Source organism: Uloborus diversus, chromosome 9 (genome assembly GCF_026930045.1).
Source record: "Uloborus diversus isolate 005 chromosome 9, Udiv.v.3.1, whole genome shotgun sequence".
Taxonomy (NCBI): Eukaryota; Metazoa; Arthropoda; class Arachnida; order Araneae; family Uloboridae; genus Uloborus; species Uloborus diversus.
The window spans coordinates 134,431,989-134,504,077 of record NC_072739.1 but is presented as its reverse complement, the minus strand read 5'-3'; the positions used below and the strand labels follow the sequence as shown (position 1 = coordinate 134,504,077).

The window sequence follows — 72,089 nt, the reverse complement described above, 5'->3', positions numbered from 1 at the left end:
CTGATGTTACTTGCAAAAGATTATTTAGATTGTACTTTAACGAATCCGGCCTCCATAGTGGTCCGGCCTCCAAAAGGATTATTGAATTTCTAAAAAATAAAAATATCAGCGAGCTCAAAATGTCCCTAGCGAAAACAAGGGATCTTCGGTGGAAGGCTGCCCATTAGTGCCCTGTGACGTAAGCCTCATGACGTTTCAGAAGAGCGCACTTTTGCGCGTGGATTGTTAAAAATTCATTAAAAGTCAATCAGGGTGTTTTAAAATTCCGCGATGGTGAATTTTTTAGTTTTGAGAGTCAATTAACAATATCCAATAGCCAAAATATGAACATTAAATAGGTTGCAACTTCCCTATTTTGAGGAAAAGTTCCTGAACTCCATCATTTTCACTATCATCATAAAAGAAACTCTACACTTGTGTATTTATCGTCCCCATCATTAAAGAAATTTTATTTTCAGGACATCAAATTTAGAAGTAATTTTGGAGATCTCCCCCCTCCCCGCCCCCCACACAAGCTTCTCTTTGATATCACCCCTGTTTGTGTTGAATTTCTTCTTTAGGGCTTCAATTTCAAAAATTTTCCCAATAGAGTCCCCAAACATCTTCTCCCTGTAACAGTATTGATTATCTGCAGTTACGTTTCAGAAATTTGGATTTCGAAAAATTGTTGGGAGAGAACCGCTGAACCGAATCTCCCACCAAACTAATAACCAGCGGTCAGTGGCGTAGCCAGGATTTCATTTCGGAGGGGGTCCAATCCAGGGCCAGATTTATACTTAATAGGACCCTAAGCGGTTTCAGGTATGAGGCCCCTTTTGTAGTTTGAACAACGTTTCTCGTGATGGTGTAAGAGGCAATTATTTTTTTATTTTTTTCCTTTATTATGTTTATCTCTTTCCTCTGATACATACAGCAAATACTTTACTTTTTTTTTTCGTTTTTTTAATGTTTATTTACCTGACTGTCCTTTTTGAATTGACCTTAAGAGGGAGAATGGTATCAAGAGAGTAACACAGGACTGCCCTTGAAGTGGAGTATAGAATATCCCCAATTGTAGGGGGTCGAAGGGCGTACTCCCCCGGATTAAATTTTGAAAAATAGACATAAAATTCTGCATTTTGAACCCTTTTAAGGAGTAGTTGGAACCAGTGGCGGATCCAGACGATTCTGTTGGGAGGGGCGATTGAGTAATGCATTATGGGAAGGGGGGGGGGGTAACTAATGAAAATAAAATTAAAATTTTTTCTTTCTTTCTTTTTTTTTTTTTTTTTGAATAACGTGTATTGTTCAAAAAGTTTGAAGGAACATTATAAATGCTTCGAATACCAAGAATAAAAAAATTGAAGGAAAAAAGAAAGAAATTTCTACTAATATTCTGGATCTATTATCTAAATCAGAGGTTTCCAACCTGTGGGTCACATTATCCCTATGTTAAAAAATATATCATTGCATAGTTGAAAAATTAAAAATAGCATCATTTAAGAATAGCATCAATACTTGAGCGCAATGGCGAATACAGGAGAAGGGCTGTGGCGCAAAGATCAAAGTGGTCCTATATTTCCTATAAATCCTATATTTTTCGAAAAAGGTCAAAAACCATCCTATATTTCCTATAAATCCTATATTTTCCAAAAAAAATCCTATATTTTTGTTACCCTATAGGAATTCTATACTTTTTGCATAACGAGTTATGTGACCTTTCATTGAAAGTTATGCCCTGCTTCATTAAAAAAGAAACTCTTAAAGGGAAAACTGGTGAAAAATTTACTTGAGTTAAATCCAATAAAAGGATTGAAATTTCATGTTGACGTTGCCCCGAATGTACCACATAAACATTTATTCAAGTTGAAATTTAAAGTATCCTGCACTTGGCTTAAAATTTATAATTCTCTTTAAAAAACTAATATTTTTCTTTATATATATATATTTTTTTTTTTTTTTTTGAAAAACGTAAGGTAGATTTTTATAAATTGTAAAGTGGAAACATATAAACAATTAAGTAGGTAATTAGCATTAAGTAGGCGGTTTTGCTCTCATGCAATATTTAAGTCTCCCACAAAGTACTCAAAAATATGGTTTTTTTCATGTTTCAGTTAAATTTTTCATTTTAAATACTTTTTCTTTTATTATTATTCACTTGAAAATGTGTTCACTAATATTTTTTTGAAATTAATTTTTAATATAAGTTTATGTATATTTTTTTAAAAAACAAATAGAAAAAATCAATTTTTTGAAAAAAGCCTCTTCTGTATTAATATTTTTTAAGTTGGATAAATGTTTTTGTTGGTACATGTGGAGCTATAGGAAAAAGGTTTTATTAACATAAAATTTCGAATTTCTAAAAAAAAAAAAAATCTCCATTCAGCTTAGTACGTAAGTGCTGGTTTCCAATTTCAGACGCAAGTCGGCATGGGTTGGCGTTGTTAAAATTGTATGAAAATTTGCACAGTTGTTTTGACATCAAAGGAATAAGAGGGTGTGCGACTTGAAAAGGCAATTTTTTTTTTTTCTGGATACACCCTAATGTACATCAAAGGCGAAGATATTCCAAAGAATGTAGCAGATAACCCCGTCAATAAGTATTTTAATTTCATCTTTAACCTGAAGGATGAAAATCTGCGCTACCCTAATTTGACCACATTACTTGTTAAGGCTTTCCTGACTTTCTCTCATTGCCAAACTTCTGAGAAGAGAGGCTTGTCAAGAGAGTTGTGACTAGTATCCACCAAACGTGAGTGTAGACACAATTGTTGCTCTCAGAGTAATAAAAGACTCAGTAAAACACCCTGTGGAAAATATTGATATAAATTTTAAAAGATGATCCAGTTGTGCAAAGCAGCACACTTAAAATATAAGGAACAGAAAGAAAAAAAAATGTGGAAGAAATAAGAAGGAAAAATGTATAGCCTAAGAAATCGAATGATGTAACAAAAAATTCTTGAGATAAACTGAAAAGATTTAAGGAAAGCATTAACAGATGAGCAGGCAACGATACATGAGGGGAATACGAAACAAGACAAGGCAAGCAGTAATAAACACTGGTAATAAAAAATTTATAAGCCAAGCAGTTCTATGTAATTTGTTACTAAACCATTTTCAATTTAACTTGAAATAAAGTTATTTCCTATAATATTATCATCATTTTTACTTATTTATCTTTTTGTGTGTGGGAAAGTTAAATTTTTATATTCCGACACTAAAGAGTCAATAAGGTTATGTCTAACATTTTTGTTTCTGTATTTTTTCATCAGTGAAACTAAAGGCAACTTTTTTATGATGTATAACTTAATCATTTTTTTGGTGTCCTATAAATCCTATATATTTTTTAAATGTGTCCTTTATTTTTTAAAAAAATTTCCTATATTTTGTCAGTTGGTCATTTTGATCCCTGTGTGGGGCTACAGCCCTCCTCCCTCTAATGACAGTACCTGGTCTCAGAACATCCTCTAAGATTATCATAAGCTTTGGTTCAGGGGCCGTCCGAAGAGCTGACGGCGCCCGGGGCGAAAAGTTTCCTGGCAGTCCCTCCCCCCTTTGGTTTTACTTGTACCAACTTAATACCAGCTTTCATGTACTCGTATGTTATAAACAAAGATGTTATTCTTTTGCATCAAGTACTTATAAGTTTTAGGGAGAAGCCCACAAATACTCAACAACATCGGAAATCGCTCATCAGAATAGCGTTTCTCGAGCTCTACTTTCCAAAAATCTACTGGCCCTAATATTACAAAATATAGCCTTACAAAATGCATTTTAAGACTTGAGTTAAAGAAAATATTCGTGCAAGGGTCCTCATGTCGCCTTTCTTTAATATCACAAGCAATGTGGTTTTTAAACGACACTTACAAAAAATTTAAGTTGAATAGCTCTTGAATGTAAAACATTGCTTCAATTTTTTGAACCATAATTTTGAACAATTTTCCTAGGAAATGCTAAAGATCCTCTTATCCATAAAATCTTCAAAGTCTGTCTAAAAATTGCGTTTATGAAACTTCAATTTCGAAAACTCGCAGGGGGAGAAGGAAGGAATGAGTATTTAAAGAAATAATCGATCGGAAAGAGCCTCTGAGCTCCCTCCCTTACCGTAACGTCAATAAACATGGCCTATAATCGCGTTTTTAAGGCTAAAATTGCGTTTTTAAAACTAAAAGTTTCAAATTTTTGACCGGACAACTTTTGACTTTTTTTCCTATCCGATCAAAAAGAAAATTCTTTTTGTTTCTTGAATAAGCTCCCTTAAAACCTTTTTATGGTTACGTCACTGTACGCAGAAGCAGAATTCAAGCAAATTTGGTGGGAACTAGACAAAGGAGAAGTGCCCTTTGATTGATTCTAAACAGTTAAATTCTCAGAAATTGTATCTACTTCAATACAAAGGAAACGAATGTCTTGGAGACTTTTAGAGAGAGGAATATTTTCGGGACTAGGAAAAAATAGAGAATCATTGCAATGATTCTCTATTTTGTGTGTCAATAATTGTTTATCTATGATACACGAAATGAGGGAGCGCCGCAACACGCCCCTAATTTTATACAATCGGGGCATTTTATACGTTGAGGGGCACCCCTCGTGAAATTGTCGTTTTCGTGAGAATGTCGTCGTGTTCCGTCGAAACGAGGGGCGCCTAGCGGCGCCCGGGGCGATTGCCCCCCCCCCTTGGGACGGCCCTGCTTTGGTTTAGGGTCTTCAATCTCTACAAATATTCACGACAGAATCCCGATTTCCCTCCCTTTAACATTATCGTCTAAAATTTCGTTTTTGGAACTTCAATTTCGAATAATTTCTGTGACAGATTCTAAGCCCCAACCCTTATCCTGAAAGGTGTCCTGCTGTTGCATTTTTAAAACTTAATTTTGGAAATATTCCGGGAAAGAGCCAGGAACCCCTTCCCGTTCTCGAACTGCATCAAAAATAGCCAAAAAATGGATTTTTAGGGTTTTTACTTCGAAAAAAAATTCAGGCGAGTGCCTACTGTCCCTCTTCACATAATTAAAAGTCATATAAAATACGTTTTTAGGGTTTAAATTTCAAAAAAAGTTCCGAGTGAGGATCTCCGAACGTTTCCCCTTTTCACCAACAAGGTAACTTACTATTCTGTTTTTCTGACTTAAATTTCGAAAAAAACTTTTGGGAGTACCAGAGATCGAATCCAAACCTTTTTCCTAATGTTTACTAAGATGGCGTTTTTAGAACCTCAAACTCAAAAGTTTTCTGGGGAAAAGTCGCCCGAACACCTTTTCTTCCCTAAATTTCAACAAAGATAGTCTACTACTGAGCTTATTTAGGACATATCATTTTCATCTTCGAAAAATTAGGGAGCATCCTTATCCACTTCCCCCTTCCCCATAGTTAAAAATAGTTAAAAACTTCATTTTTAGGATTTTGAAAATTTTCGAAGGCAAGTCTCCGAGCTTGAACCGTCCCTGAACCTCTCTTCTCTAGTTGTTGTCGTCGTATGCCAGCCAGGCTGGCAATTTGAGGTGTGCTGCTTCACTTTTCCAACTGTACCGTAATTTCGTGTGAAGTCTGACTTTTACAGTACACACATGCCAAAAGGAACCGTTTTTCCCCCCTTTAAGGACCCCCTATTCACAGCGTAACAACACATTCACACAAAGAAAGGACTAGGACAGGAGAGAGAAAGTACTTCCATGCCCGAGCCGGGATTTGAACCCGGACATTCTGTCGCGGTCTGACTTCTCTGACCACCAGCAGGGCCTGATTAACGCACGGTCCGGCGGGTCCGCGGACCTGGGCACCACAAATTTAGGGGCACTAAAATAGCCTAAATTAACTTCTTTCCTTTTTTTCTGTTCCAGTGAACGTTCCTTTTCAGCTTTGAAAAGAATCAAAAATCATTTGAGAAGCTGCGTTTCTCAGAATAATTTAAGCGTTTTCCTTATTGTGTGTGTGACTATTGAAAATTCAATGACATCAAAATTAGATTTCGATGATGTGATCGACACATTTGCCTCTGTTAAAGCCAGAAAGAAGCCTTTTTAAAGCTTGATGTCAGAATTAGTTAGATTTTTTTTTTTTTTTTTGCTATTTTTGCAGTGTTAGATTGTTTTTTAACTCATTTTCACCAACTATGATTAGTATGGTGACTATCAAGTGTTTGGTATTCAAATCCTAGATTTCTGTCGTAATGTGTAGGTTTCTAGTATATTAGATTTATAGTATAAAACATTGACTTTAAAATTGTGCTGATTTTCTCATGGGGGAGGTGGGGGCACCATCTTCTTCTCAGGACCTGGGCACCAGTTTGTCTTGATCGGGCCCTGACCACCAGACATGGCTTATATAATGCAATTCCCTTAATTTGATTGCTCATAATGCTAGTAATGACACCTCCCCCCCCCTCCAAATATACATCAGGACTGTTTCTATCTTGCTATACATAGGTTTGAAAAAAACTGAGATCTTCCCAATTTTTTGACCTCACTATGATTTTGTTAAAAGAAAATACGTTCATTCACATCATTGAAAGTTGAAAAAAAAAAAAAAACCTGCGTTCGCCACTGCTAGGACGCAAGAATTTTGAAAGTGCCGAAATGTATACATTATCGAGACTACTTTTTTATATTTCTGCACTTATTGTAGAAATAAAAAAACGCTTATTAAGCTGAAATACAATATTTCAAGCACCTTGAATTATCATGTAAAATGTGCGCAGTGTCTGCGGATACGCACGCGCGCACACACACACACACACACACACACACACACACATATATATATATATATATATATATATATATATATATATATATATATATATATATATATATATATATATATATATATATATATATATATATATATATGGGGGATACTTATGGGGTCGCAAATTTCTTAGTTGGTGAAAAGGGGATCGCGATGTGAAAAAGTTTGCGAACCACTGATCTAAATTAAACCCTTCAACTTTTGATTCGTTCGAGGACTCGTGAAGGATTTTCAGTAGCCATTCAGGTCCTCAATCGAACTTTTTCCCTTATAAAAGAAAGGTTGCAGAAAGAAAGGTACCGAACAAAATGAAGAGGCGGGTACATGAAATACTAAAATTGCATTTTTTAATAAAATTAAAAGATAGTTACGGATTTCTTTCTTGATTGAGTTGTTTAATGTTCGCGCATATGTAGGAGTGTTGTCAAGCTCTCCCCTGAAAATTTTTGTCAGGAACACATTTTTAGACTATTTGGTGATTAATAAGAGAAAAGGAGATTTGGAGGTTTTGATCTCCGGAATTATTTTGAAATTTAAGGGTATATTTTCGAAAACACAATTGTTTATTCTCTTCTTTTTCTTGAAGGGAAAGGATGGGATTCAGGAATTCTCCCCAATCGTTTTTTGATGTTAGAGCTTCAAAAATGCAATTTTAGATATCTCTAGTGATGCTAAAAACCAGGGGGATCGGGGGCTTTATCCTGGAAAAATTTTCGGAATTGAAGTTCTAAAAACGCAATTGTAGGCCATCTTTGATGACGTAGCAAAAGACATGGGGTTCAGAACTTTTCCTGATCATTCTCCAGAAAACGTAACTTTTGAACGCAAATATTTTTCAATTTCGAAACCATCTGTTTTTTTTTAATTTTTATTCTTACATGAAAGTGTTACCTACTAGACGTAACCATAAACAATGACCCTGCTAAGTTCCAATTATTTTACTCATAAATAATAATAATAATGAAAAAATTACCTTACGTCGCCCCCTCATTTTGTGCCCCTCCCCTCCCCGTATAGTTCATTTTACTGTACCAAATCTCCTTTTTAAAAAATATTATGTCACATATTGTACAGGAGAAATATAAAAACATATTTTTTCTTGTTCCATTTTTTTACTTGAATATAATACTTGTTTTCAACAAACGGCCTCTTTTTCTCCAATCATATATTTACACTTAGTCATTTCGGGGTGAGGGCGCCCCCCCCCCCCCCCCCCCTGGCTACGTTACTGCCAAAGGTCGTCAAAAACGGAGTTTTTGAAGTTACAACTTAAAAGTTTTGGGAGGGCGTCACCGACCCATTTTCCAAACATCCTTAAAGACCGTTTTAAATTTTGTTTTTTTACTTCAACCCAAAAAAAAATCCAAGATAGAGCCTCTAGAGAGATTACTCCTTTCCGGTACGTCTTCGAAATCGACTAAAATAACATTTCTGGGTCTTCAGTTTTGAAAAACTATCTGTCCCCTAACGTCACAGTCGAATAGTTCTGTGGGAGGGCCTTTAAATCTCTCATCCTCCTTACATAGCCAAAGATCTGGGCTTAATTACATAGGAACTCAAGGGAGTTGAACTTCTGTACTTTCGTTTTCTGTTTTAGACGAAATTCAACATTTTAGGCATGCAATGTTTTAAAGTCATTTCTGAATGGGAGATAATACTTTTCATTTTACATGCTTTTCTTTAACTTCACTCGTTGTACGTAGCGTTTTAATTTCGCTTTTTCCTTCAGCTTGGAATGCTGGAAACATGTTTTCATGCATGTATATACAGAAAAAAAAGTCTGTTTGTCTGTATGACCGGATTTTTTCAAATCTTGCAACTTTGATTAAACTAACTTCAAGGTGTCCTAGGGTGCTTTTTTTTTTTTTAAACACTCGTCTTTGTTGACAATACAAGGTTTCATCATGATTTTTGGACCAGGACATCCAGTTCGATGATGATGGACTGGTATATTCGGGGTTACATGCTTTTCTTTAACTTCACTCGTTGTACGTAACTTTTTAAAACACTCGTCTTAGGTGACAATACACGGTCTAGGAACTTTGGGCGCCGAGCATATTGTGCCCAGTATTCCCGGGGCCTAAAATGCTCGGCGCCCAATGTTCCCGGCGGCGAATTTTGAAACGCTCTCAATGCTTACGTTACGGTAGCTACCGGTTAGTTAACCACGTGACAGCTACTGATCACGTGCTCCAATCAACTGCTTAGAATGGTAACCGGTTGATCAGAGAACGCTGGGGTTAGTAACCGGTCGACCGGTGAGGTTTGTCGAACGCGAGGAATGCTTGCGTTCGCCAAGCTCAACTGGTAGCTACCGGTTAATCGATCACGTGACACCTAATGATCACTTGCTTCATATTAATACGGTAACCGGTTGATGATAGAACGCAGCGGTTAGCCGCCGGTTACTCAGTGGTCGACCGTTTAGGATCGCCGAACAAAACCAATTACAGTACATTGGCGAAATGAGAAATAAAAACGAGCGCGTTCTATTAAACAGCATGGTGACCTGGATACATTAAAGCAACCCCGAGTAAAATCCCAGTAAGCAAAACATCTTGCCTCAATATTGCATAAAGGTTGATATGCAAGAAAAATCATCTTGCATTAATGTTGCCTCAATGTTGTTATGTTACTCCATTTATGCTGTCAGCAAGCTGCCACAATATTGACTGACAAGGTGTATGCAGCATAATATCAGGAAAATATCAAGGTAGGCTGCTTTTGTAATACTGCATACGTATTGATATGACAGGATAATATCAAGATGTTGTCATGACAGCATGAAATCAAGGTCTAGGCAAGATGATCTTGCTTTTGTAATATTGCATACGTATTGATATGACAGGAAAATGTCAGGATACATTGACATGACAGTATGAAATCAGCACGTTTGCAAGGTGTTTTATCTATTTATTTATTTGTATTATTTTCACTTTAAACTCGAGAATTAAATTTCATTCTTTAATTATTTCTGTTATTCTTCAAGATAGTTTTCTAGCCTAAGAATATTTTCTTAAAGCTGACATCTGATCGGAAACTCATATAAAGGTATTAATAGTACTCGCAATTCAATTTAAAAAATGAAAGTTTCTTCGTTTTGCGTAATACTTGACTTATTTTTTTAAATTCATGCTTCTCATTGTATTATAAAGACGTAAAATGCCTAGTTAGGAATAATTGCGGAAGTTTTTATAACACATTTAGGAGTAAAGAAAGCAAAATAATAAATAAGTAAATAAATACAATTAAGTACATTTCCAAATGGATGTCAGCATTGAAAATATCCCATTGACAAAACACATGAATTTATCTTAAAGAATAACATAAATAACCATTGAATAAAATTAATCTTTCTCATGAGATTGAAGTGATAATACGAAATTCTGGGTTTCATATCCTTTGTTTCAAAGTCTAGGGACGAAAAAAGTTATTTTCGACCATTTTTAACATTGATCGCACATCGTCTGCAAAATGACTTGTTTTGTACTATATTAATAAACAAATGCAGTTATCAGTCATTCATAAGTTATTCCTAAAACAATAAGATTCCACAGTAATAACTAAGCAACCATCTTAACGAAGCTTAAAGAAATGCAACGCCACGTGCAGCTCCTCTGAACCGATTGAATCGAAGGTCGAAGGAGAAAGATGTGCCAGCAAAACGAGGGACGCTGGGTATAAAGAACTGTGCGCATGCGCAAGTATCAACGAAGGTCCACCTGTTCTATTGTGTACTAATTACCTTGACGGCGACAGCATGAAATCAATATCATCTTGACGGCGTCAACATGTATGCAATGTTGTTATTGTAAGGTAATATCAATATTGATATTTTAAGATGAATGCAATGTTGCATACGTGTTGTTATTGTAATATTGCTTTTTAATCTTTATGCAAGCTTTATGCAGTATGAAACACGTCAATATTGACGCCGTCAGTATAATATCAAGATCTGTCAAGGTTGATGCAAGAAATTTTGCTAGTAGGGATGTAAACACAGCAGCCCCTTTAAATTGTGAGGTAGAAATTGCAATGCGAAATATTGCTGTTTAAAGTTTTAGTTCGTTTTAATTTCACGATTTACTGTTTTACTTTCTTCAATATCTAATATATAGAAGAAAGTATTGGATTCGTGCAAATTTTCAAATTTCGAATTTTGACGGATTCGAACGTTTTGAGGTGTGCTGAGTCCATTTCGACTATTTTTGGAAAATGTCTGTCTGTCTGTGTGTATGTGTGTGTGTCACGTATGTGTGTAACCAGTTTTTTGTGGCTGCTCTACAGCAAAAACTACCGCATGAAATCGAACGAAATTTGGTACACATATGTGCCCCTATGTGAACTTGTGCCCATTGGTTTTTGGCGTGAATTCCTCAAAGGGGGGTGGAGCAATGGGACGTTTTTTGAGTTTTGCGTGATTGCTATTCCCCAGGAAGTAACTGGCTGAATCAGACAAAATTTGGTCCATATGTTGTCCCTAACAGGTACAGATCCTGATTCAATTTTGGTGTCAATAGCTCAAACGAGGGTTGAGCTATAGAACGTTTTTTGCCGTCAATTGTGACTGCTGTATCTCAATAAATAATGAACGTAATCAAATAAAAATTTATCGACAAGTAGCCCTTAGAGGGTATAAGAAATGATTCTATTTTGGTGTTAACAGCTGAAAAGGGGGTGGCGCAATCGAACGTTCTTTTTTTCCATTGTGAGTGCCATATCTCAAGAAGTAATGCTACGTTCTGGATGAAATTTGGAATAAATATGAATCCATATGTAATCAGGCGTTGGTTTAATTTTGGCGCCAATCGCTCCATGGGGGGCTGATTTTTTTTATTTGTGTGAATAAAAATAGCTTTTTAATTGCAACAATAAGAAAGATAAATAGTAACAGACTGCCGTCTGTGTTCAGCTCGTGCTTTTAATAGCATGGAAATGATCCGAAATATTATCTCAATGATTTAAAATTTTTAACTGTTGCCATCTTGATTTTGTTAACAGATAAATGTTGGTAATTATTTTAAGCAAGGCTTTTAAAATAATTTTCAATTTTCATTCTTTGCTTTGCTTTTGAGATAAATCAGGAATTGGGATGGTCATCAAGTTTTGGCATGTGTAATTTTGTTTTCGTTGGGAATATTGCTTCCTCGTTAAGCATGGGGAGGGATCAGAATTATAAGAAAGATATAGAAGAAAGTTTCGTGATGGCCACAACATACTAGTTTGTGTTGTGAAATATTTCCGTTTTCGTAGGGTTTCTTCTGAATCTTAATTTACGTCTGTATTGTTGTTATGTTTGGAAAATTCTGCTTGCTGTAAACATTCGCAATAAACTCACATTGAAAGAGACGCAGAACATGGTAGATAATACATGCTGTCTCAAAATGAGTTTCTTTGACTGTTGATTTTTTTTAATATTCTTGAGAATAGTAACTGAAATACAATCTGAGTGCGCTTCTCTTATGTTATTGATGTTTTAATTTATTGGTTTTCTCTGAACAATATGTTGAAGATTTTAGTTATTTCATAAAGTTTTTTAACAATAAAAATGTCGTGAGAAAAACTGTAAAAAATGCTACCATTTAATGATCTAAGAAATACATTTTATCTCAGGAAAGAATATAATCCTTTTCATTTAATTTAATTTCACCTTCATCTGTCTCAGTTTTTAGTTTTATAAAAAGAAAATAAAAAGAGGAAAGGATGGGTGGGAAGATGTTGAGTCACTGCTCCTATGCTCTGTGGGGCTCGTGAGAATTTGAGCGACCAGTGTCAGCCTTTGCACACTCCCCCCCCCCCCCCCATTTCCTAGAAAAATTAAAATGACACGTTTGGCTACCACCAACTACTCGCAATCAGTAGTCATCGGCCCCAGGAACTGTAAGCTTTTCCATTTCGATTGTTTTATGCTCCGAGCTTGTGCCACTCCTTAACTGTACTAAATCATTATAGTCTAATAGGTGTGAGTTCATTTGTATGCTAATGATAATAATATATTCAGAGCTCTAAAAATTTTTTTTTTTTTTTGGCTTTGTTAATTTTGCCTGAATGAACTGATAATTGATAACAATTTGCAGATTGCACCAAAACCTAAATTATATTAAAATGTTCCCTATCAAAGAAGTTTACAGCAAATACTGTATAATTGACTTTGAATTCATAGCACCTGTGATAGTTAAGTTAGAGGGGGGAGGGGAGCCAAAGTGAGCAGGGACGTAACTAGAGGGGGGCAGAAGGGGCTCGTGCCCCGGGCGCCAGATTTTGAGGGCGCTAAACTGACTAAATAAGTGCTTAAATGTAATATTTTAAAGAAGGACAAGTTATTAAAAGCCGCCCCCCCCCCTCCAAAAAAAAGAAAAAAAAAACACGCAGAGCAGGCGCTAGCAGAAAGTTAGCATGGTTTAATGTGGATAAAGAGTGGGAAAGATAGACAGAGAGAGAGAGAGAGAGTAGGAGGGCGCAGTAAATAGAATGAATGTGTTTTCCTAGAGTGACCAGTACTTATTTTTTTATCTAAGAATCTCCCTCTCGTAGGAGAAATATAGGAGCAAAGCTGAGGGAAGTACACACCAATACAAAACAGCGGAAATGCTCAAATGTCTTTTTTTCACAATTAAACGTCATAAAGTTTTCAGCATGATGTTTTAATCTCAGCTTTTACAATGACGAGAACTTGTCTACCCCACCCCACGGGGAGGGGGGGGGGCTAAAAGGGAAAATCGTTACACTGTCCCCTTGGTCGTAGCCCATGGCTTAAGAATTGGAGCCACTATCTTTATCCAACAGAATCATTCTCTAAAGAGTATCTTCTATAGCTCGTATCACTTACTTTTTTCCTGTTTTTCATTCCGTTCTCAGGATATGTTTTGCTCATCTTGTATAGATTTAAATCAATTTTAAAATATGTCGAAAATACTATCTGAAGGTCTGAAGCTGAATTTATAAAGAGAGCGAAAGACCACGAAAAAGAGCCCCCTAACAATCTTCATCTTATTTATCATCGTGGTTAAACGCTGAAGTCGTTAGGAGAGCAGTAAGGCATTGTTTATATAATTTGAATGATGTAATATAAATTTGTTGAATTTTACAATTTTTCTCATGCTTGGAAAAAAATCTCGCACTATAATAATGGAGATTCAACTTAAAGTTTGGGAAGCTGTCAATTTTTCTTTAGAAAATACTAGGGTTTTTTGGTTATAAATTGAACTAAAAAAAGAAATTTTCGACTTAGTTTCAATACATTTTTTCCACCCACACAATATTTAAAACATGCTTAAATCATCAACGTCAATCAATGTGTCAGAAATTAGCTATTTTTTACGGCTCTAAACTTGAAATTTTTTTTTGGTACTTTTGATGCATATTTATAATTACAGTAGAACCTCGTTTATTTTGCCCCCGTTTATCCAGATATCTGGCTTATACAGACTTATCCAAATCAAATTTGTAAAGTTGAAAAATATATTCACTGAAATGATAATTCTAAATTATGATAGCTGGATCGAAACTGTAAATGTACCAAATATTTGCTCTTTATTTTGATTAAATGCACAACTCTTGCATAGGACGTGCAATAAACTAGTCTTCTAACAAACAACATGGCATATTTGGAGTGTCAGTCCTATACCATAGCACCTGAACTATAAATGATTGAGTTTTTTTTTTTTTTTTTTTAAGGTACACAGAAAGAGTTTTGATCTCAAGCACATTAGGTTTCTGTTTTTCCTGTTAACTGTTTCTCAGATGTATACTATATACCAGAGTTGGGGGACGTGCGTCCTTTATAAAAATTAGCTGTAATAATTAATATTTAACTGTACAGATTGCAACAATTTAAAATGTATTGCACCATAAAATTATTAAGATAAATGTTTAAATAAGATAATCTGTCCTTTCGAACTATAGTAATATGTCAGCTTAAAGTCAGGATAAGCCAACTATAGTAATATTCAATTAATTTCAAGTAAGAAACAAAAACAAAAAAACCTACTAAATTTTTTATTGGATTTAAAATTACTTCACGTATTATTGCGATATGTTGCTCTTTTGTAGTTGATAATTGTTATTTTTCTTGCGAACTTCTTTATAGTAGTATGTTTAAAATACTTAAAATAAATAATTGAAAATATTTCTGTTTTATTGAAGTTATAATTTTAAATTTATTTTTTAAAAGAAATAATGCAACAGTTGTTAATTACTCTTGTGGAAATACAAAAATTATTTTCCTTGAATAATTCGTATGCAAAATAATAAATAAAATACTTAATGATATTTACCCCCTATCGCTATTTTAAAAAATGCAATACAGTGATAAGATAAAGCTATATAAAAACTTATAATTACGTAAAAGTCGCATTTATAAGGTTTATGGCATTATAGGCAGCGGACTCCTTTCTCACTGCCTAATTTAAATGTGGCTTCCGGTGGTGAAACGGTTCAAAAATGATACCAAATAGAATGTCATTTATCATTTTGTTTTACTGGTTAAAGTGTACTCCGTCACGGTATAACGAAAAGTTACATTACAAGATATGTATTTAAGTTGCATAGCATTTTGTGTGAAATTCATCCTTGACTAATATGTAACCGTCTCCTCCGTGATTGTGCTCCATTCGCGTTGAAATTTGATATTTAGAATAAAATTTAAAATTTATATTTAAGATATTAATTTTAGGTTTAAGTTCTTGTTTATTGCATATAGTCTACCATGTGGTGCGTTTAGTCCAGTATGTTTTTATGTATTGCATATACTGGAACTTAAACACTCTCTTTTTAGTTTGTAGTTTAATTTATTGGTCTTTCTACCATACCTATTGAATCCTCCACTGCTGATGAGCTCGGGATTCAACCTTTCCTACTTTTTCTAATAATTGCTGCTTGTATTTTTCTTTTTCTCATCATTATTATTCTTAAAAATTGTTTAAAACTTGTCATTTGGCTTGTATGTTTTATGTACTTACTTGGCTTTTTAGTGTTGCTGCGTTGCGCATCTATGTCCTTTTGGTTTGGTCTTTTCAATATTCTTCACTTGTATTATAATTATAACTATTATTATTATTATAAATTGTATATATATATATATAGAGCGTGTATTTTGTTGATTTTCTCTGTAATGTACGTTGAGGAGTCCTGGTGTTGACGTTATGAAGTTTATCGGATATTATTTTTTCTTTTATGGGGGGTGGGGCGCCGAAACGAGGTCTTGCACCTGTTCGAAAATGACCTAGTTACGTCCCTGAAAGTGAGTGCCCTTGGCTAGTGCATTCTTGCACCTTTTGAACTTGTTCGTTTCCGTTTTTTTCCCTTACATTCATGGCATGCGAAAAATCCGGAAAACTTGCAGAAGGGATTGCTATTCATATTGTATTGTAATTAACTCTGAATTTGGAGCACTTCAGAAGTGATTGGTAGTTGGGGGAAAGGGTTCTAAAAATAACAACAATACAGACGTAAATTAAGATTCAGAAGAAACCCTACGAAAACGGAAATATTTCACAACACAAAAAACAGTAAATCGTGAAATTAAAACAAACTAAAACTTTAAACAGCAATATTTCGCATTGCAATTTCTACCTCACAATTTAAGGGGGCGGCTCTGTTTACATTTTACTCGGGGTTGCTTTAATGTATCCAGGTCACCATGCTGTTTAATAGAACGCGCTCGTTTTTATTTCTCATTTCGCCAATGTACTGTAATTGGTTTTGTTTGGCGATCCTAACCGGTCGACCACTGAGTAACCAGTTGCTAACCGCTGCGTGATCATTAGATGTCACGTGATCGATTAACCGGTAGCTACCAGTTGAGCTCGGCGAACGCAAGCATTCCTTGCGTTCGACGAACCTCACCGGTCGACCGGTTACTAACCCCAGCGTTCTATGATCAACCGGTTACCGTTCTAAGCAGTTGATTGGAGCACATGATCATTAGCTGTCACTTGGTTAAGTAACCGGTAGCTACCGTAACGTAAGCATTGAGAGCGTTTCAAAATTCGCCGCCGGGAACAATTAGGCCTCGGGAATACGGGGCACAATATGCTCGGCGCCCAAAATGCTCGGCGCCCAAAGTTCCCAGCGCCCAGAATGCTCGGGGCCCAAAGTTCCCGGCGCCCAAAATGCTCGGCGCCCAATAGTCGGCGCCCAATCTTCCCATTTCGACAGTACAAGGTTCCATCATGATTTTTGCACTGGACATCCAGGTCTATGATGACGGACCGGTACTTTCGGGGGTAAAAAAAATACAAAATACATAACTAAAATAACTGTTTTGTAACAATAAGCAGCACGACAGCTTTTTTTTTCTTTACATTCATTTTCTTTTTTTTAAATATGGTTTTTGATTTATCAAACCATATTTATTTAGAATAAAAATAATTTTGAATTTTTTTTCAAATCTTAAAATTTTGATTAAACTAACTTCAAGGTGTCCTAGGGTGCTTTTTTTTTTTTTTTTAAACACTCGTCTTGGATGACAATACAAGGTTCCATCATGATTTTTGGACCCGGATATCCAGCTCGATGATGACGGACCGGTATATTTGGGGGTTAAAAAAATACAAAATATGTAACAAAAATTAAAAACTCTTCTTACAGACACTCTATACCGCCAAAAAAGTGACTAACAATGAAAAGAGAAACAGCAACACAGCGCAAGAGAAGGTTGGAAAAGGCTCGTGACAAATATGCAGCTAAGAAGCTTAATGAAGATGTTCATTCCAAACGAAGAAAGTTAGTGACAAAACGCGAACTTTCTTCACAACTTCGTTTAAAAGAATCCCCTGCAGAACGTAAAGTTCGCATTATAGCAAATAGGTTAAAAAATTCACAATCTCGCTCAATTGAGATTTCTGGAGAACTCGCCAAGAAACAGATCGTCAAAGAAATTCTCAACGTCGAGCAAATAAATCCGATCAGAAATATAAAGCTCGCTTGGCGATTGAGCAGCAGTGGAGTTCTAAACGTCGAGCTACTAATCCTTTCAAACGACGGACCATTGAAAATAACCCTTGCTTTGCCTTATCTTTGATGGATTGAGTTTCCCCATCTGCACATGACTATTTGAATTGAAAATCATCCTTCGTTCGAAACACCTGAAGGAATCCGTAAACTTGACGAAGTTCTGATCTTTGATAGAAACGGAAAAAGACCTCTCGAGCATCAAAATTTCAACTTTGCGAACATGACCTTGATGGAATTCGCCATGAAATTTAAACTATATTACGCGAAACCACAAAGCAAAGAATTTGTTCAGGAGAATATCGACATTGACGCTTATAATAAAATGTTCCCCAGAAGAAAAAAAAAAAGAACTGATTACTTTGATGGACAATTCTAAAATAGAAATAAGAAATGTACCTGCTGTTGTAAGAGTTCCATACTTTGTTGCCTCCACAGATCCGGAGAATTTTTACTATAGTCTTCTTCTGCAATACATGCCCTACCGCTCTGAGCAAGAACTACTTCAAGGATTTAATTCAATTTCCAGCTTTATACAGTTCTGGAACTGCTGAAATGCGAATATTGCCATTGATTTTGTCATGGGCTTCAACTGTACATAAAATGCAGGAAAATACTGTGGACTATGCAGTTGTCTATCTTGGAAGTAAACTATTTGCTGAAGGACAAGCGTACGTAAGCTTGAGCAGAGTAAGATCTCTTGCTGGAGTCCGGATAGAAGAGCTCGACTGCACAAAATTAACTGGTAAGAAGCCGTGCAATAATGATGCTCTTGCGGAAATGGAGAGAATGCGGAGCTACTGTGAAAATGATGAAAGAATACGAAATAGTAAGAACAAAAATGCTTGAATTTTTTATGTGGACTAGACCTACTGGGGGAAATCACAAAAAAAAAAAAAAAAAACGCACCTGACTATTTACCTTATGGGTGGTGTGGAAAAAATAGTATTTTACATGCGTCTAGCGTTGTGATATTCTAGTAGTATTAGTTTTTTATTCTTAAAACTAGAAAGTAGAAAAAAAATGTTTTTAAGAACATGCTTTTTTCTTTCTCATCCAAAAAAATTTACTAAAAAACTTGAAAATAATTTTCTTTTATGACAAAAAATTTATCCTATATAACACATAAGTTAACATCAGACCTATTGTATTACGATACAGTGAAATTATCATTTAAATTTCTGACTAAAAAGAAAAGCGTCTGCGCCGTATCATAAAGTTATCGAAAATATTTTTGATTTGCGAACTTCAAAATTCAATTTTCAATCGACTACTATTTATTGTTCCCATTTCTAAACTTACAAGATAATCAAAAATGTTTTCGATAACTTTATGATGCGGTGCCCACGCTTTTCGTTTTAGTAAGAAATTTATATGATAATATCAATGTATCGTAATGCAATAAAGGTCTGATATTAACTTATGTGTTATATAGGATAAATTTTTTATGATAAAAGAAAATTATTTTCAACTTTTTAGTTAATTTTACTGTTTTGATGTGCTATCATTTTATTTTCCCACCAGCACCCTCCACACCATCACCGTCGACACATACACAACTACACAAACACGCACACATACACACACACAAACACTTACACACACATACACCTACATACACACACACAAACACTTACTCACACACATACACCTACATTCACATACACACACACAAACACATACACCTACACATGCACACAACTACCCACAAATTCATACCTGCACACAGACACAAACACATATGCCTACACACACATACACATACCCCCCCCCACACACGCATTCATACACACAACTACCCACACACTTATGCCAGCACACAAACACAAACACACATGCCTACACACAGATACACATACCCCCTACACACAAACACACATACCCCCCCCCCCCCCCCACAAACAAACAAACACACGTGATTGCGAAAAACATAATTTGAATTCAAAATGTCAAAATTCAAATTATTTTTTTTAAATTTTAAGTAGATTGTTAGTGTCACTGCCTTCGACAGTGCATACCAAGCCGCCGTAAATGTGCCGCATCCCATCCTTTTTTTTTTCATGAGCTTTATTTTCGTCTGTCCAAAAATGTTTTTTGCTTTGAACACCCTGAACATTTGTGCTGGCGTTGATCCTGATGTCGCCCATTTTTTAACAAAATTTGATGTATCGTTGTCATTTTTCGTAAAATTAAAAATCCCACGACAGCCCTACTCATTTTTGATTCATCTTCATAACGTTTTCACACACACGTCCAAAAATTATGCCTCTTGTGTGACGTCGCTTGCTTACGTTATGTGCGGAAGAGGAGAAACCTTACACTTCAATCTCTCACTGGAGTGATTTGCGCATAGTATAATGTAGAGTAATATTACATGCGTCGGTCATGTTGAAATAATTTTAGGATTTACATAAATCTTTTTAACGAAGTTTTGTTCAACTTTTATCTTTTAACGTTTCGAAAACAAATTGTTGTCATCAAAATACAATTTTTACTACACTCCTTTACGACGTTTATTCTTTAGGAACATGTGGACGAAACTGCCGTTAAAGCATGTATGGCATTTGTTCCCCCTTGTTAATTGCTCACTTACGTGTACTGTGATTCATGTTTTAGTTGAATTTTGAAGTAAAATAACTTCTTTCCATACCAATAAAGTCGTTTGGTCTTGAAACCTGGTTGAATAAATAACTTGCGATACATTTTTTTAAAATAATGTAATTTTTTATATATTTAAATAAAGTTCCTCAGAGCTCCACTAGCTCAGATTTATCTGAGCATTTAAAACCGAGCAATTGGTAGGTGCGGGTGGTCTCTGAGGGTGTGAAATGGCAAAAAGATATATTTTTGTATCTTAAATTTATGTATGAAAGTAGAGTTAGTTTTTCCGGCTGAAGAGAGAACCCAAAGCTGCATGCTGGCTCTTAAATCCCACGATGTTTTTGTCTGTTTAAAGTTATTTGTTCAGAACACTTTTCATGTTTCAGGATTTTAAGACATCAAATACTATTGCAGTTCTGTTCAAGTAATTCAAGCAGTGTTTTTATCCCTTTTATTTTATTAAGATGCTAAAATCGTGATACATATATCTGATTTTTGAGGGATTACTTTATTTCTAATTATCGAATTTATAATGTTATAAAACCTTATTCCTGGTTGAAATCATTTATATTTCAAAACCACTACCAGGATTCAAAAATATCTGATATTTGATGTGCATCTAATAGTTTCAATCAGTGCAAACTTAAGTCTTTTTACATATAATAAAATAAGATGTTTGTGTGTTTGTAGCGCGCATCCCGGGAAAACGGTAAGGGCTAGAAAGATGAAATTTGGTTTTCAGGTGCAATACAGGCTTTGATTTTTGAAATTTTTAGTAGAAAAAGTTATTTAATGTTCTTCATGATTTTTAGCAGTCTTTAGTACAGTGAAACCTCCGAATAGCGGACAGTCAAGGGACTAGAAGTTTTGTCCGTTATTGGGAGGTGTCCGCTATTAGGAGGAACTACTTAATTTACCTTTTTCAAAGTGGGCTGTTGTTCCCTTTGTAGAGCACAATCGAAACAATTGCGAAAGGTTTACTACATTTTACATCAAGTGTAATTAATCTGTTTTTTCTTAAAGGTATATTGACAGCACACACCTGTCTTAAAAAGCATTTAATCAATTAAAGTAATCAGTTAAAACAGTTTGACGTCTCTTTTTTTGCATTACTAACGGCGGCGATTCGGCGGAGCAACCCCCCTCCCCCTAAAAAAACTTTTTATGGTTAATTTATTTATTTTATCTCGAGTATCACTATTGCATGATTTGACAGTTGGCAATATGACCTTGAATATGGGCAAATCTTTTTCATGTCTAAAAATTAAACAACCCAACGAAACCACGGCGCCATAAAGCCGACTACTACCGGCGCCGGTCTGCTCAATTGCATCTCCCGAGAGCCCCAGTTAGAAAAAGCGCCCAGTTTCCTCTTTTTTATCTTAACTTTTGAATAGTTATTGTGTACAAAATTCATTAAAATCTTAAGAAAAACGTACGTTAATTGTTAGACTGACATCAGTTTTCACTCTGCTTCAATACTCTCAAAACTAGCCGTTACAAAATTATGACTTTTTTTTTCCTTTTTCATTTTTTGCTGCCCGCAAAAAGTACCATGCCTTTTAGTTCTTTTTTTTTCTGCCCCAACTTTTAAGCCCCAATCGCTGCCTCTGCCCATTACCACCCTTTTAATTCCTAGAAACAGTGATAAGGAAATGACAGGTGGGGGGGGGGTGGAATATCAGTTGTGGAGGATGAAAAGCTTTGTAAGTAAGGCAAGCAGATACTAAGATATTCTGTGAAAAGAAAAAAAAAACGGAAGTTCTACGATCGCAAGGGAAATTTTTTGTGAAATAACTGTCCGTTATTCGGAGTGTCCGTTATTCAGAGTGAATTACATGGAATAGCCTATATTGAGGGACTGGGACTTGCAAAAATGTCCGTTAATTAGAGGTGTCCGTTATTCGGGAGTGTCCGTTAAGGGAGGTTTCACTGTACTTTTTACTCCACAAACACCGAACTAATTGCGCCAGAAAGATATTTTTTGTACTACAGTGTAGGGAATTTAATTTTAAATATGATGACTGAAAACATTTTAAAGACAGCCCAATTTTTGCTTTTTTTATGAATTTTTGAAAAACCTTTATTTTGCATTTTATCCTAAACTTATCCCATAAACAGTAAAAAAAGATTTTTTTAAAAAAAATTAAGTATGTAATAGTGAAAACATTTCACCCTCTTCAGCAAAGAAAAGTTTTCAAAAATACGCTATAGTTTTTTTAAAACAATTTTTTAAATGCAGGACATCATCATCCTATCTTCGCGTATCGATCGAAAAAACCTTCTTCTCTTATCTGCTGACGTCACACCCTGGATTTCGATTTGGTATTGAGGGAACGAATCTTAATCGCTACAATGTTTGTCTTTTTTTTTTTTTACTATTGCTTACTTCTGTATTTTATGACGTCATGACTTTGTATTCTTCTGGCAGCAGGGTTGGGTTTTTAACGGGAAAAACTGGTGTTTACCAGGACATGGGAAAAACTATGTTTTTACCGGTAAAAATTTCATCAGTATCTATATTGAGGCATTACAAATATTGCAGTAAATACAAATTGATCAGGTTACACCTCTTTAGCTTTAGCATAGTTTTGTACGATAAAAATCACCTGTCCTGTCCTAAACCAGTTTTGGATAGTCCAAAACCCAACCCCAAGGCCGTATCCAGAGGGGCCACGGGCCCGCCCCCGAAACCCGAAATGTTTTGTACCATAAAACAGAAAAAGTTTTTTTTTTCTTTTCTTTTTTTTTAAATTCCGAATGTCAGAAAAGGAAAATAAGAAATTTTTTTTTTATTCTTTTGCTACTATTCAAAATTTATAATATTTTGTAGAAATACAGAAAAAGCAGTTCTAGTTCTCATTAGCTGCAAGGCACACTTGAAATTTAGACCTTTAATTAGGACTTCCTGCTCTCTTCCCCAATTCAATTCAGGGCAGTCCAGGGTCAAGGCAGGCTCTTTGTCAGTTCGGTAGACTTTTCAAGTCTACCGAACTGACTTCTGTGCACTTCCTCCTCCAGAGACGTGCACAGAAATTTTGGGGCTGTCACAAATGCTTTTTTGGGGCCCCCTCCATATTGTTTACCCATATTTTCGACCCTAGGTTTAAAAATATTGGACCCCTTTTAAGCTCGGGCCCGGGACAACAGGTGTCCCTGCTCCCCTCTGTGAACGACCCTGCCTTCCTCCCCTCCTCCCCCTAAAACTCTTACAAAACTTACACTGTACTGATTTCGAGCCGGGGACTCCCCAAAGGCTGGGCCCCTAGTTTCCGATTAGGCGAGTATCTTGTTACCAAGATGTACCAAATTCAGCTCCTTGATACATCCTGAGTAAAAAATGCAAAAGTCACGATTCTCGCGTTTTTGTAGCATAATTTTCAAGATCATTTTTGTGACTGATATGTTTCTCGTCTTGCATTTATTTAATGCCGAATTCAGTGTCATGGAGGTTCTTTTGTTATTGCTTGTTTTTTTTTCCCTTACTTCTACTGCATACTGTTAATACCTTAAGTACGAGAAAAAAAAATAACACTTACTCTACTCTCTTTCATTTTCTGCACTACTTGTGATTGAAAAAAAGTTTGTTTCGAGAAATATTTCGTTGCATTTATTTTTAACTTAAAACGGGTGTGTCCTACAAAGTTATAATCATTTTGTAAGACTGCAATCAACTTCTGAAAAGTGTAAATAAAGAGCTTCAAATAATTTCAACTGTTCGAGAGTCTTTGAAAATTATTTAAGTTTTTGAAATTCCTTGAAAAGTTCTTCAATTTTGTATCTTATCAAGAAAATAAAGTATGAATTGTCCAAATGGCCAGAATATTACTCTTCCGTTCTTATTTTCTGAATATCTACACCATTTCTTTTAAACTGTTTTGTACAATTTTCATACTGTAGGGCATTTAATGAAAAAAAATGGGGGTAGGGGGAGTGATCGAAAACAAACTTCACTAAAAGCCGATATGAGCAGATGGCGAGGTGCTTCTCTTTTCTCCTCTCTCGTTTTTCCTCTCTGTCCATTAAGTTCCATGATTTGTCGAGCAAGCAATTTTTATTTTGTTTGATCTTGATTTGCAAAAGAATGTATAACTTTTAAAAGACTTTGTTTGCCTATTTTTTTTTCATATTTTTGTAGTCTCAATTACCTAATATAAGGCTTCAAATTACTTTTTTTTTCGAAAATTTCTCGGGGGAAAAACCCCCGGACCCCCTGAAATTATGGATGTTCTACATTCGACTTAAAGGGACACTCTCCTGTTATCCTTACCACTACAAGTTGAATAAGAAAAATAATAAGAAATTAAAATAACAACAGTCCAAACAGTGGAATCATTAAAAATCGAGACAAAAAGTCTTCTATGTTAACATTTTTATGCGTTTGGTGTGTCTATTATACTATATGTGCATGTGTGTGTTAGGGCAATGTGCTAATCCGGGTCCCTCCCGAAAAAAATTTCTGGATACGGCCCTGCCCAACCCTGCCGGCAGTGCTTGCTTTTTTTTCTATCCTTTTTTTTTGTTTTATTTAGGGATTGCATTTTTCTTTTTCCAATCCCCCCCCCCTTGTTGGACGTTTTGCTGTATCTATATTACGTTACATTTAATAGTTGTGTACATTTAATTCAATTAAAACAGAAGATGTTTTTTTCTTTTGTAAACGCTACTTTTTACACACTACGGGGAACATAGCAGATAACGTTTTTTTTTTCATTGTAATATCTATTGTTTTAAAATATTTTAGAATTAATATTTTATATCACATTTTTATTAGTTTTAGTGGGTGACTTTAGCATTAGCTGCGTTGTTCAGTTAGTTTAAAACTTGAGTTCAAGAAATTAACAAAAAGAACTTTTAACTACTTTGATACTCTTGTTCGACAACTGAACTTCCTACCTTGTTTACGAAATTTACCATGATATTTTCTTCCTCTGTTACTGTTAATTTTGGAAAATGTATATGTAAGATAGAAATTCATATGATATAATTCCATGCGTAATCTTATTATTATTTTGTTATTTATTTGAAAAGCTTTATGAAATAATGGCTCTAATAGAAAAAGAAAGCTTCTATAAGAGCTCAAATATAAAACTTGGAACTTCAAAAATTGTTGCTAAGAAATATATTCTTCTTTTTCATATTTTTTTGCCTGAATATGGCCGAATGTTTTTAAAGTTTAAACCATTGCTATCATTTTTAAAAAATATGTTCTAAATCATTTTAAAAAATCTTTTATAATGAAAATTGACCTATTAATCATGCAAAGTTATGCTTTAAATGCAACATATTTTTTTGCTTTTAGACAAAAACAGCAAAGACAAGTAAACTATTCGGCAGCCGAATATATTTGTTGCATTACTAGAGTATACAAAAAGAAAAAAAAAGCACCTTTTCTATCTACTGCTATAATCTTATCAAAAAGTACCCTTTTATATAAAAACACCTTACCCTTTTTATGATCTGTGGGGCATCACTGGACACATTTAAAAGTTGCTTATTTAACTTTAACAGAGTTTAAAAGATATTACATTTTGTTTAGCAAGCACTCATAGAAATCATTACACATTCTTACCCACTGTATAGTTCATAATAATATTAATTTAAAAGAAGAAAAAAGAAAAGAGAGCTACAAAGGAAAATAAAAGTATCATGGTTTTGATTGATCCAGTTAATCAGCGTCTAAATAATTGTGACACTACTGTAATATTTTGTTGTTTTGTGATTTACAAAATTACAAGAATTTTGTTGTTTAATATGTAAACATTGGTCTGTTTATTTACTGAGTTTTCACTTTCAGATTTTTAGGAGTCTTCCTAAGGTGCCTTTTTGTAACAGTAACAGACCTCTTCACAAAACTTCTAGATGTCTTATGCCATTAATTCCTATGGTGATTGAACAAACTGGCCGAGGTGAAAGAGCTTATGATATTTATTCAAGATTATTGAAGGAGAGGATCATTTGTGTAATGGGTCCTGTAAGTATAATTTTTTTAAAAAAAAAAAAGCTTCATTTTAGCATATGTGTTAAAGGTGACTTTCTGATGGCAGAAACTGGTTGTAATTTGATAAAAATGGCAACATGTGGCATAAATTAAATTTAAAAAAGGAAAACTCTCGCCAATCATTAATTATAAATGCTTTTCATTTTAAGCAAATAAAAGGCAATAAGTTTAAGAAATGTCTTGTCTCAATCTCACTTTATTTCCATTTTGTGACATAAGCATAATCAGTATAAGTAGATATATAAAGCACAAATGACATCAAAAATGTTACCGTTTTTTTTTCCCCACTGCATGTTCATGCATTGCATATGCATGAGAAACATCATTATTATTATTATTATTATTTTGCTATGTTTAACAGCAGATAAGCTACCACTTAGATTTGCCAATCAAGCAAATGAAGAAGACCTAAACGTAATTTAATCAACTATTTATTTTAAACTGTCTGTTATATTTTTGTTTCTGTTACATAATTTTCCTGTTGTTAGTTATGAGATTTTGAACTTGGAGCAAATTTTAACATGGTGAATTCAAGTCTTAGCCTAATATTTCCTTTCAAACTATAATGGGACTCAAGATTTCATCCCAATCAAGATTTTCATTTGGAATAAGTACTTTTAGAGCAGTTGGTCGCTTTTTGCTAGAAAATGCTTCATACAGCCAATTTTCCTAATTTTCATTGGAATGGTTGCAAATCGTTTGCATTTAGCTAGTTTTTTTAGAGCTTAACTCAACCAGATTTTTCATTTAAAAAAACTTTTTTTTTCTGTGAAAAATCCCATTTCTACCCCCCCCTTCCCCCCCAAAAAAAAACACACACACACACACACCGATAAACTTAGAATGTAAAATTACATCTAAATGAAAAACTTCACCCAAATTGTTATAGCTGTTTCTGAGATACGAAATGAAAATCAGGGTTCGTACTTCCTTAAAAAACCCTTCATTTCATCATGCAAAATTAAAGTCCTTATAAAGTCCTTAATTTTCTGAAAATTTCCTTAATTTTTTAAAAACTATTGTTACAAATTCTGTAAATAGTAATTGTTTTTATGATTAATTTGTCATAATCTAGCTAAATTTGGCGTTTATTAAATTATCTTTCATCTAAAATTAGTAGTAACGTAACTTGTAAATAGTTTCTTGTAATGAATATACAGCCCCTATACATTCGGCTGAAGTATACGGCCCTCTCATTTCTGAATGATAAAATTTGTCAATGGAAAGAAATAAGATAACGGTCTACGATTTTCGAGAAGCATTTCGAAATATTGTGGAAACTTTTCGATGTTTATAAATAGCTGCCGCATGATGAAAAGTCAGTCTCGAGTTAGTTTTTGCTTGTGAATTGTTGCAGCGGTACGCTGGAGGGCATGTATTGCTCTGTCTTGTGAAGCCTTTCGAGCTCTATTTTTGCGTATTTGAATGTAAATACGTGTGTAACCGTTGAGTTTACGGTGTTGGTCGATATTTGCTTAATTGCTGATGATTAATTTAGCAGTTGTTGACGATTTTTCCTGTACATAGTGTGAATAAATCTCCTGTGGTTTTCTCAAGAACTGTGTCGTCATTTCAAGAAAGTTGGAAGTTGCACTGGATCCGTTAAACTATATTAAGTTCAGATCCTGTTTTCTTGTTTTTTCTATTCCCCCCCCCCCCAAATCTTCATCCTCCGCAATATCTACCTAAAATGTATATTAGGGAGACATGCCAACGATGTCAAACACATGTTTTGCTGAAAAATGCATGCCTTGTATAAGATTTTAATCTTTTTGCATCCTGCAAATATTTCAGTCATTTTTAATGTTGGAAGGATTTTTTCCCTCCAACATTAAGCAACAATAAGCAGATATTCAGTAGGAAAGAATATTCTACTGAATATCTGCTTATTTTATTCATTATTTTAATAATATTTTTATTTCTTAATTTAATATTAGAAAAAAATGCAAAAGTCAATCAAAAATATGTGGGCAGACTCCCACAGTCTCGGACTGTATTGAAACTTGGCATGTTTACTTTTTCTATGTATTTAAAAAAGCATTCAAATTATTTATGGTGAATCTCTAATGGTTTAGGCTTTACACTCTGTATATATTTTTTTGGAATTTCTGGGTTAAATGAAGCTTTTGATCCTGATTGAACTTTGACCCCCTCAACCCTTCATTCGAGGACTCGGGGGGGGGGGGGGAGGTTAGAACTTGCTGCCTTTCTTTCAAAAGTTAAATTTATTTAGAACTAAACAAACTTGCAAGAAATGGTGAAATATAGCAAATTTGTACAAAATGGGATGTTTGTAACAACAACAAATGAAAAGCAATAATAACAAAACCATTGTTAAAATATCTTGAAGAAAAGAGATTTTAGTTATTTTCCTTCAACTTGCCTCTCACTCCTGTGACGTATGCTAAACAAACTAAAAAAATAATGCTTTAATGTACAATTTTCTACAGTTATCCCCATTTTTCTGATCCTTTTTTATTACTGAAATTTGAGAAACAAATTTTATGCTTTTAGAACAATATGTACCATGCATTGTATAAATTACTACCCAATTATTTCAAATATAATAATACGGAAAGAAATTCGTATTACCTTTAAAATTGGTAAATTAGCCATTTTTTGTTAAATTTTGGAATGTCATGGTCTGCAAAATAGACCTATTTTGATCTCGTCTCTTTTCTGCATGTTTTTAAGAAGTCTTTTTTATTTTTTAATTTCCCCCTTTTTGCTCTCTCTCTGACCACTCTAATCCTAATGATGTATGAAATTTTAAAATATAATTCATCTAACTTTGCTTCCCCCACCCCTCCTGGAAAAGTTTGAAATGGTGTACCTAAATTTATCTAATCATTTCCGATGAGTCCTTAAAATTTTTTGAGAGTCCTTGAAAAGTCTTTAATTTTCACTTTTAAAAATGAGTATGAACCCAAATCGTATATGTATAAATATATATACAGTCCAACCCGCTTATAGCGACGTAGAGACGTACCGAGTAGCACTTTGGTTGAGTACCGAGTACTCGGCCTTTCACTACTCGGCTGAGTACCAAGTTGCCGAGTTCTCGGCCTTTCACTACTCGTCCGAGTTACCACGTACCAATTATGTTTTAAGAAGAACCACCGACGCACATGTGATGAATTTTGAACTTATTGGAATAGTAGTATAGACCTCCTTGTCCATATAATAGTTTTTAAAACTAAATTCCTGCTGAAATTTAATTATGCATTATATAAACAATTTTGTTTGTGCCAAAAATTTTACAAAAAAATTATTTTTAAAATTAAAAATAAATAAATAAAAGGTATGATTAATCAAGTTGGAATTAAAACAAATTACAGTAAAATCCCTCTAATGCGGACACTAACAGGACAAATTTTTTTTGTCCGCAATTAGAGAGGTGTTCGCAGGGGGGTTTAATAATGTTATTTGCATTGGAACTGGGGAATTAAAAATTGTCCACATAAGAGGGGTGTCCGTTAGGAGGGGTTTCACTGTATATCAATCAATTATAGTTCCAGTCCACCAAACATAAATAATTTTTAAAAGCAGATAAAACAAATGTGCAGGAACACTGCAGACACGCGTTTCTGCCACCCCCCCCCCGTTAAATCTTTTTCAGTATGTGAGAAGAGTGTAAGTGTGAAAAAAAACAAAAAAATCCGACTTTTGATGCCTTTAAACCCACGAGCTCCCATTTTGTGCATTGAAAAAGGAATTCCTTGTAACGCCAAAACACGTGTCTGCAGTGTTCCTGCACTGTGCTTTTAACGTTGTTTTATTTCCTTTTATTTTTTCAGCAAAAGTATTTTTATATTTTTTATAACTAATTTTTGTTTATAGCAAAAATCCATTTTTAATATAAAAATTTCATATGTTCTATACTTACCTTTTTTGCATAATTTTTAACAAATAAGTTTTATTAACTTTGGGGACATTAAAATAAAGATTTATTACATTGAAGCATTACAAACTTCATTATTCTCAAAATTTAAATTTGACTTATAAATTTTAATTGTAAATGATTGCAGAATATAACGCTTGCTCTTTTTTTTTTTTTATAAATTTTAGTATCTGTCTTGGACAATATTCAATTTTTTGCAACTACTCAGTATTGGCCGAGTATCTGAGCAGAATTTGGCCGAGTACCGAGTACTCGGTACATCTCTAATAGCAAGCCCTGTTTTAATCAGAACTCAGATGAAAGGAGGAAATGAAAAAGATTTGGTTGGTGCAATGTTAAGTCTTTGGGAACAAAACTCACTTTTTACGAGCAAACCCCGCTTAAAGCAAGCAATATTTTTCCAATTCATAAAGCGTCTGTTGATTTCCTCCTCAGAAAAGATTATTCTATTTTTTGGAAAAAATCCATTAACATTTTGAATTTAACTGAAAGTTAGAGGTAAGACATAAATTATGAGAACAAGTGATATCTCAGGCTTTTTTTTTTTTTTTTTGAAATTATTGAAGTAGAGGAGCATTTAAAAATTTATAAATTTGTTGATGAGAATGTTATCATTTACAAGATATAGTTCCAAGGGTATTGTAGCTGAAAGCCAAGATAAAAGGAAAATAATGAAAGCAACCACCATAATGACAAATGTGAAGAATTTGAATAGCTCTTGACATACCTTTCTCCTAAAGTGCAGAAAAACTTCAAAGTATTTTGAAGCCACGGATGCAAATGACAATGTTTTTTCGGACCCCACTTTCCTCAAAAACAATTACAAGAAAGAGACAATAAGACAGCTCAAATAAATACCAACTTCTTTGGTAATGTACAGAAATATAAAAATAACAAAGCAAGCATGCATAAATTATTATGATTTTTTTTCACGAACCTGTTTTTTATGAGCCCTAGGTTATAACAAGCAAATATTGCTCTTAAAGCAGAGCAATAAGCTCTATTATAAGGGCTCTATTTACAAGCTAATAGCTTGTAAATAGAGCCCTTTGCTCTCGTTATAAACCAGTTCCACTGTATGCATACAAAAATTGCTTGTTTAAAGTCATGTTATGAAGTTTTTTTGAGCAATCACGATTGCTTATTGTTCTCACTTGACTGTTTTGATGTGCTATGATTTTATTTTTTCCCCGTAACCCTCTGCAGCATCACCGTCGACCGGCTGCTCACGATGCTGCTCCTATAGCGAAAGCCGTTTACAGGTTGCATACATATCCTACACACACGCTCATACATACACACACATACACAAACATTTACACACACAAACACACACACACACTCAAACGCATACATACACACACTCAAACGCATACATACACACACGCATACATACAAACACCTACACATACATACAGACACCTACACATTCACACACACCTACACACAACTACCCACACACTCATCACACTCATGCCTACACACAGACTGAGCTGTCAATTTTGTTTCAGCAGTCACTATTTATACAAAAGAGCAGTTTTAACAATTCATTTTTGGTTTACAGATCACTGAAGAGATGTCCAGTGTGGTTGTTGCTCAGCTGTTGTTTCTTCAGTCAGAAAGCAGTAAAAAACCAATTCATATGTATATAAATAGTGGAGGTATATATTTCTTTCTTTCTTTCTTTCTTTCTTTCTTTTTTTTTTTTTGTCAATGGTTTTGTCAATGGTTTCATCATAAAGTTCACCTCTGTTTTCATTGAAAAATATTTTTCCTATAACCACGAAATACATGGACCTCTGTCCTATTACTATTGGTGCTTTTATTGTTTTTTCTTTTGTACAAGCATACTTCTCTTATTCTTCCTTCGTAGTTAATGTGACATTATTAATTTATTTTAAGTTTACTATTCTTACATGTAAATTGTTTTATTGTACGAAACATATTACTTAATTTTTTCATGTTGTATTAAAATTAAATGAATTTAAATTGATAATTTATTTGTGTAGTTCTCATATTTCTTCAAAATGAATCAAGTTAGTCTTGAAAATTCAAAATAAATAAATGAAATAAATAAAAACTAAACAAATATATAATAATAAAAAGAGAAATGACATTTAGAATTAAGTATACTTGCTTTGAGTTCTCAGGGGTCTGTCCAGGATTTTTCACAGGGTCCGTTTTTCATGAAAAATCAAATTATTTTGTGAAAAAACAATTTATTTTGTGAAAAATGAAACAGTTTTGCAAAAAAAAAAAAATGTTGTAAAAACGAAATTTGAGAATTTTGATAGCGTTAATACTGCATCATTGAAGCCTAAAGTTGAGCGTTTTCCTCTTTTCTGTTGAGAATATCATTATTGAGTGTTTTTCTAGTAGTCAAACCTCCCAATAGCGGACATCATGAGGACCAAAGTTTTTGTCTGTTAACAGGGAGTGTCCGCTATTGGGGAGGCTGAATTTACGATGGCATTTTCATTTTGTATTTTAAACCTACACATACAGTCTATAGTTCTTAGTTAAATTAATGATTATTGCTTATATAAGTGAATTTAACTAATAAGTAAATAATCCGATGAATCTTTCGGGAAAATAAAATAGGGAGGCATTTGTAAATTGTTTCCTCTAGCTGAACAAAACCAGTCAAGCACAATGGAATCAATGTCCTTGATTTTCAGCACCTTTTTTGTTTTAGATTGTAGCAAAATGTAGCACAATTGACTACTTTTCACTTAATCTGGCAATACTGTGCCGATTCCTTATCAGCGTCTGGGACGCGGCATTGATACTCATCTCCCAAAATCTAGTAGGATGGGGGGGGGGGGGGGGGGGGGTGCTGTTAAATTGCATGGGAGTATTTCTTCTCACCCATTAAAAACGATGAAGCAAGTTACTGTGTAAAAGGAGAAAGATTTTTTTCTTCTGTTTTTTGCTGGAATTTCATGCATGAAATGAAAACCAAACTTTCATAAGCTTCGACTAAAAAGTTCGACTTGAATGGCTCCTGTTTTCTGAGAAAAAGGAGTGTAAGGAGAAAAAGTACTCTTATGGGTACTGGTTAGCCCCAGAACATCATAAAGGAGTAGAAAAAAAATGCTTGCCACAAGAGCAGCGCTGAGCAAAAGCTTACCAGACACAGAAAAATAAAACGAAACTCGGCTGATTTACTGACCGCTAACGGTAGTGTCCGATATCGAGGAGTGAAATACATTGTTCCCCTATCTCGAGGGTCTAGGGATTCAGAAACTGTTCGCTAACAGAGAGTGTCTATTAAGGGAGGTTTGACTGTATTTGAGCGGGGGAGGGGGGGAAAGCATCGGCCACTTGGAGATGGGAACCCCTCAAGTATCAATATTTATTTACCATTCTACATTGTGTTAAATGATACTCAAAATGTTATATGTATAGTATTTAAGTAATTGTAACAAAAAAATAAAATTCAGGTAGGAGTTCAGCATTAACTTTTTGAACCAGGACACTATTAAAGAGCACAAATTTCGTTTAAAACTTATAAATTCCATGATTTTAACAAAATAAACAGAGATTTTATTTGTTTACCTCTTAACAAAGAGTACTAAACTAGGGGTCTGGCCAGAGCAAATTTGGGTCTGTTAACGGACCCTTCACAAAAATCCGATCAACCAAAACGGACCTTTCACAAAAATCTGATCAACCAAAACGGACCTTTCACAAAAATCCGATCAACCAAAATGGACCCTTCACAAAATTCTGGTAAACAAAAACGGATCTTTCACAAATTGTTTATTGAAAGAGCAAATCTCAAATTAAAATAATACAGCATGTTTAAAGTTAAATTAGAGGAATCAACTTATACAAAATCAGCTAATTTTGCAAAAGAAAAAAAATCGGCACTCTTGTGATGCTCCTGCAAGCCATAAATAATTACTACCGTCAAATAAATGTAATGCCTGTTATTGGTTTCTTGGAAAGAAATTAACAGCTGAAAGTCAGTTTGGTTTATAATTTTACTTGTTTGTTTTATGCAGCGGTGTTGTTGTAAACTTCTTTGGAAAAGCGTCAACATTCTCTGAATAGGCGTAGTAAGCACTTTTCTCCCCACTCATGATTTAATCATCAATAATATACAGCGAAATGAATTTAGAACTGCAAAGGATAGTATGGGTGGGGCGGATGTGATCGCTTCAGATAGGGGTACAAAATTCAAACTTATCGCCACTTAGTGTCTGGTGGTGCGATGTTAAACTGTCATTTTGGGAGAAAGTTATATGGGTTTGGTTTTTCGATACTAAAAAGGATAATTAACTTTAAATAAACTTTTATTTACAGTTATTTTTTCTATAGATGCCTACATTTTGAAAAACGCAATCTTTTTACATCCGATATGATAATCATATTTTATTCTTTTTTTCAAGCTAACTTCACTTTATTAGGATGCAAATAAATGAAAAGTCTCTTTATTTTTGTAACAAAGCTTATTTCAAGTTTTTAAAGGGGAATTCCATTTTCTTTTATGAGTCAACAATTAAAATGCTGAATCGATGGTTTATTTTTTATTTTATTTATTTATTTATTTTTGCTTCAACTGTGTCCAGATATTAATGATATGTTTATCATAGGACTCTAAAATGCAATTCAAAAGTAATTTTATCAAAAATATTTATTTTACAAGCCGTTTTTATACCTTTGATTCCTTCACTTTGAGGATTGCAATCTCTTTGCATCCGCTGTGGAAATCTGATTTTTCGAATTTTCGATGTTTAAGAGGTAAACAAATAAAATATTTTTTTATTTTTGTGAAAATCACGGAATTTATAAGGTTTGAACGAAACTCTGTGCTCTAAACAGTGTCTTGGGTTAAAAAGCTAAATGCTGAACCCCTGCCTAATTTTTTTTTGTCACAGTTATTTTAAATACTATACAAAAAACATTTCTAGTATAATTTAACATGATGTAGAATGGTAGATAAATATTGATACTTGAGGGGTGCCCATCTCCCAGGGAGCAATGCCTCCCCCCTCTCCCCAAATACTGGAAAAACACTCAAGAATGATATTCTCAACAGAAAAGAGAGAAAACACTCAACTTCCACCATCTCAAGAGTCTAAACTTTCTCGTTTTTACAAGAAAAAAAAAGAAAAAATAATTTTTTAACTATTTGATTCTTCACAAAAATAATTGATTTTTCACAAAATTATTTTATTTTTCACAAAAAACGGACCCTGTGAAAAATCCTGGACAGACCCCTGTAAACATCAAAAATTTGAAAAATCAGATTCCCATAGCGGATGCAAAGAGATTGCAATCCTCAAAGTAATGGCATCAAAAGTATAAAAACTGCTTGTAAAAGAAATATTTTTGATAAATTAATATTAGAATTGCATTTTAGAGGCCTTTGATAAGCATATCATTAATATCTATCAGCACAGTTGAAGCAAAAATAAAAACCATCTATGCAGCATTTTAATTTTTGACTCTAGATACTAGAAAATGGAATTTTGCTTTAAAAACTTGAAATAAGCGTTGCAACAAAAATAAAGAGACTTTTCATTTATTTGTATCCTAATAAGCAAAGTTAGCTTGAAAAAAGAATAAAATATGATTCTCATATCGGATGTAAAAAGATTGCACTTTTCAAAATGTAAACATTTAAAGAAAAAAAGGGTAAATAAAAGAGTTAATTTAAAGTTAATCATTCTTATTAGCATCGAAAAATCAAACCCATATAATTTTCTCCCAAAATAAGTTAGACATAGCACTGTAGAAACGTAAATATTGCCAAGCTGGTAAAATGATGATATTTTTTAATCAAGTCACTATAAAATTTTAATGCCAGATGCTAAGTAAGTAAGTGGCAGTAAGTGGCTGCAATAATTTTGAAGTTGGTAACCCATCTGAAGTGATCACTTTTTTCTTCACCCCTACTATCCGTTTGCAGTTCTAAGTTCATTTTGCTGATATAATTATTATTGTTTATTAAATCATGAGTGGATAGAAAAGTGCTTACCAAGCAACCAGGCAAAGTGCTTCCACACAAGCAAAATTATTTAAAACCAAACTGACTTTTAGCCGTTAATTTCTTTCAAAGAAACAAATAAGCATATTTGGCAGTAGTAGGTAGCCATTTATCGCTTGCACAAGCATCACAAAAGTGTTGATTTGGTTTTTTTTTTTGTTTTGTTTTTTTTTTTTTTTTTTGCAAAATTAACAGATTTTGTATAAGTTCATCCCTCCAATTTAACTTCAAAAAAAGGTTTCAAAAATCATTGGTTTCATATATGGTAAATATGTATTATTTTGATTTCAGATTTGCTCTTTCAATGAACAATTTGTGAAATATCTGTTTCTGTTTATCAGAATTTTGTGAAGGGTCTATTTTCGTTGGTCGGGATTTTGAAAAAGGTCTGTTTTGGTTGATCGTATGTTTGTGAAAGGTCTTTGAATGGACCCAAATTTCCCATTCAGACCCCTGGCTGTTCTTTTGCTAAATACCTATGTGTATTTGCCTTACTTTTTAAATTATTCAAACAAGTTCTAGCAATAGTTGAAGCTAAAATGTGAGATAACTCCATAATAATTGTACAGATCTGTACCTATTTTCAAAAATAATAATGAGCACTGAGCACATAAAAATTATGTATTTCAAACTAAAATAAATTCAAATAAAAATAAAAATTAAACTTAAAAAATGTGGTTGTTAAGATTTTTCAGTGCCTCTTCTGTACAACAACTGGCTTTTGAATTATGATTTCTTTGCATTAAAAGTGTGACGTCATTTTGCTGTCATAAGAATAAAGTATTAAAAAAATTTAATTTTAATTTTGTCATCTTGAATTCAAATTATGTTTTTCGCGATCACGAGTGTGTGTTTCTGTCTGTGTGCAGGCATGAGTGTGTGGGTAGATGTGTGTAGGTGTGTGGGGGGGGGGGGGTGTATAGGCATATGTGTTTGTGTCTGTGTGCAGGCATGAGTATGTGGGTAGTTGTGTGTATGTGTTTGTGTATGTGTGTAGGTGTATGTATGTGTGTACTTGTATGTATGTGTGTAGGTGTATATATGTATATGTGTGTAGGTGCGTGTATGTATGCGTGTAAGTGTAGGATATTGACGAAACCTGGAGACGGTTTTCGCTACAGGTGCAGCATCGTGAGGAGCTGGTCGACGGTGATGCTGCGGAGGGTGCTGGAGGGAAAATAAAATCATAGGAACGCCAAAAACAGTCAAGTGAGAACAATAAGCAATCGTGATTGCTCAATAAAGTGAATAATGCTTTTAACACATGAAAAAGAAATAAATGTAAATAATATCTTAGAATAAAATTAAGAGATGGAGAAAATTGAAGCCTACTGATACATTCATGTATTTCCTTTTCAGGTGGATCTGTGAGTGCAGGATTAGGGATTTATGATACCATGCAGTATATTTTGCCTCCCATAGCAACTTGGTGCGTTGGGCAAGCGTGCAGCATGGCTAGTTTTTTGCTGTGCGCAGGTGAACATGGAATGCGCCACTCTCTTCCTAATTCCCGCATAATGATACATCAGCCGTCTGGACAAGCTGCAGTATGTATCTTGGAATAAATATATTAGGCCTATTGTTTCCAACCTGGGGGTATATTAAACCCTAAATCGTTACTTAAGTAGCGAGACGTCCGCCATCTTGGGGATAAATGTTGCTTTCTTCCTATGTCTACTATGATGAAGTAGTGTGCTTTGCTTTTGGGTTGTGGGTTCTTATTAACTCCATGTTGATCCAAAATCAAGAGGTACTACAATCAAGCATTGGTGTCGTCAGATAAAATTTATTGAGGGTGGGGGAGGGGTTTAGCACTGCTAATTTCAAGTTGCTTCAAAAAAATTAATATATATATACAGTTGGCTTTCTGTTTATCGACTTTTAAAGGACCACAAAAAATATTCCTTAAGTAGAAAGCATCCTTAAATAGAATACTTTAATATTAATATATCTTTGTGAAAATTGTAAATTAGGTACCCATATTTTAGGGTTTCAAATTCAGGTGCTCTATGTATATTGTTTTATTGATAAATGAATTTACCTTTATTGTTATTGTGGTTGGCTTGTATGCATATCTATAAATATGCAGTTAGACCTCAATATCATACCTTCATTTTTCATGAATTAATTAGCAATTTATATTAAATGCTCTAAAAGTTGGGCTTTATGAAAAAAGCCTCATTTTAAGCATTAAAGGATTACTTTTGATAACTTTGGCAGGGCCTGCAAATATTAGTATCAAGGTTTTGGTATTAAAGAGAAAAAAAAAGGAAAAAGAAACTGATAGTTGAAAAAGTTAACAATAGTATTCGTGATCAAAATTGTTCCAAACTATAGTAGGGACAAACCTAACCTGACAGCATCATAATGCTGTAATTAGGATCTGCATAGCCTTCACAATGCTGCCAGGTTAAGTTTGCCCCTACTGTAGTTCTTGATTTTAAAGTAAAAATTCAATCATAGTAAGCAAAAAATATACAAATTCAATAACTATTTTGTGTGCATAATTCAATGACGATTGAAATTCTCGGCTTGCTAAGAATAAGTCAAAATGTCAAAGGAATTTGTTTTAAAAAATATTGTATAATCCCTCCGCCTGAAAACACAGCACTTTTATACTTTTCAAATGTTGTGAAAATGAAGTCTTAAATAATACCAAAAATTCAAAAGGATGAGTTTTCAGAGAATTTATCCTGTTCAGTTTCTGTGTTGAGTAAAAAAAAAAGTTTTTTTTTTTGGTGATGAAGTGTATGTTTTTAATAAAAATATTCTTTTTTTTTTTTCTTTTTAGGGCCAAGCGACTGATATTCAAATTCATGCAGAAGAAATATTGTATGTGAAGAAGAAAATTAATTCACTGTACTCAAAGCATACAAAGCAGCCCATAGAAATCATTGGCAAGTCCTTTCATATTCTACGTTATAAGGAAAAAGCTTTTCCTAATAAATTTATTATTTAGTATAAATTATGACTAGTTACACATGGCTGGGATTCTTGTGGGAAAAAAGCAGTTTCTTCCAGGTCAGTGGAAGCAGCTGGGAAAAAGTGGGAGTTATGGAAAAACTGGAAGAAACAAAAAGAATTAGACGAAACAAACAGAAATGAAACTGTTGTTGAAATTTCAAGTAATATTCAATTAATGTCAACAATTTCTCAGACTAATTTCATCGACATCATTAACATTAGAAATGTTTTTTTTTTTTTTTTTTTTTTTTTTTTAAATGAGCAAAAAGAAAGGAAAAAAATTTACTACTTTTAACAATGAACTTAAAGTGTAATATTATTGTTCTAAAATTACTATTGCTCTAAAGTTTAAGAAAAATAAGGCTCTAAACTACTGTTCTTTGCTATTGTTCTAAACTATACGATTGTTCTAAAATTTTTGTGCATTTTACTATCTTATGGGTACAACATTATTTTTAGCCAAAATATTTGTTCAGTAATTTTTACAACAAAGTCTCTTTGACTGTCGATTAGCCCTAAATATCAAAATTTCATTTTACTAGCACAGCCTTTATTGAAATTGGTTTAAGTACAATATTTAATTTTTATGAAATCAATAACTATTGTCATACAAAAACGTTTGCAATCTTTTTTTGTTGTATAGAGTGAAATCCTATTACTACAAATACAATATTTAATTTTTATGAAATCAATAACTATTGTCATACAAAAACTTTTGCAATCTGTTTTTGTTGTATAGAGTGAAATCCTATTACTACAAATACAATATTTAATTTTTATGAAATCAATAACTATTGTCATACGAAAACTTTTGCAATCTTTTTTTGTTGTATAGAGTGAAATCCTATTACTACAAATACAATATTTAATTTTTATGAAATCAATAACTATTGTCATACAAAAAGTTTTGCAATCTGTTTTTGTTGTATAGAGTGAAATCCTATTACTACAAATACCAATACAACAAAATATGTGTTACAACAAACAAAATGTTCGCCCCCATTTTAAAACCTATTAAGATAATGTATAAAAATAAGCGTTTTAATGAAACGATTTCTTCAAAACGCAAAATGTTTTTCTTAATGTCAGTTTGAATATTTTTTACTTATTGATGTTCACAGAAATTAAAAAACCAACTATCACAAGTCGTAACTTGAAAACTCCGTTTGTACTTTCAAAACAGAGCCATTCAAGGTGGAAATTCGCTCATACTGAAACATAAGCTGATGTGAGACACCAAAAACCAGTGTCTAGCCATGCGCAATTGATTTCTTCGCACCAAACGTTTGTTACAACACGAAACACGATTTCAGTAAACAGGTACATATTGCCCTAATTTATGTTATGTAAATACTTAAAAATAAATGGATAATAATTCAAATACATAAATAAAAAAGTCTTGTATAACATAGTTTCGATATAGCATAGCACAAATTTAACAATGTTGTATGAGGGGCACCTGCTACATCTATTCATTTTGTAAGCACTCTAAATTGTTACAGAATGCAAAGAAAATGTCTTCTATTTTATTTTCTTAGAGCAAAGCATGGAACGGGATCGATTTATGAATCCGGAGCAAGCAAAAGAGTTCGGGTTGATAGATGCAGTACTTTCACGCCCTCCAGTGTTAGAAACAGAGAAAAAAGCTGAAGCAACATAAATCCAGTCAGTTTTGTAGTCGATTTTCAGTTTTTACGTGTAAATATTAAAATAAAATATTATTCATTTTGTTGGATTTTCATTAAAGCAAATCATTCTTTTTCAATTTATAGAAACGGATGTTAAAATATTCACTGCAAATAAAGCATAAGTTGTCATATACAGTCGAACCTCCATATATCGAACTTCCACATATGAAAATTTTCTATGTATCGAAATCCCAGCAAATTTCTATGTTCATTACATAGAAAAATTGATTCTATGTATCGGCAAAATCTCTATATATCGAATTTTTTTTCAAGACATTTGTAGATTTTTTTCCACGTCATACTGTTTGTCTCATGAAAAATGAAGGTTAGGGGAGAAAATTATGTTCACTAAAGGTTGCTACGAAACTTATAAGGAATCTGGGGTTGAGGGGAGTGTAGATAGGTTGTTGTTTCGTTCTGGAGTTCTTAAATTCTCTCAAATTTATTTCAAATCTTAGTTGTAACCAGTAACTTTGTAAAATCAGTTTCAAGTTCTCCCTTTTGTCTGTTGATTATCATTCCTAGTCTTTTTAACTGCAGTAAAAATCATTCAAGTAGATTGATTTTTTACTTTTCTTTCAATTACATTGTCAAAACGAAAATCCCCTAATGTTGCGGATCAAGTTGAATTGAAGAAGAATGAAGATGTATGAAGGCGCAAAAATGTAATTTCTGTTTTTTTTATTTAATTATTAACTTTCATTTAATCCGATGCTCGTATAAATTAGAAATTAGGTTTAAAACGTAATTTAGCTTTAATTTTAATGTTTTAGGAGACTTTTAGGATAAAATAAGATCGTTTCTATATATCGAAATTTCTAAATATGGCATTTTTTTCCAACAATTTGCTACTTCGATATGTGGAGGTCTGACTGTAATTACTGTTTCAAATTGCCGTTTCAACACACTAGAGCAGCCTAGAAATAAATAGCTTACTGCAGTAATTAACTGAAAAGTTATGTATCATTTGAGTTATTCTCACAGAAACTGTCATTTTCACGTCCCTATAATAATTTACAAAAATTTTGTAACTCATGCATTTTTCAGGATAGAGTTTAACAAGATCACTGAAAATAAAATTTTTATTTTATTTTAAACATATTTAATGTAAGTCTAAAGTACCCAAATGTCATTCTCTCACTTGTTCCCCCTACACGTTAGTAGAAAAGAAGCACAAATTATTTCATAGCAAACAAACAATGAGTTCACATATTTGTGGTTTTTATTTCAAAATATTGAAGAATTTAAGTAAAAAAAAAACATTAAAAATTAAATTTTCATTCAAAACTGGTTCACATTATTTTTAAGTTTGTCCCCAGCGGTTAGTGTCGTTCCCTCACAACAGTCAGTTTCCTTCTCAGAATTGCTACGAAATAATTTGTTTTAGCAAAAAGTGTAGTAATTTACAGCTCAAAACACAAAAAATATTGCAGCATATTTGCATCTATAATTGGTCAGAAATTATTTTTGGAACCTATACGAAAGCTTAAAACCAGATAAGAGTTTTTGCATCCGTCATTCCCTCACATCTGTTTTTACAGTTAAATAAAATAAAGAATTAAGAGTGAATAATCATAAGTTACTTCCTTGTTTGAGAATATCTGTATGTGAATAAACTTAAATATCAGTTAGGCATAGCTACCAGAATCCAGTTTTACAGAAGGTAATAATAATAAAGGCTTAAGTAAGGGTATAGTGCTCATCAAAAAATATTTTTGTTTTTCAGGACCTATATTTTTTTTTCATAAAGCCTCTCGCATATATCTATCTCAAAAAAGGTTTCATCTGATTTCACCCTCTTTAATTTTTCTGAACTTAATAAGCTCAAAATGACTGTTTTTATGAGAATGACCCTTACATTGACTATTCTGTATATTCATATTTAAGCTCTAAAAATTTGGTCATTTTTCACATGTTCAAATAATTTGCTTTCAGTTTCTATTCAAATGTACTTCTCTTATGTAATCTTCTCGACTGATATTATATCTAAGTAGGAAATCTTTTTGTGTTAGAATTTCAGAAGACTTTATTACAAAGATTTTATTTGTCATATAACACAGTAACTTTTTGAGCTTTCAAAAACATATTCTGGTGTTTTTCAATGAAATATTGTTCAGAATTTGCATATATACTGTCCTAATCACTAGAGAGAGCCCTAGTTTGTGCAGGAAAATGTGTGTGAAATCAGCGTCATCCAAAGAGGAAGCAATCGGGGCGATCCCCCCCCCCCCCCCTGGGCCGTCAAAATATGAGAGGGCGCCGTAAGCTAAGCTTTTGCTGCCTCCCACCCTCCTTTTAAGTATTTTTCCTAAATAGTTTCTAGAATTCTAACACATTGGATTTAGTTCCTGTCTCCTTTGATACGCAAAGATAACATGTTCAATAGCTAAAATCTGTTATGATTAACAATTTAGATATGATAGTATTCAATACTTTTCTGTAATATGCCCACTAGAACTGTTAGCGTGAATTTGGTGGCTTTAAAAGAAGGCCAATATTTATCTTACTGTATATTGTAGTATTTCTTTATTAGCGTAGCTTCTGTATGTGTGAGGGGAGGGGGGGGGGGGGGGCTAGCGCTGACACTTTCTTTACTTAAGTGTTAGCTCCATCTTGTGGGGCCATTGTGTTTTTTTCTCTCTAGATTGAGAGTGTAACCATGAAGAAGATGTGTCTTAGTTTTCTTCATAAATTCAGCTGTTTAATTTTTTTTTTTACTTGCTGTGTTCAATTCCCAACTCTCACTTTCATGCGCCACCTTGTTACGATTTAAAATATTGGCCAAAAAGTGAAAATATTCCATTCCAACTTTTAGGTAGGCCTCTGAGTTTGTGGTGTTGATGGAATTTCAAAAGAATAGAAAAAGAAAATCCCAATAAACAAGAAGAAAATTACTTCATTCACCAAGTTTGAAGGCAGGTTATAAATTACTATATTTGTTTGTTTTACCTCTTTTGACAGCTATAAACCAGAGACTGCAACACCTCCTATAGTTTATTCGAATTGCAAATAAGCTAACGTGAGTAATTTGCAGTAAGTTACTGCGCTAAACCAGAAAAGGCAGAAATGCATAAAACAACACCAGCTCATTTATTCCATCCGAGGACTGCTGTGTCGTGCTTTATAGCACTCATCAGCCCGGAATTGGAAATTGAACTGTGATAAGGTGTACATATTTTAAACGAACTTCATCCCCGCAGACTCCGCAACGGCGGGGATGGGGATGGCCGAGAAAACAAAAATAATAAACATTTACTTTGTTCATCACAGAGTAAAATCTAAAATGTTTCGTAAGTTTGAGTGTTTTTTCTGATAAACGAAATATTTAGAAACGACGCGTCATTTAATCTATTGTTTTTGCGCCGACATCAAAACTTATGTTTAAAAATAGTCTGAATGGTGATCAAAGAATAAAATAATTTTTCCTTTAGAGCAATTTTGAAGTCAGTTTTTTTTTTTCTTTCTTTCAAATTTTTTAAAAATAAAAATCTAACCAGCAAACACCTTTCTCTCTCTCTTACGTATTCAAACGTTTAATATATGTATTTACAAATCATTATTTTCGGGCTGTTCAAATGGAAGTCGTGGCAGATGTGCATCAACATCAGCAACAGACCCAACAACACTCGCAACGAAATATCCAATCAACGCAAACACGATCTTCAAGTGCTGAACGCCAAAGACACAGAGAAGAGAAAAAACCTGATAAAATGAATGCTGCTCATCTACAGCAAGAACAACATGATGTTCAAGTAAATAAACGCCAACCACAATTACACGTATTTGGTTGCTCTTTGGAGATTCACCAAAAAAAGGACAGAAAATAAGGGAAAAAGCTGCTGCACACATCACAAAGTATAATATTAATCCTCAAGCTGTACCTATAGAACGGAGCGCAATGACTAGTCATAAATCGCAAGGAGGAACTTTTAATGAAATTGTTTATGAATATGAAAAATCAGACCCCCAACAATTACTTTATTATGTTGTTTTATCTCGAGTATCTATAATAGAGGGTCTCTATCACTATGCCGAATAATGGTTTCACTTTTTTACTATGGGAAAAGAAACGATACGTCATTAACAGCATTACGAGAAGAATTTCAAATATTATCTCTAAACGGATTAATAATCATTGTTCATTGATCAAAGTATCGTTGAGTCCAACCACGGGTTGTATGGAATTTTCAAACTTCCAGATAAGACGAATCTATCTAAATGAGGGGGAAAAGTAAAAATATTTGATGCGCGTATTCTGCTCATTTAAATGAGGATCTGCTTCTGCAAAAGCTGAATCGCTAAAAAATAATAAATTCGTCCATTTACGGCTGTAAAACGGATGTTTGTCTTTCCATACAATCCGTGGTCAGACAGTAAATGGCTACTTCTGTATGTATGTATGTATGTCCGCTGTAAACTTCAAAACTACTTGACGGATTTTAACCATTTTGTAACCATAGATAGCTACATTATCGGGAAGTAACTTAGGCTATAATTTATTCCTAAAAAAATTAGTTAAAAAAATTTATGATCTTTCAAATCATAATGAATTTATTTCTTTTATTGCTCTTTTTTTCCGTATCTATGTAAGATGTATGTATCTATGTTTAATTAATATGAAAGCACCCAGTCAATACAAGGGTGTGTTCTGGGTGTTGTCGGTAAATTGGAGTAAAAGGAAGTCATGTGATGCACACATCAGCTCGTTTTAATGTGCAATACTGTTTTACGAATAAATAATACCATCTTTCGCTAGACGACACAGATGTTTCATGCCTAACGAATTCACATACTTTATTACTTACTAAGCGTGACTATGTTATTTCTAGGACGATGGAAATGTTTTACATTCTGTTGGTACTGCTGGAATCGTTATCCAAGTCACTCCCTTGACTTGGATAACGATTCCAAGAAGGGTATAAGCTGGATACTCAAGAAGGGTATAAGCTGGCCGAGGGCAAATTGGCCTCGGCCAGCTTATACCCTTCTTGTGACTGGTTTATGCCGCCGGAATATGGATGTTTGTTACTCTTTCACGCAAAAACTACTGAACGGATTTTGATGAAACTTTACAATAATATAGCTTATGCATCAGAATAACACATAGGGTAGTTTTCGTCCCGTTATGGGGGGCAAAACCCCCTTAGGGTGGAAATAAAACACAATTTTTGTATAAATTCTCTAATATTGGGATGAAAAAATACTTGCACATATTTACATTACATGTCCATCGAAAGCTCTGATTTTTCTGCTGAAGATGGCACCTGTTCGAAATTTCTAAGTAGAATAAAAAACGAGTTATGAGCTTTTTAGATCCATGTTCGAAGGCTTTCCTCAACTCAATACAGTATTTAGTGTATCATCTCAACTCCCTGTCGATAGCGACAATTGTTGTATTGTTGATTTTCTTTGCTTTTCGTGATTGTTCAAGGCTTTTCTCAAGTCAAATCTTGAAGTAAGATTTTTGCACAAGATTGGCAATTAATACATGATTTGGCTGATGATTTTCCATTTAAACGGAACTTTAATGTAATTAATGGTTTTTATTATTATTTATGCTGATTGAACACTTACTCATTATCCAAACAACCAGCAGATCGCCAAAATTTTTGCAGAAAGATTTCCGTAGCTGATGCATTTGGCAGTTTTTTCAACGTTGCTGTTTTTGAAGCCGAAGACTACGTCATAATGTTTCTCAGCTTTCACCATGTAAACAAAATATCGCCAATCAAAGAATTTTCAAAAGACTTTTTTTACTGTGTTAAATAATCCAGCAACTAAATTAGGCAAATCCATAAACAGCACAAAAACTTCCATTAATTTTCCTTTTTGCACAATTTCAAACAATCACCAAATTTTACTACTTATTTTGGTAACATTTCGGATGAAACTGTTTAGCGCCATTTTATGGTGACCAAAAATATCTCAGCATCTGGCGACGATATCTCTGTAACGAAAATTAATATCATATCGTTTTACAAAGTAAGGAAAGAATGGGGAGCATCATCGAAGGTACCCCGAAACGACTTTCGCAAATTCGGTAAAATCGCACCAAGAGCCACAATGATTGAAATTTCCCGAAATAACTAAAGCAAGTATAAGGGGATTACGAGCGCAGCTACTTTTTTTTAATCACTTCGTACTTCATTAGCCATACAGAGAAGGTTTTAGACTCCATGTTAAAAAAAAGTATCAACAGATTAATCTTTTTAAACATGAGAAGATTAATTTCATGTTTTTAAATTTGTATATGCTTAAATATAGTGCTTTCGTTTCTAAATCAATACTACTTTGTTCTTTATACTTATTGCTATTTTAGTTTTATGGGTAAGGAAGAAACTCGATTTTTAATCACGTCAAAAAGATGTGTTTTAAATTCTTTCACTTAAAACAGAGGAACTACTTTGATATACCCCCCAAATCGGAAATTTGGCGACTTTTTTTTCTCGCCAAGCAAAAAACCTGTTTTTGGCGTTGGCGCAAAATACCTGGTTTTCAACAACACTATATACAGTAGGCATATTGAAAGCTAAAAGATAAAAATAATTAATAGAAAAAATATATAATTTGAAAATACAACCAGATAGAATTACGGTAACCGGGTCGCGTTTGCGGATTTTTTCAAAAACAGCCAAAGTTGGCTCCTACGACACAATGTAAACATAGTACTTCAATGTAAACAAAGGAAATCCACCAATAAGAATAGATCCAAAGAAAAAGGGCGGAGCTATAAATGACTCTAACTATCACCTTGGTAACAAAAAAGAGTCTGTTAACTTTCTTTCTCTGATCGTAACCGCAAAGAAAAAAATAGTGAAATTCTTTTTCCTCTTTTAAATGATGATAATGCAACAAAATATACAAAGAAACTTATTATTAAACCTAATTTAGGAAATCAGAGTATAGCTGGCATTTTTTAAAGAGAGAAAATAATTAAATACTTGAAAGAAAAAAAAGGGTGGGGAAGTGGATATTTGGAACAGATAATTGATAGTTTTCAAAAACATTTAATGCAAAAAAAATAAATAAATAAAAAATAATAATAATAACTTAAGCTGTTTTTCGCTAGCGTGCACATTTTATTCGAACAAAATACATAACTAGCAATGAGCGAAACGAGCAAATAGCAAACGAAACATTATGTAATATTAAAATTGTATTAAAATTCAAAAAAATTGCTAAATAAATTAAAAATACTACAAGCTCTGTTAAAATGTAAAATAACATTCTAATTAAATGATTCAACTCCATTAAAATTTAAATTACTCTACCAAAACACATTTGAAACAAATTCTAAGGAACAAAAAAAATGTAAAATAAATTCTAACAAAATTTGAAACATTAAAAGTTGGATCGAAAACGACATTAAAGTATGAAATAAATCGTCAAGTAAACAGAAAACGCCATTAAGTATAGTTGAAGTTTAACAGTAAAACGAAAAAAATCTATTAGATAAATTAAACTACATGAAAAGATCCAGTCAGAGAACCTTATCATAACTGCAAATTTTAATTTTGCCTTACTGAATAATTTCCATAATTAATAAATTTTAAATTAAAGATGGAACAATAAAACATGAAGAAAAGTACTTACGGCGAGCAAAATCCAAAAAAAAAAAAAAAAAAAGTATCCAAAACATATGAATGTCTAATTTTTAAATCAACAACTTAAAATAGTTAAGAGTGAAAAACATTGAAAAGGTACAGTTTACGTTGCCAATTTTCAGAAAAAAAAAATCAACTTTCAGAAATTTAAAAATATAATCCTATAGAATTAAAAAAAAAAAGATTCATAGACAAATCAATTACAGTTTTGTGTATCGTCGATTGGCTAAACGAATAGCAAATTAGCTTTGTTGTAGGGTTGCTAATATTGCTCTGTCGCCAATTTAGGTAGCGGGTTGCCAGAATGAAACATTTATCGTCGCGACCCGGTTACCGTAATTCTACCTACAACCAGACTTGCGGCAAAATACAGCAAGTCAGAAATCTGCTTGATCCCTTCACAAAGAAATGGCTAAAGTTGCTTCAACTAAATGGCTAAAGTTGTTCAAATGGCTTAAAGTTGCTTCAAAACTCAAAAAATGGTACAAAATACAAGAAAATACTAAATTTGGCAACGGCAAAAACCTAAAAGCTGAAAAAAACCTAAATTGGCAACACCAAAATAAGAAACAGCAACCCTTAAAAGTCCGTAGGGTGTGCCAGATTTGGCGCGTAATTTTTTTGGGGGGGGGGATATCAAAGTTATACCAAGAAAAGTACTTACGGCGAGCAAAATCCAAAAAAAAAAAAAAAAAAGTATCCAAAACATATGAATGTCTAATTTTTAAATCAACAACTTAAAATAGTTAAGAGTGAAAAACATTGAAAAGGTACAGTTTACGTTTCCAATTTTCAGAAAAAAAAAATCAACTTTCAGAAATTTAAAAATATAATCCTATAGAATTAAAAAAAAAAAGATTCATAGACAAATCAATTACAGTTTTGTGTATCGTCGATTGGCTAAACGAATAGCAAATTAGCTTTGTTGTAGGGTTGCTAATATTGCTCTGTCGCCAATTTAGGTAGCGGGTTGCCAGAATGAAACATTTATCGTCGCGACCCGGTTACCGTAATTCTACCCACAACCAGACTTGCGGCAAAATACAGCAAGTCAGAAATCTGCTTGATCCCTTCACAAAGAAATGGCTAAAGTTGCTTCAACTAAATGGTTAAAGTTGTTCAAATGGCTTAAAGTTGCTTCAAAACTCAAAAAATGGTACAAAATACAAGAAAATACTAAATTTGGCAACGGCAAAAACCTAAAAGCTGAAAAAAACCTAAATTGGCAACACCAAAATAAGAAACAGCAACCCTTAAAAGTCCGTAGGGTGTGCCAGATTTGGCGCGTAATTTTTGGGGGGGTATATCAAAGTTATACCAAAACAGAAAACAAAAGCAAGTAACGATTTTTTCTAATAATTATTACTGACCCAGGCAACGCCGGGTATTTTTGCTAGTTATTAAATATAAAACCCAGTGTTACGAAAATTCGTTGCCTAACAACAGCAATATTAAAAGTAATCACAATGAAAATTTTGAATCAAGGCTTCTCTGGAGAAAGAATGACATTTATTGCTTTCTTAGGAATTGTATCCTCATCTATATACATAAATAACTATTTCTGTATGTAAGGATATCCAAGGTAATCTTCAAAACTACTAAACGGATTTTAACTATTTCTTCATCATAGATAGCTACATTTTTGGGAAGCAACTTAGGCTATAATTTATTCCTTAAAAACTTAGTTTAAAAAGTTATGATAGAAAATAGTAAATTTCATGTAATTTCCCCATGAAATGATTAAATATTAAACCCATTGTTACGAAAATGCGTTGCCTTACAACAGTAATATTAATAGTATAATTATAATGAAAATTTTGAATCAAGACTTCTCAGGAGCAACTATGAATTTAAAATCATTTAAATATTCGGAAACTCTACTTTTTGAACACTTAGGGAAACATAGTAGAGAGCTTCTTCTTTTTGTGTGTGTGTGTCTGCGTGTGTACATTTTTTTAAATAAATAATGCGTACGGTTTTTTTAGTGATCTTTGTATTTGTTAGTTCATATTTTGGAAATTCTTCAAATTTTGATATTGTTACAAATCCTGTAAATAGTAATTATTGTAGTAACGTAACCTGTAAATAGTTTCCCGTAATGAATATACAACCCCTTTTCATATGGCTAAAGTATACGACCCCTATTTCCTTTCTTTTCATTGATAAAATTTGATAACGGTCAACGCATTTCGAGAAGCGTGTGGAATATTTGAGAGATTTCTTTTCGGTGTATATAAGCCGTTAGCGATGGATAAACAGGAGAGTTTCGATTCAGATTTCGAACTGAGAGTGTGTTTGCTCTGTTTATAGCGAGGCATTTCGCTGTGTTGTTTTCGTATTTGGAAGTAAATATGTGTAAACGTTGAGTTTACGGTGTTGTGTGATAATTGCTTAATTGCTGATGAATAATTTAGCAGTTGTTGACGATCTTTCCTGTACATAGTGTAAATAAATTTCCTGTGCTTTTATCAAGAACTGTGTCTTCATTTCAAAAAAGTGGAAGTCGCACCGAATCCGTTACAATTGGCGCCCACACTCTCAGTTCGAAATCTGAATCGAAACTCTCCTGTTTATCCATCGCTAACGGCTTATATACACCGAAAGAAATCTCTCAAATATTCCACACGCTTCTCGAAATGCGTTGACCGTTATCAAATTTTATCAATGAAAAGAAAGGAAATAGGGGTCGTATACTTTAGCCATATGAAAAGGGGTTGTATATTCATTACGGGAAACTATTTACAGGTTACGTTACTACAATAATTACTATTTACAGGATTTGTAACAATATGCTTAAATGTCGTGCTTTCGTTTCTAACTGAATACTATTTCGTTCTTTTTACTTATTACTATTTTACTTTTATGGGTAAGGAAGAATCTCGATTTTAGTCACGTCAAAGCGGTGTGTTTTGAGTTCTTTTAGTTAAAAATAGAAAATGAATGAAAGTAGCGATTGTTTCTCACAATTATTACTGACCCAGGCAACGCCTGGTATTTTTGCTAGTTTCAAATAAAAGGAATATCACTTTTTTCAATTAATTGTCAAAGCCTTAGTGCTCATAGTCTCGATCTTATTGATTCAGTCTCTCAACGCTGTAATATTCTTTTAGTATGTTAAACATGGCTTGAAAATGATAATACTAAAATTATTTTATCTTTTAAACGTATTGTGCAATTAAAGCGTCAAAATATAAGAGCAGGAGGCAAAGCAGTTTATCAGAATGATCTTGATTGCATAAATATTGTCACTCCAAATATAGGATTACATGTTAAGAATGCTACAAGCTTTAATTAGGACTCGACCGATGTCGACGTCGATGGTTCAACAATTTAGCCATCGGCATAGGCGGTCGATGCTAACTTGCAGGAAACATCGGCCCATCGGCCTCAAAAAACATCGAAAAGCCGATGGCATTGGCCTATGTTTAAAAAAAAGGACCTTTGCTGTTTTATTTTTTAATACAAAGTAAAGGAAGTTATTATTTTCATATAAAAAATTGTTTGCTTAAATTTCAGTATGAATTTCTATTTTAGTCACCCCTGAAAGAGAGTTTTCAATAGTGCATTCAGGAACCAAACAAGTCAATTATTGCGTTGTTTCTTGCGGCTGGATGCACGACTCTCATAAGTCATAACTCAAAAATGATTAGCTGCAGAAGGTTAAATTTTCGCATGGGGAGTGCGCGTACGTTCTAGTTGTGCACTTCCCTTTTTGTTTTCGATCGGGTGTTCTAAAAAGCTTATTTACTCATTTTTTGTGGCTATTAATTATTAATTACTTATTTCAATGCAAAACTAATATAGCGTCTCAGACTGGCGATCATTTGGTGATATATTGCCGAATTGGAGACTATGAGAAACAAATATGAGATGGCGAAGCAGGTTTTTGTGTCATTTTGTTAGACTCCCATTGAACCGACGGTAAATTTTTAATATTTCGATATCTGTAATATGAATATCACAGTTTTGCAGTCTTTTCTGTATCGCTTCGGCGGAGTTAAAAGTTTGAGGCCCGTCGAAATACAGTTTAGTGCCCTATTTCTCTATCACGGAAGTTGTAAAACATTTATCATAAGCATTTTTGTAACTCCTATGGTGCCCCTATGGTTATGGGGCTTCTCGCGCAATTGCAACATTTGCTATATTTTAAATTCACCACTGCACGTCAAAACAAACTCGGGTGCAAGTTTTAAAAGGGTTTTTCTGCTCAATGTTTATGATTATTTTGAACTCAATTTTTTACGACAATTTTTTGTATTTCTGAGAACACTTGCGTGCCCCCTCTCCCTCCCTCTATTTCTGAAATTAAACTCTAGTTGTACTCCCGAGTGGTTTAAAATGAACACCATTCATAAAATTAGAGATTTTTTTTTCATACTTTACATATTGTTTAGGAAGAATATAGAGCATTAATGTAAGAAACTGATTAAAGACATTTTGAAATCAAAGGGACTTTTGAGTTTTTCCTTCGGAAGTGCTGAAGTAGTTTCAGAAACTCTTCTGAGGCATTGGTGGCAGCGGTTCTCTGTACTAAAAAATGAGGCCGAAGTTTAATGTTGTGAGTTACTCCAAAATCAGAGGGTGACCTTCCCCCCCCCACCACCCCTACTTCGTCGTTTCAAGCATTTCTTAAACATTTAGCGATTATTTATTTTGCTCAAGAAATGTCATTTTGCGTTTCTCATACTTGTTTCACCTACATTTCGTAATGCGCCATCTTTTATTTTCGTTTTCATCATATTTTTACTTTCTTCTATATCTAATTATAGAAGAAAGTATTGGATTCGTGCAAATTTTCGAATTTCGAATTTTGACGGATTCGAACGTTTTGAGGTCCATTTCGACTATTTCTGGAAAATGTCTGTCTGTCTGTGTGTGTGTATGTGTGTGTGTGTGTGTGTGTGTCACGTCTGTTTGTGACCAGTTTTTTGTGGCCGCTCTACAGCAAAAACTACCGCATGAAATCGAACGAAATTTGGTACACATATGTGCCGCTATGTGAACTTGTGCTCATTGGTTTTTGGCGCGAATCCCTCCAAGGGGGGTGGAGCAATGGGACGTTTTTTGAGTTACGCGTGCTTGCTATTCCTCAGGAAGTAACTGGCGGAATCAAACAAAATTTGGTCCATATGTTGCCATCAACAGGAACAGGTGCTGATTCAATTTTGGTGTTAATAACTCAAACGGGGGTTGAGCTATAGAACGTTTTTTGTCGTGAATTGTGACTGCTGTATCTCAAGAAATGATGAACAGAATGAAAGAAAAATGTATCGGCAAGTAGCCCTTAGTGGGTATAAGAGGTGATTTTATTTTGGTGTCAACAGCTAAAAAGGGGGTAGCGCAATCACCCGTTCTTTTTTTTCCATTGTGAGTGCCCTATCTCAAGAAGTAATGCTACGTTCTGGTTGAAATTTGGAATATATGTGAATCCATATGTAAACAGGCTTTGGTTCAATTTGGACGCCAATCGCTCCAAGAGGTGTTGATTTTTTTTTTTTTTTTGCGAATAAAAATAGCTTTATTAATGCAACAATTCGGAACTCCAGCGCTCGAATACGCTACCTTGCGGAGATTTACAAAACCGCAAATAAAACTAAAACATTGCCACGTTGCGTTCCACGTGTGTCTGTTGATGTAAACACAGGCAGTTTGTTCTGAGTATTTATTAACGCAATCGATGTGTCTTAGTTTGCTTTCAGCTACAGAAATTAATTCGTCCCTTAGTAGTATTCTCGAGCTTCTCAAAATAATGTTAGTTTTCCTTATTTCTTTCAAAAAAGTATTAAATGGTGGAAGCATAAACAAGAAAACTCTGGATTAACAAAATTGGATAACGTTATACCAGGTAAAATTTTTTATTGTTTTGTATGAATTTGTAAGAATATGAGTTTTTTTAATCTTAAATTAATTTAACTAATCATATTTTACAGCAGCATTTAGTTGGAATGGACAGTATGCAAAATATTTTCTTGAATTTATTATCGTAGAACAAAATGAAAAATGTTTAACCGAGAAAGAATTTACTTTATTCCTTTTATTCTCAGCTGAAAGGTTTTGCCAAATTTGTTTAGGGTTATAGTTTTGGTATTGTGCGAGCAAAGTAGCCTTGGCGAGATTTCGCGTTTTTATTTAAACCATTTTTAATTTTTATCATGAGTGGAATAAAATGATAGTAAGATTACAGAATTCGATAAGTAAAAAGAAATAATGGTCAATCAACTGAAAAGAAAACTACCACCATATATAAACTGTGAGTACACATTTTATTTATTTTGTTCTGAGTGAATTTGAATAAATATCAGTTTTTCAATTCGATGAAAAAAAAAACGAACTTAACAACATTGACGGACACTTTTCCTTAACCTAATTCCACATAAATGATTTAAATAACCTTTGTTACTACAGTATCCTTCTGAAATAGACAGTATGCAAATAAATTTTCTTGAAAATATTTATCGCAGAACAGATTGAAAAATCCAGAAAGAACGTTAAGAATTTGAACAGTAAAAAATAAAAGTTCGTCAAAAATCTGTTTATAGGGTTATGGTTTTAAAATTGTGTGAAAGAATAATGTATCTTGACAAGATTTCGCATATCAGGTAAATCATTTCCATGACGAATGAATTAAATGCATGATTTCTTTGGATATCCAATCATATAGTCTTAGAAATAAATTATCTAGTGTTAAACGTTACTCTTGACAGTCTGCCACGTATGTGCACTATGTGATAAAAATGTCAACAAATGCCGAAAATGTCACGAAACTTAACTTAATATGTACTAATGTATAGAAAAAACGGTACAAAATGAAAATGCCGTTCGAAGCGAACCAAAAATTTATGAATTCCGAATTCAACATCGTGAAAATGGCTGCTTCAGAACAATTTACTGTGTGTTCTGCATTAATTGTTTACTTTCGTAATACTTTTTGGTTTCTAATCTCTTTCTATATGGGTCAGAATAACCAAAAGACTTTGAAAAATCTTTTCAAATGAATAAAGCGAAAAAATCATACATACGAACAAAAATCACAACACTTTTAGCATTTTCTTCGTTACCACATGCGTTTGTTTTAGTTTTTAAGTCGGCCATTAGACAGTGACTGCAGTGCCCCCTATAGTTCGTTGGAGTTGCGAATAAGAAAGATAAATCGTAATAGATTGTCGTCTGCGTATTTCTCGTGATTTTAATTGTATGGAACATAGACTAATAATAAGAGTAGACTGAGCTTTCTCAGACTTGCTGATGAAAAAAAATTGGTTCATGGATACATCACGTGACTAGTGGAAAGGCTTGGCGAAAACTTTGGCAGCATGGTTGCTAGATGGCAACATTATCTATAGTTTGGCACTCGACATGTATTTTAAGACGTAATGTTTTTTCATTATAATTTTTTTTTTTCCAGGTGCAGAGATTGAACTGTTTTTCTTTTAATTATGTATTATTTTGACATTCGTAATTAGTTTTTTATCAGTTTTCAGTAACTTTTATTTCATTTGGAAATCTTACGTCAGCGTTGGCGTGAACGGAATGGCGTAAACGTTTTGCTTTAACGCAAAAATGTACTAATCGGTATCTTAAATTGAAATTGTATGTAAGAATCTTACCGTTTGCCGATTCTTTTTGGGCGTTTGCATCTTTAATTGCTTAGAGAGTTATTGAAAAATTTACTAAAGAAAATGCACAGTACCATCTAAACGAAAAACTCACTATATTAACAAAATATTTACAACTTAGAATAACAAATTTACAAATTGGACTCCATAAATATTCCGCGTTCCATCAATTCTATTTATTTTATTTCTCGCTCGCGTTGAGATCGTCTGCTTCGATCAACGCCCGCTGTTGCTAGGATATCCACCAGTCACATGGTTTGGTTTATGAGCAGCAAAAGAGTTGCCATAGCTCGGTCTACTCTTATTATTAGTCTATGGTATGGAAATGATCGGAAATATTATCTCAATGATTTAAAATTTTTAACTGTTGCCATCTTATGTTTGTTAATAAATAAAATATTTGTAATTAATTTAAGCAAGGCTTTTAAAATAAGTTTCATTTTTCGCTCTTTGCTTTGCTTTTGCAATAATTCAGACATTGGGATGGTCGTCAAGTTTTTTCATGTGAAATTTTGTTTTTGTTGGGAATATTGCTTCCTCATCAAGCATGGGGAGGGATCAGAAAAAAAAAAAAAAGAAAAATATAGAAGAAAGTTTCGTGATGGCCACAACATACTAGTTAATAATATGTTATGGAAAAGTTTCAAGGATTTTCTATTGTGCAATTTTTTAAATTTCAGAAAATTATTGTTAAATTAAAAAAAAATAATTTGAACTTGTTTCTAGTGCTTCACAAAAGATTAAACAATCAAATTGTTCAATATTATGTGTGCAAACATCACATCAAGTAGTATATGTATTCAGGTATTATTAACTTAGTATCAATATCGAGATTGTTTATTGTAGCTGCGTGTTAAGAACCTCGCTTTTTTTCATGGCTATTTCTTTTTTAGCAAAATTTATGTCACTGTTATAGCTTTTATGAAAAATGCAAACTTTTCTATTCATAAATTTTAAATAAGTATAAAAAATTTCTATTGTTACAAATTCTGTAAATAGTAATTATTTTTATTAATAATTTGTCGTAATCTGGCTAAATTTGGCGTTTATGAAATTATCTTTCATTTAAAATTATTGTAACAACGTGACCTGTAAATAATTTTTGTAATGAATATGCTGCCCCCGTACATTCGGCTGAAGTATACGGTCATTTCTGAATGATAAAATTTGTGAATGGAAAGAAATAAAATAACGGTCTACGATTTTCGGGAATCTTGTGGAATATTTGAGAGTTCTCTTTCGATGTGTATAAATAGCGGTACCGCATGATAAAAAGTCAGTCTCGAGTTAGTTTTGGCTTGTGAATCGTTGCAGCGGTACGCCGGAGAGCATTTATTGCTCAGTTTTGTGAAGCCTTTTGAGCTGTATTTTTGCTTATTTGTATGTAAATACGTGTGTAACCGTTGAGTTAACGGTGTTGATTGATATTTGCTTAATTGCCTGATGATTAATTCAGCAGTTGTAAACGATCTTTCCTATACATGGTGCAAATAAATCTCTGTGTTTTTCTCAAGAACTGTGTCGTCCTTTCAAGAAAGTTGGAAGTCGCACCGGATCCGTTACACTATTATGATTTAATATAGTATTTATCTGTTACCTTTTTTTGTTTAATTTCATGACTAAAAAATGTCTACGTACAATCTTTTCTACTATAACTGCGTAATTAGTTGACGGTTTCATCTTTTTATTCTTAATTTTTTTTCATTGATAAACAACATAATTTAATGTTTTTTAACTATGTATATAGTGTACCTAAACCCATACAATATTACTGAAATCTTCGTTATATGTTCAATTAAAAAAACAAATCAATTGGATAATAAACAGTGTCTTTGTTTTTCTTCCTTTCTTTTCTTACTTTCTTTCTTTTTTTTTTTGGGGGGGGGAGGGCTGATGTTCTTTTCTCTTTCATCATACAGCAGTCCAAAAAATGAGAAGCATAACTACATCCTATACAGATTGTACGTAGTACGATCCAAAAGTTCGGGGACAAGCTATATAAAACCTTACCCAGAATAGTTCACATTACCGAAACACATCCATCTTCAAAGTGTCACTTTGAGGAACTATGTACTTCTGCCAGTGTTCATATAACTTTTGGGAACACTCCTGGAAGCCATTTTTCGCAACCTTCTATGATGCAGCTTTATCTTCTCCTAACGGAAGAAAGCGGCGTCCATGCAAATGTTTTTTTGCTGAGAACAGGCGAAAGTCACGCGGAGCTAAGTCCGTAAGTCCGACGAAACGTTATGTTATTTGTTTGTCATATCAGAGTATTGACCAATCGAACCGAGCACCCTCAACATGAAAGTCGCCTTCTTCCCACGATGAAGTTAAAAAGCAACGCAAGATGCCTTACAGGAAGTTGCGAAAAATGACTGCCAGGAGTGCTTCTAAAAGCTATACGAACATCGGCAGACGTGCATAGTCGTTCAAGGTAACTATTTTGTAGATAGATGTGCTTCTGTAATGTGAACTATTCAGGGTTTTGTTCTCGAACCTTTAGATCATACTACTTACGTATGAGTTTTCATCTTACTATTTCATAACGTTTTCAGTGACGCAAGTTTACGCGCATGAAGACATCACAAGAGAATTTGCAAAAAATTAACTGCGGAGATGTTTTAAATGGATATTTTCGGTCATCTATGTGTTCTTAGGTACATATGCAGGTACAGATATGCCAAAAAATCTTGTGAAGTTTAAATCGGGTGATCGTAAAACAGAAATTTTGGTTGAAATCTGATTTTTTTTTTTTTTTTTGTGATTACAATTCCTTATTCGTAGAAAGGAAGTAAAGTGAAATGAAGAAATGATTCTTTAAATCCCTGACAATCTTATCAATTTATTTCCGTTTGATTTTTTTTTTTTTTTTGCCATCGGCCAACGGCATCGGCCATCCGCAATCGGCCATTTGGAGAAAAACAATCGGTCATCTTTGAACAATCGGCCAACCATCAGCATCAGCCCATCGGCCAAAAAATGCCATCGGTCGAGTCCTAGCTTTAATACGGCTACACAAAACGATATTGGTGAAATGTGTATAGTGGAATGTCTCAATGAAGCAAAGCAACAAATATTCATTGCCAACATATATATATGTATATATCTCCAAACAAAAGTATTTCAAGTATTATTCAATTTATTCATAAACAGCTTTTAAATTATACACAAGAAGGCTCTGTTTTAGTTAATGAAGATCATTATACAATTCCTTTAATTTTAACCGGAGATTTTAATGTTAATTTTGCCTCTGATCGAGCTAAAACTAAGTATCGTTTCTACAATCCAAATTACAATTACAAATGATTAATAAGCCAGAAGAAGCCACTACAAGTCACGGAACAGTACTTGATGCAGTCTTTGCAAGATTTTTAGATAACATACAATGCAAAAATTACGTTTGCTTATTATAATAAGCCAATTGTTACTTTCATAGGATTAAATAATGATAAATAATTTAATCCTATGAAAGTTATCACTTCTGCCAAGCGTCCCGTGACGCACATTTTTTTTTTCTTCTCTCATATGAGAGACACATGAAAGATATTTCACACGTGCTACAGCTTTGTCTAACTAGAGCCGCTATATAGATCTATATAGCGGCTCTAGTTAGACAAGCCTTAGAAAAAACAGTTAGAAATTTCCTTTGCGCCACACAGAAGAAAATTTCTCGCTGCGCTACTGGTACATATAATTCGATCGAATCGAATACATTCAAGTTTAATATGCCCCTTATTTGCTACATTTGAAGCACTTTGCTCTTAATAGTGACGAATTATTATTATACTAGTGGTAACCGCACGGCTTTGCCCGTAATAGAAAAAATTAAAAGGTCTTTTGGTTCGCCTGTATATTTACAAATAATGTATGGTGAATTTTCTCGCCAATTGGCTTGTACCCATGTTACAGTTCCACGTTATGATAATTTCATATCTCGCCAATTGGCTTGCGCCCACGTTACGGTTCCACGTTTAAGATAATTTCGTAATTTACTCGTCCATCCTATGGTATTTTTGTTCTTAAAATTGGAATTGAAAAGAACCACATCGAATTTTCGAAAAATCGCTTCGAGGTGCACACTCCATGCTACAAACTAACTTTGTGCCAAATTTCATGAAAATCGGCCGAACGATTCAGGCGCTATGCGCGTCACAGAGATCCAGACATCCTCCGGACAGAGAGACTTTCAGCTTTATTATTAGTAAAGATGAAAAGGATGCAACTCCTAAGAAAGCAATAAATGTCATGCTTGCTCCGGAGAAGCCTTGATTCAAAATTATCATTTTGATTACTTTTAATATTGCTGTTGTTAGGCAAGGAATTTTTGTAACAATGGTTTTATATTCAACTATAGTGGTACCCGCACGGCTTTGCCCGTAATAGAAAATTAAAAGGTCTCTTGGTTCGCCTGGTATATTTACAAATAATATATGGTGAATTTTCTCGCTAATTGGCTTGTGCCCATGTTACGGTTCCACGTTTATAATAATTTCGTAATTTACTCGTCCATCTTATGATAATTTTGTTCTTAAAATTGGAATAGAAAAAGAACCACATCGAATTTTCGAAAAATCGCTTCGAGGTGCACACTCCCATGCTAAATACTAACTTTGTGCCAAATTTCATGAAAATCGGCCGAACGGTCTGGGCGCTATGCGCGTCACAGAGATCCTGACAGACACAGATCCTGACAGACAGAGAGACTTTCAGCTTATTTATTAGTAAAGATGATTTTATTGAATGATTTTTTCAGTGCTTTCATAATGCTATGCCGGAAAGCCGCCGTATGAAGGTACCGTAAGAAGTATCTGCTGTAATGAAATTTTGAGATATTTGAAGAAACGCGTTTTAGATTAGATACTACAGGGGTTCTCACCCCTAAGAGCAAAAGCGGACCCCTCCTAAATATTGCACAAGCCTCCCCCCGCGAAGTGCATGAGCACCCAAAAAAGCACACCAAAAACAACTCCCCGAAAAAGAGAAAAATACCCCTCAAAACAACCCACCCTAAACATTTCAATGGCGCAGTCTGCGCCATGACCCCTCCCCCCTCTAGGTAAGCACCATTGCATACTAACAGGGAAATGCTGAAATTTGATGGGGGTTTTTTCGTGCTTATTTTTTACTGGAAACCATATAAGCAAACTTGTACAATGGGGTTGTATCCATCAGTCAAAAGTACATTCAGTCACTGAAGTTGATAGATTGAGCAACAAAAATAACATGGAGCGAAGAAAATTTTTTATTTTCAAAAGGTTTAATTTTTAATTATTTTTTTTAATATCCAATTTTTTCAAACAAGGCATGGTCTTTAGACGTCACAAGTGATAAACTTTGGCGCTCACTCCACTGGCGCGTTGAATTTTTACACTTGCTGTCTACTGGGTTTCCAGGTTATGATAATTCAGAAGAGAATTAAACAATTCTCTCTGCGTTTGCTATCAACCACATCGTTGCCACTGCATATGCGTAAAAAAGCGAATTAAGTATTGCGCTCTGCGCTAATGGCATCAGTGAATGGCATTTTATCAATTGTGATGTCATGTGCAGAAACGTATAAAATAAAATTTGAATCTGAACACCGATTCAAATAATTGTTAAAAAAATACTTAACTTTGTCAATTATTTTTAAAAAATGGTCAAAACCTATGTTTTTATGCATGCTTTTTCACAAAAAAATATTTTAAAATTTCGGAAACCACCCCGTTGTGACTTAAAGCACAATGGAATGCAAAAATGTAAACAAATGAAAAATGAAAATTTTGCAAATACTACCTTCTTACGACAGTATGCTTTCTATCAACAACATTTATTTGGTATTTCAATCAGTACCAAATTATGTTAAAAAACCGTTAGTTTTCCACTCTTAAGATACGCCCCATATTGCAAGGTTCTCTTCCACCAATCATCTACTATCATCACAATACAACTAGCTTCCAACTAATGAATCGTGAATTCAGTAGGAAGCAAACTGATCGTTCTGGAATTCTGGTGGTAACCATAGATGTAGTAACAACTAGATGCACAACGAGAAGCTGATTTCGTGGGCAAACGATACCACAAAGTAAACGGGCAAGCGTCTAAAAAGATCATTAAAAAAAGAAAGATCTGAGTGAAATTTAAATGAGAAAAAACTTTCTGTAAACATTTCAAAGCGAACAACTAAAGTTTAATCGACGAGTGCATGATATCTTTTTTTCTTGTAACGCAAATAACTTTCGCCCGTTTATTTTCGAGATTCACCAAACCTCTCACGTTCAATGGCAGTCAGTGGTAGCTGCATCTAGTTATAATCGATCTATTGGGGTAATGGTCCTTACAAAATGAGGCTCGGCTTTAGCGAACTCAGGATTCAAAACTAATATGGTACTGAATGGAGGGGAATACTTAGTAAGTAAATGTTGTTTAAATACCACCCTGAAATTTCTTAAATGTATTCAAACAAAATCATAAAATCAACAGTTAATCAGTTATCAGTTACAAAAGAGTTCCAATGTAGCGCCTGATTTGGGATTGGTGGAACATTTACTTATTACTTTCCAACAACGAAGTTACAGACTCCGATTCCGATTCCGAGTCACAACTGACTACAACTGTATTTATGTCGAGACTGCATACTAAGTGCCTTGCCTCCATTTTTTTTTATACCGATAGATGGCAGCACCATCACCGTATCGAACAGTTAATGAGAATTAGAACAAGTACGGGAGCTATTAGCTACCTGGTGCTAGCACCCCAGAGGTATCGTTTCACTTGGAGGACATTGAGACCACGAGCATATTTAACGTCGCCCAGTCCCCTTTAATGACGACGGTGGATCTTCGACCATCGAGGTTCGAACTCAGGACCCTCCGGCCCCGAATCCGACACTCAACCGATCGGGCTACCACGGCCCAAGTTACAGACTGTCGAACAAATTACAGAATTGACAACAAAAGTGGAAACCTTTATTACGTTTCTTGTATGGCAACATCTGCACGAAGTGTTAGGCATAAAGAGATTGTGTGCATGTAAGCGTGTTTAGTATGCAGTAGTAATTGTTGCAGAGAGCGTTGTTAAAGATGGAAGTGGGAAGTACATTAAAGTTTGCATCCGACTTGATAGAATTTATCATGGCTAAATACGACCAGCCGTGGCGTCCACCTCCAAGAAGTTATTTTCGATTGCGTAATATTATAAACGACATTCACGAATGAGATCGGAGAACTCGTTTACTTGTACGGGCGTCTAGAATACAATGGATGTGAAGCTGTGTTCCTCAGGAATACAGTTATAGGCAACTGTGCTGGCGATTTCAACGATTACGTCATGAGGCTAAGCAACGACTGCATACCTTGCTTCAGCTCCCAAAGTCTTTCGTGTTTCTTGCGCGCGTTACAGTTTTCGTTGTACTGTGCTACAAGAATCGAGCCTTCGACGCGCCTGCTTTTGCAACTACTGCCATATCGAGGGCACTGCAGAACTTGGAGCCACTCTTCCTGGAAATGGGAGGATGGCCTGAACTTGCCAGAGCAGCCGGATCCTACCTGGGCGAAGTTGTCTCTTACATGCATAGTAACCCGCCATTTTTGTCTCATGCTCGTTACGGGACATGATTTGATGCAGTCAAATGACATTGGAACGCAATTTGGACTTGGTTCTGAAGTACCTTAGGATTATCGAATGAACCTTTCAGAAACTTTAGCTTAAGCCTATCGTACCGTGAGGGTTTTCGACCCACATTTTATAGTAAGTGATAGTTTGAATTTTATTGACACTGAAATAGGTTTTAGTAGTGAAGTTTTATTTCATAGTGAATCTATCAATGTTGCTCGGAGGTGAAGATTTTTGAGGTCTGTGGTAGACTCATTCAATGGACATTGAAATACAATTTGGACTTTGCTAAATGATTAATATTGCTCGGTTAGTGAGTTTGAGCAAGTGTGTGGTAGGTCTCATTTTATTGACGTTGAAATGAAATTTGGACTTTTTAAAAGGTGAATATTGCTCTGAGGTGAGCAGTTTTAAGCAAACGTGGCAAGTCTAATTTCATCGACATTGAAACACAATCATGTTTGTTAAATGATGAATATTGTTCTGCGTAGAGAATTTTTAAGCCAGTGTATGTTAAGTGAATTACTTGTTTACTTGTTTGATTTTGTTTTCCTTCATCAAGTGTTATGCATCACATCCTATCATTTTCATACTATTAGTCTACAAAAATTTTTTTAGCAATGTGCGTAATAAATAGATTTTAAACTTATTTTTTAGTTTTTCAATTGTAATCTGTAGTTTTACATTACTACTTAAATAAGCTACTTAAGCTGCAATAAACGCATTACACGTTATCATTTGAATCTTTAAAGCAAAATTTTTTGAAGGTAACGGTGCAGTAGCTCTTTATGTAACTAATTCAATTTCAAATCGTACGAAAAGTTTCTAAAAAGGACTGCTAGTTATAAAGATTAGACTTCTCAAGTTTTAATCTTGGAAATTTTAGCGCTATGTAAGGGACTCCAAATTTCTTTTTCTTTTCTCTCTTTTTTTTTTAGCAATAGCTTATTTATGAGTTGGTGAATTCACTATTTTCTAGCAGTTTTTTTTTCAGTTCCTCACACTTAGTATGTCTGTACTATCAAAGTTATCATTCATTTCGGTAATAAATTATGATTACGTAATACAAGTGGACAAAACACGTACAATCACCCCGCATTATCTGGCATGTCGCAAAATTCAGGGGTCACCAGATTTTCAATAACACTTGCCTGGCCCATTCCAGCACGCCGGAAAAACAATGGTTAGGAAAAAAATAGTATAAAAAAATACATGTTCAATTGGAACTAGGCAAACATTTAAACACTAAATTACCAGAGCTATTTAATAAATAAAATTTAAGCACACCTCTCTAAAAGGAACCTGAAATAATTTTAAAAAATTACGAACGAATTGCAGTAACTATGATTGCTTCTGAATTGATTACTTTATTGGCATATAATTAAATCCGTTAATAATGACCTACCATAAGTAGCAAGTACATATTTATGCAATAAACTTTTTTTTTGAAGGAAAGCTACATCTGGGATTTAATTTTTTCCTTGCAGTAGTTTGCTTTGTGATTGGAACTGAATTGGGAAATTTACTTCTGTTTCGTTGCAAAACAACCCTCAAATTTTTCGGCATGTCGGAAAATTTTGAATCTTGCTGGTCAACCTCTCTTTTTTCCAGCATGCCGGAAAATGCTGGGTTATACGGTGGCAAACTTGCCACAGGTTAGGATTTTCTAGAAAAAAACTTACTCTTCGACGAATGTTTCAGAAATTGAAAGTTGCCATGCTTTTTTCTTCAGCTTTGGATGAAACTTGGTGTTGAAAGTGATCATTTATTCATTCTTTTAAAACGGCACGTTAAACAACTTTAGGCAGCTGCAGGTTTGTTTTAAAAAAGGGGCAACGATTTTAGCTTTATATCGGAAAAGAACAAACTTCAACAAAATAACTTAATATATTAATAATGCATGCAATAGCTCTTTCTTAAAACTGGTTTAAGGGCGGTTATTTACTATTTATCATATTTGCACTGTCCAAACAATCTCTGGTACATTTGGTATTTTTAAAAGGAAAAAATTCTCGGCAGAATTTTATTAATAATTTACTTTTACAATAAACATTGCTTTTAAGATTAGCGATTTGCAACTGTGCTATTGTACAAATGCTTCATAAGCGAAAATGCCCTTTCGACCAGTGCATTAGCGATTGGCCAAGATACTGAATGAGTGTGCAAAAGTTCAAATTACACTGAACGGCAAAAAAAATTTCCATCCGATATAATTCTTGCTGATATTTATGTAATATAACCTCCTGAAACCAAATATGGACAGTTTTTCCCCCATCGTGCTCCACGTTTTGGAAATGGCAGCCCGAATTTTTTTTCAGTTTTCGACAGCTATTTCTTCTATAACTACTGTTATTTGCTCGGAATGGGAGCATTATATTAACCATTGACACGCTTGAGAGAGCAAAGTTCAAAAACGTGAACATTTAAAGCAAATTTGGAGATTCATAAGGGGAGGGGGGTACTCCCTTTTAAAACATTTTAAGTCATCCAGAGGCATTTTGTTTTTCAAGGAGTACGTTCTACAATTTTTCACTTTTCGGCATTGAACTTGAGTTATAGAACCCGCTAGTATGAGCCCCATGCCCCGCCAAAAAATTTACGTTGAAAAAAAAATATGCATCGGAATCATCGCATATCTTCAGCCTAGAACTTTTCTGTAAAATTCAATTTGCATTCCCAGATATAATTATGATTAAAAATGAACTTGAGTATGCTTATAAAAGTGTAAAGTAACATTAATGTATCTATATTTGTGGGCTTCACTGTTTATAACTTAAGAGCAGGAATTAAAAAGGAGGGAGCAATTCCAAACATTGGCTTAGCAAAAGCCGACACAAAGACCTAAGTCACGCGACTCAACGACGAATGGTTGGCACGTTTTGCGGTGAAACAAGATTTTTTTTTTAAATGCTTTGCTTTAAAATCTATCATGTGACTTGGGGTCTTAGTTTCACGAAAGTCTTCACTCCCTCCATTGTAATCTCTTCTCAATGGTTTATAACTTCTTGAAATAGGGAACTTCTTCAAATGGTGGCAGTGCTTCCCCAGAAATGTCAAGTCTCGACAACTCGAAGCGCCATAAGACCGGCTAAAACCTTCGAGTAATTGGTGGTTCGAGCGATGGGAAGTTCCTTTCCTAGATTTCCAAAGAATAATTTTCATTTTCTTTTACAGGAATAGTGCATAATGGATAGACTATAACATGTATAGTTCGGATAACATTAATCATTAGTACTGCAAAAAAAAAAAAAAATCACTGAGAATAAATTTTTAAGATACTTCGAAAAGGGAAGGTATTTTTGACTGCTTGCATTTTTCTCGCATCTAAAAACGCCATTAAGTTTGTAAATCGTAGGCCCAATTCCTGTTCTCCTGATTTGATTTCAGTTCGTATTGCTTTTAAACATTTTTTCCCTTAGGAGTGAATTATTTGAGTCATCCAGAAAATAAAGGTCACTTTTTTAAATTTTTGTCATTATTTTAAGTCTCTAAAAAATTAGCCAGAAATAAAATTTTAGACGTCAGTCACGGCAAAAAGTAGCCCAATCAGTTGCTTCTCACGTAATCTTGCAGCACTGTGTAAATCAAGGAGCACTAGTGTATAAATTATCCCCCTCACACAAATTGATAAGCAAAGCAATGTGTAAAAGAAAAACTTTTTTCTCATTTGGATAGCATTTTTCTGCATAAAATGGAAACGAAACTCTCGGAGAAACTTCGACGTAAGAGTAGTACTTCTATACTATAATAATATAAAGCTGAAGAGTTGGTTTGTTTGAACGCGCTAATCTCGGGAACTACTGGTTCAAGTTGAAAAGTTCTTTCTGTGTTGAATAGTTCATTAAGGAAGGCTATATGCTATATAACATCACGCTATGACTAATAGGAGTGGAGCAGCAAAAGGTTGAAATTAAATCAGTCTTAATCATGCTGCATTTTTTGTTGCATCAATAGCTCGAACTTTTATTGCTCGAATAGCTCAGTCGGTAAAACGCTCGGCCAGCAATCTAGGGTCTCGGGCTTTTCAGCATTGATTTGCTGGCTCGTTTAAAAATTTATAAACCAAGGGTTTTCAATTATTTTTTCTCGTTTTTTTTTTTCGATTTTCTTATTTAACGGAAAACATCGATGTGGATAAGGGTATGTAATTTTCTCTCTTATATATATATATACTAGCTGCGTTGCCCGGTCTACTTTGAAAATAAAAATTGTGTCAAGTGACGGATAGTCCAGGGCTTCGCACCCGGTGTGCCGCGGTATTTTCGTAGTTATACAAAAAAAAAAAAAAAAAAAAAAAAAAAAAAAAAAACCTTGATGTATTTTATTTTAAAGTTACGACCGAATAGCGTTTGTATCATTCTGCAACTTTTCAATTCACCCTGTCGATCTTGTGCCATAAGACATACCCAAGAAGGGGAGAGGCGGGATTTGCTGTCTCACCTCTTAACTTGTGATCCTATTACTTTCAGTTTTTGAAAACGAATTCTAATTTCCACGAAATCAACTAATTATACAGATTTTTTTTCTAAATCTTTCTCAAAAGGGATTATCGTCCCCTCCCCCAGGCAGGGATCGTGCCCTCCCGCCCAGAATTTTAGCCACAGCTTTAACTTTTGTTTTCCTCTTTTCCGGTTCCGATACTAATTTCATTTTATCGTAGTTTCTCAAAGCTCGGTTCTGAAACTTAGCAAACTGGAAATTAAAACCATACACTGTTTCCACCATCGTGAAGCTCTTTATGGCAAAGATCTTACCAGATGAGCTGAAGTCAGCTTTGGTTGAAGTCGTGAAAATCGTGAATTTCATAAAATTGAGGCCGCTTAATTCTCGCCTTTTCTCCGTATACTTGGTGAAGAACTGGGTGCAGATCACCACTCCCTACTTCTTAAAACAAAGATTCGCCGACTTTCATGTGGTTAGGTATATCAATTTTCGAATTGAAGGACGAGGTACGACAGTTTGATTTTAAAAAACGAACAGCTTGTTGGAAGACAAATATTGACTGGGAAAACTAGCGTACATCGCTGACATTTTTGAACACCTTAACAAATTGAATCGGAAAATGCAAGGACAAGGAGAGAATTTGGGTTACATGTATAGACAAGCTAAACGGGTTCAAATCAAGAATTCAGCTGTGGAGAGAAGTAGATCGTGGCTCATTGGACATGTTCAAACGGACCGCCAACATGGTATGTGAAAGAAATGGCATGGAAGAAAAGCTGCTGAATGTGGTGGCAGAGCATTTAGTTATACTTCAGGGACACGTTTAAGCACTATTTCAAGAATACTGACATAGAACAGTATGACTGGATTCGCGATCCATTCTCTTCATCTGCGGATGCATCAGTTAAAGAACTTTCTTTGAAGTTGCGAGAAGAATGTATGGACCTCAAGAGCGACCGTACTCTTAAACTTGGGTTGAGCAAAGTGTCTCTGGACGAATTTTGGTTGCTGGTAAAGAATGAGTATCCCACCATCTCTTGTCTTGCTATTGATGTGCTGCTACCATTTTCAATTACGTATTTTTTTCGAACTCAGCTTCTTAGCCCTCACACTTACAAAAAAACAGCAAGAGATCATCTCTAAAGAGCCTAATCAAGAACTTTCCAGTATAGAGCCGAACATCAAACGTCTTTGCTCCTCAAGGTAGGCTCAAGTGTCTCATTAGTGTCAAACGGAAATTAGGTGCTTGGTTTTAATTTCTCGCTTGCTTCTTTCTTGAAACATTATTTGATAAATCGTTTGATTGCACTGTGCACTTTAATGACATGTTTGTCAGAAATGCTTTGAAACACATGAAGCATAATTTTCTGCTAAGTCTGATATAGGTAGTTTTGTTGTTCATTATCAACTTCAATACATTCGAAATATTTCTTCTTTCTAAATAAATTTAAATATACTACGTTAGTTATACTTGTTTTATTCATATGAAAAAAGTCCCCCCCCCCCCCGTCTTTTTACCTGTGAATGATAAAAACATTTCTATTTTACCATTGCGAAATTAAGTTCAGTGTGTCCCGTTGATCTAGAAATTTAAGTGTGCCGCAAAGTAAAAAAGGTTGAGAAGCACTGGATAGTCAACAATCAGGCTTAAATAAAAGAAAAAAAAAAACATCATGTAAAATTTCCCTTCCAAAGAATGATGACAGATATTAAAATACTTTTAAGAAATTTAAACGAGAAAGATGGGTTTAAAAAGCATAACCATGGAAACACAAAGTAAAATAAGTTTAAGAATTGAAAATGAGAAAGATGGAAATAAACAATGGATTCAAAAAGCGTTACCGTGGAAACAGAAAATAAAATGGTTAAAAACTTGTATAGAGAACCGTTTTTTGAACTTCATTTAATTCGCTTGTAACTTTTTTCTAATCGAGATAGAGGGTTAAACTTGCGACCATAGATCGAGTTAGATCTGGAGTAAAAAAAGCCGCTCTTTTCAGTTTTGTGAAAAAGAAAACTGTGGGACAATCCCTTCACTTTTTATTGATAGATTTAATGAAGAAAGAAGTGCCTAAATTTCAGCTAATCCTAAACAAATTCGAGCTATAAATGCAAATAACTCCCGTCGTAATTAAGTTAGATCATTGAAACAAGTTTCGTAGAACGCAGAAAGTTCTACTCTTTTCAAAGATATATAATATTAATATGTGCAAGTAATTTTTCATCCCCATAATCGGGCATTTATGAGAAAATCGGGCCTAAATTGGAATTAAAAAAGATCTATTCATCGAATTTTTTTCGAACTGGTCTGCAAACCTTTTCAGGAATAAAAGGAACAAATGGTGAAAATTTCATTGAAATCGGCCGGGTAGTTCTCGAGTTTTGCGAGTTCAAACACACAGACGCTTTTTGGGGACTTCATTTTATACACTGTAGAGATTATCTCAGAGCGTGATGTACTTAAAAAAGTTTTTAAACATAGTGTTAGTCTTATTAACGCTGGTGAAACCTCGAGGGACAGCAAAAGATAAAGGCAAATATAAATGGTTTCTCAATATTATTACTGATCCAGGTAACGCTGGGTATGTTTGCTAGTTCGAGATTTAAAGACAGCATTGTATTGAAAACACTGATTTATTTTTGGAGCGAATGAAAACTTCGAAATAAAGAAATATTCGAGTTATCAGGCTTCGATTTATCGAGAGTCGATTGTATTCTTTAATGCTATTATAGGCATACTTACGTTTATTTTGATCGTAATTTTATCTGTGAATGTAAATTGGATAATACGAGAAGGGTATTTTTAAGGAAGATTTGCGGTGCGACTCAGACTAAGCAACATGCAATGCTTCAAATATTTTTTTATTTTACGACGTGAAATAGTTTTCGGTCATATGCCTCACAGGGGAGAATGCTATATTCTGGTTTTATGCCAAAAAATAAGTGAAAAAATTGTAAACCCCTAGGAAAAGATCGGTTTCAATGATTTTCAAAGTATTTTAAGGGGGAATACCCCCAGGGGTCTCCCGACTTGCTCTAATTGTTTATGCTATTGAACTTAGTCCCCCGCCCTTAGACCCATAGGAGTGTCAATGGTTAGTACAATCCTTTATTCCCTTCAAAATAAAAATAATGGCTTTAAAACGGTGGTAAACGGAAAAAAATTGGAGGACGATCTTTTCCAAAAAGTGGAACGGGGGGGGGGGGTACAGTTATCATATTTGGGTTCAGCGCGTCATTTTACATAAGTAATCAATAGTTACGTCGAAGCATTTTGAAGCGGTTTTTTTTTTGAGCAATCTCCATTGTGCATTGTTCTCACTATACGGTTTTGAATTCCTATGATTTTATTTCCTCCCCCCTCCCCTGCCTTCCTCTGCGGCACCACCTCCCGAATACACACACACACATACCCACACTCATGCCCGCACATACACACATACCCACACTCATGCCCGCACATACACACATACCCACACTCATGCCCGCACATACACACATACCCACACTCATGCCCGCATAAGCACACATACCCACACTTATGCCCGCACACAGACACTAACACGCGCCTACACGCACTCGTGATTGCGAAAAATATAATTTGAATTCAAGATGCCAAAATTCAATTTTTGCCGGCGCAGTGTACGAAAATGCTTTTTTTTCTTTTAAATATTTCCATTGCAACGAATTTTGGTTAAAGTGTTCCATTTCATCACTTCAGAAAATAGGACGTTTCGGCATCCCACAGCCATATGCGAGAACAAGAAGACATGCTGCCCGAAAACGGGACTGTCTCAAGACGGAACACATGGTCAGTCCCCCCCCCCCCAGTTCAGGATACTATAGAAAAACCTTTGTCTAGTTTGGCAATGGTTCAAATCGCTTAAGTGCATAGTTTGATTGCCCGCGAAACGATTTTGTCCGGCCCGCGGGAAACTTACAAACTTTTTTATATTTTTTTCAGAACAGCGACAGTCTCGTTGTAAACATAATTGAGACAT

The 72,089-nt window shown here is 34.1% G+C and overlaps 1 protein-coding gene across 1 annotated transcript; it reads left to right on the top strand.

Moving 5' to 3' along the window:
* Window positions 1–20,040: 20,040 nt before the first annotated feature.
* On the top strand, window positions 20,041–40,878 carry LOC129229728 (ATP-dependent Clp protease proteolytic subunit-like). Its single transcript, XM_054864094.1, has 6 exons — window positions 20,041–20,234; window positions 26,078–26,254; window positions 31,747–31,843; window positions 37,537–37,724; window positions 38,969–39,074; window positions 40,680–40,878. The coding sequence occupies exons 1-6, from the start codon at window positions 20,208–20,210 to the stop codon at window positions 40,799–40,801; spliced, it is 717 nt and encodes a 238-aa protein (XP_054720069.1). The 5' UTR covers window positions 20,041–20,207; the 3' UTR covers window positions 40,802–40,878.
* The last annotated feature ends 31,211 nt before the right edge of the window (window positions 40,879–72,089 follow it).

Excerpts from the sequence above, each read along its gene's own strand:
- LOC129229728 (XM_054864094.1), top strand. The coding sequence starts at position 20,208 with ATGTGGACGAAACTGCCGTTAAAGCAT. Across the intron at positions 37,725-38,968 it reads AGCCGTCTGGACAAGCTGCA|GGCCAAGCGACTGATATTCA; the intron begins GTATGTATCTTG and ends TTTTCTTTTTAG. Across the intron at positions 39,075-40,679 it reads GCAGCCCATAGAAATCATTG|AGCAAAGCATGGAACGGGAT; the intron begins GCAAGTCCTTTC and ends TTATTTTCTTAG.